The 70,908-nt window shown below is 47.2% G+C and overlaps 1 protein-coding gene across 2 annotated transcripts; it reads left to right on the forward strand.

The window, feature by feature from the left end:
• Positions 1 to 670: 670 nt before the first annotated feature.
• TFAP2A (transcription factor AP-2 alpha) lies at positions 671 to 16,554 on the forward strand. 2 transcript variants are annotated; one of them, XM_054164091.1, is made up of 7 exons: positions 671 to 822; positions 5,706 to 6,140; positions 9,220 to 9,271; positions 10,617 to 10,848; positions 11,891 to 12,009; positions 14,331 to 14,472; positions 15,897 to 16,554. In XM_054164091.1, exons 1-7 carry the CDS (start codon positions 772 to 774, stop codon positions 16,183 to 16,185), a joined length of 1,320 nt encoding a protein of 439 aa, XP_054020066.1. In that variant the 5' UTR covers positions 671 to 771; the 3' UTR covers positions 16,186 to 16,554. The 2 variants fall into 2 exon arrangements, with proteins under 2 accessions (XP_054020066.1, XP_054020067.1); XM_054164092.1 differs by lacking the exon at positions 671 to 822 and adding an exon at positions 3,954 to 4,420.
• The last annotated feature ends 54,354 nt before the right edge of the window (positions 16,555 to 70,908 follow it).

Here is a 70,908-nt window from a genome sequence, read left to right on the forward strand (position 1 = left end):
TAGGAGATTATGTTTGGGGTTTGTTATTTTTTTTGGAAGAGCAGTAGTCAGCAGAGCAGAGAGGAACGAAATAGTTTGAGAAAGAAAGAAGCTTTTAAAATCTGCACTCAATAAAAGAAAAGAAAAAAGAGGGGGGAAAAAAAAAAAAAGAGAAAGGAAAATCAAATCCAATTCAGAAGGAAGGCAATAGAAGCCTCCACAGACAACAGCCTCAGAGAGCAAAACCTGATTTTGTGTCTCTCCTCACTTTGGTTTCCTCAAAAACTACGGGGAAGAAAGAAAAAATTTAAAACAATAAAAAATAAATCCCAAACCAGGATTGGGTAGCCGCAGCTGAAGGGACAGTGACTTCTCTGGCCATTTTCCTCCCCGCCAGCAGGCAGGGCCCGGAATCCCCACCTCAGCTCAATGAGGTTTCAATGCATTGGAGAAAATTTTTGTGTGTTGTTTTTTCTTGGCTGTTTTGTTTGGTTGCTTGCTTTTTTTGTTTCGGTTTGGTTTTGTTTTTTGGTTGTTTTTATCTTTGCTCGTGGGTCCCTTCTACCTGTGTCCATCGCTGCAGGTTGTTGTGCTGGCGAGCAATTGGGTTGTTGTTGATATGCTAATGAGGCGATTAGGCTGTGGGTAAAGAGCTGGAAAAGGGAAAAGTTTCCACCATTAGAGGGAGATCTCCGAGCGCGGACGGGAGCGCTCCAGAGCCTCCGCCAGCCCCGGCAACGCCACCGTAGGGAAAGGCAGGGAGAACCAAACCTTCTCTCCTCTCGCCAATCCATGAAAATGCTTTGGAAACTGACGGATAATATCAAATATGAGGAATGTGAGGTAAGCGCTTCCCCCACAACCGGGGTAAAATCCCGGCCCCGCAAGCTGCGAGCAGGAGCTTGCAGCATCCCTCCGTCTCTCAATTTCGTTTAGGAAAGAAAAAACAAAAGCAAAAAAAAATCCCCCAAAACAAACCAAAAATCCCAACAAAACTTCTGCTCCTTCGCCAGGCTTCCTTGTGGTCCTGCAGCTGGAGAGGGTCTGGGGTCTTTTCCCCAGGAACTTCGGGGCTTGTGGAAAGCCGGCTGGGTCGAAAGTGCATGAGGAAAGGCAAAGAGGATCCAGCAGCAGAGTGGTCTATAGGTAGATCCTCCGTAGATAAGGCTCTGTAGGATGCTACACTCATCCATATAGATAGATGGATGGACGAATGAATGAATGAATGAAAGGGCAAAGAGACAAAGGGAAGCGAATTTTCTTTACACACCAGGTACCCGAGGCATCCCAATAAATTGGCTCAGGATGGACGCTTAATTTCAGCCTTTTTGATGTACCTGCGGGTTGATTAACACCGAGCTGCCCAAATTTGTCGGGGGTCAGCTGCTGACCTGAAATCTCAGGGGTTGGGAGCAATGTTCCCTCCTAATTTTGGGGGGCATTCTCCCACGGCTTTGAGCCATAATATTTTAACAGCTTGGGGAAAAAAAAAAAAAAAAAAAGAAAGAAAAGAAAAAAAAAAGAAAGAAAGAAATGAAAATCCACCTAATTTGGTCTTGGAGCCGTTCAAGCAGAGATTGTATGCTCCCATCTACGGAGCTGTGTGTGCATCCGTGGGCTTAGAGTGTCTTTTAAGCTGAAAAAAAGGAAAAAAAGAAGGAAAAAAAAAAAAAGAGGGGAAAAAAAAAAAAAAAAAGAAGAGCGATGCCCAGGACTGGGTGCCGAGTTTCAGAGCAACAAATACCGTTCTCACCCGTTTCGCACAAGTTGCCCGTGCCAAGTGCGTTTCACTCGCGCAAATAAAGGACTCTACTTCGCAAATGAACGCAGTGATTTGGTCGCGACCCACGCGGGAAGGTCCCCGCTAGCCTCGCCGGAGCTTTACCGACCTGCATGTCTGGGGCGAAGGTGGGGGTGGGGTGGAGGGGCACGCTCCCACCCGACCTTGCCGCTACTTTGGGGTGATGCTGTGTCTTAGGAAAGGGACCGAAGACTCGCCAGACTCGCCGCCGACTAAGTAATTTAGTGGTTTAGTCCCGAAATGAGGAATTTGTGATAAAGCTGGCTCCGGGTGAGGGAGCTGAGTTCTTGGATCCTATCGCTGCTGGATGCTCGATTTCTAGGAAGGAGGTGTCAGGGTTGGTTTGTTTATTTATTTATTTTTTAATTATTATTTTTTTTTATTCGGAAAAAATAATAATATCTGTAATTCCACGGCTGGATTTCGGGAGGAAAGTGTGTCTCTTCCCCCTCTCCCTCCCCTTCCAGGATCCATATTCAAGTGCGCACATGTGCGAGCGTGCAGATTTCACCGCAAATGGCTTTTGTTGCCCGGCTCTGATGGGACTTTGTACCGGAGGGCCTCCCAAAGACGGAGGGAGCCGCGGCCGCTCCATCGGAGCACACCGGCTTACTGTTGTGCGTTCGTGTGCGGTTGGCTCGGCGGGTTGTTTTTTGTCTCGGGGGTGACTTGTCGAAAGGACGGAAAAGAGGGTGGCTGTGCCCTGACGGGGATAGGATCTGCATTTTAAAGAAAGGGGGGGGGGGGGAGGGGGGAAAGGCAAGCCGAAAACGATCCCGGGAATAGAAGCCCGGGAAGCCGCTCTCGGTGGCCACAGGGCCGGGAGCGGGCGGAGGCTGCGGCCGGGCAGCGGCGGAGGAGAAACGGAGCGATGCCTGTTTGAGGGAGTTGTTTGGGACTTGCACAGCCAGTCCGACGGGTTACGCCGGAGCCCCGGCTTGTCTGGGCCGGGAGAAGCCTCTTTTCCAGGCTCCCTCTTCCCCCCCCACCTCCTCCGCGTCCCTCCCGCCCTCTTTCCCTCCCCGCCTCGCTGCCTTTTCCCCTCGTTTTGTTTTTTTTACCCCGCATCCTCCAAGACGGGGGCCACGGGGAGCTCAGTGGATGCTCCTTGGGTTCTCTAGCCACCCCTCCCCCCTACACCCCTCTACAACCCGGGCTCCTTGGTGCTGGAACCGGAGGAGGAGGAAGAAGAGGAGGAGGAGGGCTGACACCCAGAAGGGGAGACACCCAAAAAAAAAAAAAAATCCACACAACTTTCCCAGACGATTTCCGGGACGCGGGGTACGGAGGAGAGCCGGCTCGGCGGCGCGGGGAGCCCCTCGGCGGGGCGCCGTCGAGGCATGGACGGAGCGGCGGCGGGCGGCCCGGCGGAGCCCACCCCGCGGAAAGGCGGCAGCGGGGCCGAGGGTGGCAAGAGCCAAGCGGGGAGCCAGCAGCCGCTCTTCACCCTGGGCTTTGAGGCCGGCTACGAGCAGCAGCCGCAGCCCGAGGTGCGCCCGAGAAGGACCGCGGGGCTGGGGGCCAGGGGGGAGAGGCAAAGGGAGGGGAAGGGAAGTGAAGGGGAGAAAGGGAGGGCGGGAGGCTGGGGGGAGGGATCCCGCGCCCCCCTCCCTTCTCTCTTTCATGCCCGTCTCTCCCACCCCCCCCACCCCCCCTCCACCGCCCCCACCTCCATCCTCGTGGCTCCCACCCTCTCCCTCTCTCCGGATCTCTTTCTCTTTCACTTTTGCATGCCCTGCAACCTTTTAAAATGTTGCCCCTTTCCTGTGATTCGTCAGACGCAGCAGCATGTCCCCCCTCTCTCTCTCTCCCGCTCCTTCTCTCTCCCTTTTTGTCTCCCTCTCCCTCTCACCCATCTCTGATTAGATACACTGATTCTTCATTCAATGGACGTCATTTAGAACAGGCTCTGCCTTGAGTTGCCTTCTCGCTTCACGCTCGATTTCCAGCCATTCTTCCCTTATTAAGTGTTCGTGTAATATTAATAGTCATGAATATCTGCTATTAGGAGTCTCCAGGAAGGCAGCAGATCTGTTATTAGGAGCTCAAGTGAAGCAGCAGCTAAGTCAAAGGAGAAAAAAAAAAAAGAGAGACAGAGGGGGGGAAAAAAAAGGATTAAGAAACAAACACACACACGCTAAAAATCAAACACACCCCCCCCAAAAAAAAGGGCGAAAACCAACAAGAACAAAAAAGCGCAAAACCAACTAAACAAACAAAAAAGGCAACAACAACAACAACAAAAAAGCAAAACAAAAAGCAACGAAGTTTGCCTCATCCTCACACCACGCCAGGATAGAGAGCTCGCCTTGGCAACACTCGATGAAGGGCAGCAGAGACCGGTGCAAGTTCTGATGGATTATCGTGGCTCGCCCGCGGTGCAGGAGCAGCCCCGGCGCCCCGGTCCCTCCGCCCGCTCCTAGCGCCGGGCTCCGGCCGCGCTCCCTCCGCGCTCCCCTCCGCACCCGCGGGGCTCCGCCGGGGGCTGAGCTCTCCGCCGGTCCCCTTTCCTCTGCCTTTTTTTTTGGTGTGTTGTTTTTTTTTTCCTTCTTTTTTTTATTATTTTTCTTCCATTTTTTCCTGCCTTGACTTGTAACCCCCGACTCTTCGCAGATGTTAGTACACAGTTTTTCGGCTATGGTGAGTTGCTTCCCGTTTCTCTCGGAGGGGGTCTGTTGTGCGCTGGGTGTTGCTATTGTTGTCGGCGGTGGCGGTCGGGGTTTTGCACCCAGCTTTCCGGAGAGGGCTTTATTTTCCCTTCATTTCTATAAATTCAGCGGTTTACCTTATTTCTCTCTTCCCTTTTTTTTTTGTTTTGTTTTAACTATTCGTTCCTTCTATCCTCCCCCCCTTTCCTTTTTTCCTTTCTTTTTATTCTTTTTTCTTTTTTTTGGTTGTTGGTCTGCTTCTAGTGAACAGCAAAAGGCTTTGCTTGGCCCCCACCGCTTTCATTTCTACCACCTGCAAACAGGATATTTTTTCAGCTTTCTCTTTTCCCTTTTTTTTCGGGATCGTGGCTCTTTCCCTTAAATCCTCCTCCGTGGAGGCCACGTCTTTTTTTCCCCGGACATACCTGTGGGTTCTTCTGCCCGATTGCGGGAACGGGCACAGCCGTACTGAAAAGCCCGTCGGTGCGGCGCGGCTCTCCCTGCCAGTCCGGCGCATTCCTCCGCTTCCCCGGCGCCTTGGCCCTCGCCACCCCCTATCCCACCTCTCCCCACCTCCCGCTCCGAAATCGCCCGTTGTGGCGAATGGGGAGCTACGGGGCTGCTTTCCCTTAGGAGGGGGACCGTGGTCGTGCCTTTACCCCGAAATATTCGTAAAACTCGCGGGGGGGACAAGCTGTTTGTTTAGAGCCTATTTCGGCGTTTTCTGGTAACAAAATGGCAGTGGGCTTGGTTTTTCTAGGGTTTTCTTTGGATGCGTAATCCCAGCGCTAGTATTCGTCTCGGTTCTGTCCAGAACTAGTGAAGGGTGATTTTGGGTCGTGGTAGAGTTATTATTTTAATAATGCCCGTTTACCGATTATTCTTTTATTTGCGGGAAATACCTTGCTCGGAAATACCGAGGCGCGATCGGTGGGGAATCCACGCTGCTTCGCCGCAATGTTTTCTTAGTTATTATAAGCAGTCCTGTTACAATTATTGCTATTATCGCTGTTAACATTATCGCCATTATTATTATTCATTTAAAAAAGAAAGCCTGCTTCTTAATAGTGTGTGAAGGGAAAGCAGAGGAAGAGAAAACCCCAGATCCACTCTTCTCCGCCTCGGAGCGGACGAATTGCCTGTCTTTGCCCGATAGATGAAATTCTCCAGCCGATTTTGAGGACAAACAGTTTGATTTTTATCTTTGTTTTTCTTTTCTCCCCCCTCCCTTCTTCCCTCCCCCTTCAACCCCCCCACCCACCACACACACACCTCAGGAGCGCCACGACAGTACCAGCAACGGGACAGCCCGGCTACCCCAGCTGGGGACCGTGGGTCAGTCTCCCTACACTAGTGCCCCGCCGCTCTCGCACACCCCCAACGCCGACTTCCAGCCCCCCTATTTCCCCCCTCCTTACCAGCCCATCTACCCTCAGTCTCAGGACCCCTACTCCCACGTCAACGACCCGTACAGCCTCAACCCCCTTCATGCCCAGCCACAACCCCAGCATCCAGGATGGCCAGGACAGAGGCAAAGCCAGGAGACTGGGCTACTTCACACGCACCGGGGGTTGCCCCATCAACTTTCGGGGCTCGACCCACGGAGGGACTACAGGCGACACGACGACCTACTGCATGCCCCGCACGGACTGGGCTCCGGGCTGGCCGATCTACCCCTCCACTCCATCCCCCACGCCATCGAGGATGTGCCGGTAAGCCAACGGGGGACCCCGGGGCACGTTAGTCCCTCTTCCCCCATCCTCCTTCCCGCGGAAAAGGAGGAGGACCCCCCTCCCCCCTCCCCCTCCCTTTATCCCCCCCCCCCCCCCAAAAAAAAAAATAGAGGAGGGAAGACGAGCAACACTCCCCCTCAAGGGAAAGACGAAGCCCCCACCTAGAACAATAGGTTCTCGCAGCTTGTCCCTGTGCGATGCCGCCCTGATAACACGCCCGCTAAAATCTAAATAAATCAAATTACTGTCATCGTTTAACAATATCTTTCCTTCTCAATGACAATAAGCTGTTACGATCGGAAGAATGTATAATATCACCACAGGGCCGTGCTTTTGGGGATTTCTGGCTGCCTTGGGAAAAACACGAGTCTGAAATGCGAGATCTCATTAAATGTCCTCCCAGGCAAACGTAAAACGGGGGAAGGAAGAAGGGGAGAGGGACCGGGGGGGGGGGGGGGGGGGGGGGGGAAGGGAGTGGGGGTAGAGAAAAGTGGGTGAAAGTGGCCTGAGAAGGGAAAAAAAAAATCGTTTTCCCGTGATTACAGAATTGGGATAACGACATCTGAAGTTGCAGGCGGTTGCGGGCATATCCTCTTCTCTGAAGGAATTAATGGACAAATCAGGGATGAGGCATCTAAAAGACTGCTGCCTCCTTTTAGCGGCGGTGCAAAGGGATGACCTCATAAATCATTAGCTATAGGTTATCAAATTCCAGCCAGGGCTGCTACACCCTAGATTAAATTAAAGGTTGGGAGCCAATTGGAGGATGCGTTATTTGGGGGGGTGGGGGGTGGGGGGGACGGGACGACGGGACCTAATTCTGTTATCGATAAATACAGCTTAAAGAAACGATTTCTAATTAAGCATGACATGAGCGCAGGGGCTAGTTACAAAGCAAACTGGGGCTATTGTTCGGTTAGAAAAGTGGCTTTATGCAGTGTGATGGGTCACAATGAAGGTTCATCTTTCTGTGTTTTCTCCCAAAAAATGGAATTAGAACATGGTGATAAATTTATTAAGCCCCCCCTTCCCCCCCCCACCCCCCAGCCACCCAAGAGCTCTGGTAGAGGGATTGAAGCCACTCGACTTGCAGGAGAGGAGGAGGAGGGAGCTGTGGTATCTGGATGTGATTTTGTCTGAAATGCCATCCCAAATTACAGGATCAAATATTACAACAATATATTCGCTGACAGTTTAATGAGTACAGTTTCGTGTTGCAGAGGGAGAATGCTTGGGTGAAGGTACCTATTTTTTGGGGGGGTCGCTTTGCAATCTCTTGCAAATTACACTCAGGGAAAACGGTGAATTTATTGCAGCCCTCATCTGGCTAAATTTCCAGCAGAAAATGGGGGGTTATGATTAGCAGTTTTCACAGTGAGCGCACACGCTTCCCAAAGTGGAGGCTTTAGCTAAGCAATTGGGATCCATTAAAAAGCAGGTCGATCCTTTTAAACTTGATCTAAAAGAACATGGAGGCGACAGTGGGAATAAACTAATTTGTTGACCGCAAGCCCCTGATTGCTGCGGGAGGAACAGGACTCTGAAAGGTTCGTGCTCCGTGGCCGTGGGGTGATTCGGGTGGGAGATCTGCTGAGCCTCTGCAGATCTATGAATTAAAAGCGTTGCTACACTTGGTGAAAACCAAATGCCATCTGGTTTAAATCCTTAAACCAGCCCGATTTGTTTTCCCTCTGTAAAACTGAATCAGCAGTCTGCGAGAAGGAAAAAAAGCACAGAAATGAGAGGATGCATCCTTTCAGGAGCATTTTATCTAGTTATGCCCCCTCTCAAAAAAAAAAGAAAAAAAGAAGTTATTTACAAGAATTTAGGTCAAGAAAGGGCAGTTTTGTAATTTTCCTGTTGCTGCAGCACTTAACCTTTAATACGACCGACGGCTAAATATTTAAGAAAATCAAGTAGATGGTGAAAATTATTTAATCATAAATATCTCTGCGGGATTTTTAAGTGTAACAGTCCTCCCTGTATGGAATATGTGTAGAAATAACACAAATAAAAGTATTACGCCACACTACATTTACTTTATGGGTTTAGGGTGCATGCATAAAGGGATCATATTTCCCCATATAGTTAAAACACAAGAACTGCAGCAGTAGTAATTTCTGAACATTTCTCAATTTAATTATACTTAAATCCAGAAGCACTTTAGGCAAGTTACAAATGAGAGCGTGGAGTATAATAAAACCTGTAATAAAGCAACTTAGTACCATCCACCCGGAATCATTGAGATCAGGCACAATTAACAGGAGCATAAATCCAAGACAGAATGGAAAATGTTAGGAATCGGTATTATTGTTGGACAAAGACTAGAGGAGGAAGTAATAGTTTTTTAACTGGTAATGCCTGGGTTTGGGAACCATTGCGAAATCTTCTATCTCAACAGTGCTGGTGTTAATTTGTAAACACAGCTAGACATTATATTGCCTGTCAGTTGTTTTGTCCGTGTGTCCCCCCCCTCTTTTTTGGGGGGGGGGGGGGGGGGGGGGGTAGGGAATATGTGTGTGTGTGTGTGTGTTAGAAAACCAAATTTTCATTTGACTTTCTAATCACGTCGGGCCTCTGCCGCGCCAACCCCAGCTGTAGCTGCGGCCGCGGAACCTGCGAGGGGACAATAGTGGGGGAGCCCGGGGGTACATTGGGCCATCATACCCCCACCCCCGCCTCGGCATCACACTGGTCCCAGCCCTTTTGTGATGGTCCTCCCGCAGGCAGGGGAACGGCAGGGCCAGGGCTGCTTTCCGGGAAGGGAGGAGGGAACAAGCCCCGGGGGTTTTGGGGGTAATTTGTTATTTTTTCGATATTTTTTTTCCCGATTTCTTAGGGAGCATGGGAAGAACAAGGAGGGGTATGGCATTTCTCTTGATGGACTAAATCCCCCCAAATCCCATTTACCCTCTGCATCCACCACAGGATCAGTTGTTTCCCTCCCTGCAGTGCTCCTGGGGAGTAGGGGACACACACAACTTCTCCCACACTCCATCCCTCCCTGCCTTTTGTTGTGGTCGTACGTTTACATCCTTGCCTGTTCCTTTTGTTGCAGCACGTAGAAGACCCCGGTATTAACATCCCAGATCAAACTGTAATTAAGAAAGGTAAGCCCTTTCCTTGCGCATACCAAACATGTCGTCACAGGCTGGGGACTGCTCGCAGGGAGGACTTACCCGGCCTCCCCTCACCCCTCCAACTCCCCCCTCCACCCCCAGCCCCAGGCTCCTTCCTCTGGCACGTACTGTTGGCCAAAACGTTTGGGGGCAGAGAAAGAAACCAGGGCTCCGTGGGTTGAAATCGACCCTCTGAACTGGCCACGTTTTGCTATTTTAATTCTTGTTGTTAAGGAGAGGGAAAATGTCAGCAGATGAGGGAGAAAATCCAAGGTGGAATTTTAGTGGTTTAGCCCATGATTGGGTTTCAGGGTTTGCCCCATGCGTGTGGCTGAGTGGTGTTTAATTGTTGGCAATCAGAAAGAGACAGCTTCATTCCCCCATTCTTTGGGTTTTCTGATTTAAATCTCGGTGGTGCTGAGTTGGGTCCTTGGAGAAGAAGGGCCAGATTCTGGAAACTGGTGCCTGTGGGTCAGGGAGGTTTGGTTTTCGCTGGCTTGGAATTGCCTGGAAGCTGCTCCTCAAACTGTGCAAAAATATTTCCGGGCATGCTTGCACTCAGTTTTCTTTCTTTGGATGGACGAAAGATTGGGAATGGTGGTACAGGGTGGTTTGCAAAGGAGGTTCTCAGTGGAATGTGCTCAGTTTTTTACATTTGGATTGTGTTGGAGTAGATGTGGCAGGGCTGAACATTGTCACTCGCTCCTGCCTGCTCCAAGGGGGTGCCACGGCTCTGCAGCCGCCTGGAATTTGGGTACCCTGGAGCAAGGTGCTGAGCCGAGCCGGTCTCCTCCCTCATCCTTAATCGCTGTACAGTCAGTGAACTCAAACTTTCATTCCTCCCCCCTCACCCCGTCCGTAAAGCCTTTGTCACGTCAAATTAGATGTGCAAGGGATAAATCTTAAGAGATGCTCTTTCCAAGCCGACATGATAATTGGCTCTTTTATTAGTAATCTCAAGAGTTCGTTTAACTCTTGTTGTATCTATTAGCCTTCCCAGAGCTATTAATGTCACAAGTGATCTATCCAAAACGGGAGAGAGCCCCCTGCTCCCTCGGACCAGCGGTAGAGTGCAGGAGAAGGGGATGGCAAACGGCTCCTTTCCCGGTGGAACAGGACGTTATTTTGGGCAGCGGCGTGGCTGGGGGCTGCCGGGTTGTTCTTGTTTGAATCTCCTTGCTGCGGGATTAGTGTTGCCCGGCTCTCTCCTCCGGCCCGCAGGCGATGTGGGGCCGGCCGCAACGAAGCGGTTCGGGTACTCGGTGGCGGCAGCCTCTCCTTCCCCGGTTTCCCGCCCGTTCCTCACCCTTACCACCCTGCTCCTCCCTCCCTGCAGGCCCCGTGTCCCTCTCCAAGTCTAACAACAACGCCGTCTCCTCCATCCCCATCAACAAGGACACGCTCTTCGGCGGGGTAGTGAACCCCAACGAGGTCTTCTGCTCGGTGCCGGGCCGCCTCTCGCTGCTCAGCTCCACCTCCAAGTACAAGGTCACGGTGGCGGAAGTGCAGAGACGCCTCTCGCCTCCCGAGTGCCTCAACGCCTCCCTGCTGGGCGGAGTGCTACGGAGGTGAGGAGGCGGGGGGGAGCAGCAACGAACGCAGGAGGCGGGGTGGCGGTGAATAACGCCCGTTAACGCCGGGCCGGGCCGGGCGGGAGGGAGGAAGGGAGGAGGAGGGAGTGGGTTCGCACGGTGCCCGCCGCTAGGGGGCGGGGCAGCGCCGTGAGGCGGCGGGAATGGGGGGGGGCCTGTAACCACGGCAACGCGCGGCCTTGTGTCGCCGTCCCCGAGCCCCGTTTCGGGGGGCCTGGGCCATGTGTCGTCTCCACCCGAGGCCACGCTGTCATATCACGGCTATGACACCGCCCGTCCAAACACGTACACAAGCCCCAGGAGTGGGGAGGTTACTGGTGGATGCTCCACTGTGGGCATCCACCCTGCCGCCCCACCGCCCTGGGCCTGCAGCTTCACCTAGGCAATTATGCAGGGCCCGGGCAGGGAATAGCATCCGCGATTAATTAAGGCAGTTCCCAGCTCCATGGCCTGGCTTCGTCCGGCTCTGCTGAAAACCCGTGTAGGGATAGATAGGTGTGAGGGCAGCAAAGCTCCATGGTGGGCGGCAATGGAGGCTGCCTGCCTTACAGATCGGCCCACTTCTGTCATGCTGCCCATGGGCTGTGGGGTGAAGCTCCCCCTATGCTCTCTCCTGCCGTGGTCGTGGTGCTGTGGGAGCTCAGGTGGCTGCCTCGGGGGATCTAACTCTGGCCATGATGTGCCCAGAATTCCTCACCAGCTTGGGGGCTGATCCAGACCTTAGTGTGGGCCCTTGTGCCCAGACCTCCCCACCAGTCTGGGGGCTGATTTGCCACACACCTCACCCCCCCCCCCCCCCCCCCCCCCCCCCCCATTCCCTAGACATGGAGCCCACGTCCAAAGCCCTCTTCCTGTCTCTGAGGCTCAGCTCTCAGACACACTCACTCTTCAGCCCTGTAAAACCCCCGCTCCTCCAAAAATCCCTATGCTCCCGTCCACGGGCAGGCAGTGTGACTCATGGGAGGGAAGGATGACCCCCTGCCAGCCCCACTTCTCAATGCCTTTCTGTGTGGAGCAGGGCGAAGTCTAAAAACGGAGGGAGATCGCTGAGGGAGAAACTGGACAAAATAGGATTAAACCTGCCAGCTGGGAGGCGTAAAGCTGCTAACGTTACCTTGCTCACGTCGCTCGTGGAGGGTAAGTGACTGCAAAAGTCGTGAGGGCTTGGTTGCAAAATGTGCCTGTTGCCTTTGCCTAATGGGAGATGACTTGATGTTGAGTTGGGATTTTTTTTTCCCCTCAAATCAGTGCTGCTTGTTGGAAATTGGACAGGCGAGTTGTTTTCTGTGCCTCAGAAAGAAAATGTTCATTGTGTGCCTTTGCTTCTCGTTTTAGCCTGACATGGGCTTGCATGAGTCCTGCATACTCAACATTGCATTCTACCATTTATTTGTTTTTAAGTCTCCAAGCTAGATGTTTTCAGGGCTCCATCTTACTTCCTCATGCAAGTGAGGAATTCCTCCCAAGAGTACATGGGAGCAGCATGGGAAGGATCCCTGCAAACGGAGGCTGTGGGCTTAGCTCTGTGAGAGAGCCCTGACTATTGAGTTGGAAGTCATGGGGAGAAGAGCCTCTAATACTTGGCTGCTGTCCTTCTGCCACAGGTGGACAGCCAGGCAATTTTATATGTCAGAAACTGCAGTTACTTTAAGTCTGCTCCACCTCCCAGGCCACAGCCACAGTAAATCATTTAAGTTTTCTGACATCTGCATTTGAGAAATGCGTGACCATTACTTCCTGAATTAATTTGGGAATCTTTGACCTCAGCCATGAATTAATGGTGTCCTGAAAGCCTCAAGGTTTCACCACCACCACCTCCTGCTCCCTTTTGGTTCTCATTTTCAGAACACGTTTCCTTGGCTATATCGTTCTCTTCTACTTTGCTTTGGCCAGAAAATGCAACTTACTTTCAATGCCTTGGGAGATGCCCCGTGCTGTCAGAGGCAAGAGGTGGGAAGCTCAAGAGTTTGCTCAAGAGTCTTGTTTAGTTTTGAAGCAATGGTTGTGTCACACTGACCAGCACAAAGTAAAACCCTCACTTTGGGGGTTTGGCTGCATTTTAGAGTGGTTCAGTTTTCAAAGTGCAAGTAAGTGCAGCTCAAGCTGTGCAAGTTTCACTTAAGTTTGGTTGTGTAGGAGGGAGTTTGTTGGTTTGGTTTGTTGTCGCTTCTCATTTTGAAAGAAATGCTTCGTATTCAAAGAGGTGGGGAGAGAAATGCTTCAGTGGCAGTCTTCATGGTTTTAAACATCAGGATGAGTGGATGCACTGTATCTGTACCGCGCGAAAATGATGGTGTCTCTGAGTTTGGAAGGGCTTTGCAATCGCCTTGACGTGCCATGGTGAAACAAATCATGAGAGGAAAACTTGTAGGGAGTCTAGATTTGGTAGATGCATAACATTGTGATGTTAATGAATGTGGAGAAGGTTTTATGGTAATCTGTTTTTCTGTTTGGCTTTCACATACGATGGCTTTAAAAGAATGATTTTAGCTCTTTATTTTGGTTTTTTTGGGGTAAGAAAAACACAAAACCGTAGGCCCTATCTGCAGATAACTTGGTAGTGGGGGCTGATTTTTGGGGAGATGATGGTATAAACATTGCTGGTGCTCCTAGACCTGTAGCGATGAGGCAGTTTCTAGAGTACTGTTATTGTTTATGATCCGCTCCATTTTATGGAAACAAGCTCACTGGACTGAGGCTTTGAAGCTCTAATTGGCGCATGCGTTCTTCCGGAGCTAGAGCTAATGGCAGGAAGCCCTGCAGTAAAAACCAACTGGTTCAGGAAATTAAAACCAAAGATTTGAAAATCAACAAAACAGACAGACTTGCTGGAATCACCCTAAAATTCTCATGGCTAATCGTTGGGGGGGGGTGTGTGTGTGTGTGAAGGTGTAATTATGCACGATCAAGTTAAATTTTAAACACTTAGCTGTTTAATGTGTTTTATTTAGGAGAGCTCTAGGAGTAATTATGAGCAATATTAATCATTGATGCTGTGCAAAAGAATATAGAGACGTGGCTGAGGCAAGCAAACTCAGAAAATAAGCTGTGAATGAAATGAATTATAGGTAAATGGCTGGATGTAGGTATGGGTATGTAAATCTCGGCACGCATTCCGGGTGGATGGAGCCTGCCTGTCTCAAAGTGTCTGTTGGTCAATCTAAACCTGACGAAAATTCTTATGCGAGGCTTCACTGGTAACAATTGTCATGAAAATACACATTTGCATTGCCCTCACTGAAGCAAAGAGAACTCCTGCAAGATAAGGTGTGATTAGCATTTCTTACCTTTCTCAAAGGAGAAAAGAGAAAAGGCAAAAAAAAGGCCCAGCCTTGGAGAAGAAAAGCCCAAGCAGAATGGAGTGTTTTGGGTTTTTTTTTTGTCCTGATGGCTTTTGGCCTCTGTGTCCTGTGTACTGATGAGCTGTGTGTGTTTCCCTCCCATCCCCACCCGTGCAGGAGAAGCAGTACATCTCGCTAGAGATTTTGGGTACGTTTGTGAGACAGAGTTTCCTGCCAAAGCAGTAGCTGAATTTCTCAACCGACAACATTCCGATCCAAACGAGCAAGTCACAAGAAAAAACATGCTTCTAGCTACAAAGTAAGACATTTACCTTTCTGGCGTGTTGCTCAGAAGTGAGGGGAGGGCGACAAACCTGCTTTTGGGGATCTAATTTGGGAGCATTTGCTGCATAGCCATGGTTTTGTGAATTGTGAGGGGGCTGTATTTGCCCTGGTGCTACAGGAGAACTCTGCAACCCAGATTGGTTTCCATCGTTTGGTTGGTGCAGATTACCTTGAAAGCAAGTCGTGAAAATTGTGGGTGGGTAATTCTTCAGAGCCAAACATTTTTTGGGCCTTTTTGCTTCACCTAGCAGCTTGGGTAAAAGGCTCTCCATTGACAGTAGAGAAAACTGGTGCATTAAATCGATTTTGGTTCGTTAAGGTTGTCAATGGTTTCTCCTGCTTCTTACTCAGTGAATCCATGGATATTAAAAATATGTTTTAAATGACAATCTGTAGGCAGTTAAAATGCTGGCGGAGTTTGTCATTGGTGGGGCTGCCTCGACTTCCAGGTGGTGTGTGAGGAGAGAATGATTGTTTTGCTCTGTTTGCTGGAAATTAGAAGTGTTGTTTAGTAGCCCTTAATTACCAACCGAGGTGTCACCAAAGGGCACAGTGCCAGAGGGCGCAGGCAGAAGATAGGAGCTGTGTTATGGCTGGAAGACATTAACAGGGGGGTTTAGAACACAAAACTGTTTCAACACGCCTCTAAGCTCTCTTGCTATAAGGGTGTGTGATTTCTCCAACTGTTTGTGCAGTGAGTGGATGATATAACCTAACTTCTGCACTGTGCCCTCATATCCTCTTTTCCCACCTGCCTGGAAGGAAATTTCCAGACCCCAGTTAGCGTCAGCCTTCCCCTCTGTGGGAAGGTCCCTTTGGACTTGGAGGTATAGATGTACACATAGAAATGTTTCAGAATACCCTAATTTAAAGCCTCAATTCCCCCCTTGGCCCTCACTCTTCTTCACACACAGGCATGTTTTAGCCTTGCAAAGGAAGAGGCCCATGCCTCTCTCCAGTTCCAAGACATGGATAAATACCTCCCTTTGGATATCACCCCCCCATCTAGTCCTTTCCACCCTGCTGAGGAGCTTTAAACTGCATGTCTGCTCCAAAACCCAGCTGGGCACAGATGTGTTTTTTGGGGGGGCTGCAGGAGGTGTATCTGTGTGCCTGTTACTTGCCTGTGTGTGTTGGCCAGTGTGTAATGTGTCTGCATGCAGGGCAAAGGGGAAGAGGTTTTTGTGTGCCAGGGAAGTGTGAGAATTTGGGGGAAGGATGTGATAGGGAGGAGAGGTGAGCGAGTGCGTGTGCACTCGGGGGCAGTAGCCCCCTTGATCCAGGGGCTTGTGTCATCTAGCAGGGAGCATGCACAGGCTTTGCTGCCTCCAGTGATAGTTCATTTCTCTTTTTCCCCTGCCTCCCTCCCTCTGTCTCTCTGCTCCATTTGTGCCACAGACAGATCTGTAAAGAGTTCACCGACCTGCTGGCTCAGGACCGATCTCCCCTGGGTAACTCACGGCCCAACCCCATTTTGGAGCCGGGCATCCAGAGCTGCCTGACCCACTTCAACCTCATCTCGCACGGTTTCGGGAGCCCGGCGGTGTGTGCTGCCGTCACCGCCCTGCAGAACTATCTCACCGAGGCGCTCAAGGCCATGGACAAAATGTACCTCAGCAACAATCCCAACAGCCACACAGACAACAGCACCAAAAGCGGCGACAAAGAGGAGAAGCACCGAAAGTGAGGATTTCTACCCCCTTCCTCCTCTCCCTTCCCCCTCATAGCCCATCGATCCATTCATCTCCCTCCTCCCTCACCCCTGCACCCAGCACCCGCAGGCTACAGCAACAGAATGAGCGTCCTTCTGCCAATCGTGTTCACTGACTCTGCGGGACTGCTCTGCCCTCTCCCCGCACCCCATCCCAGCATCCACATTTCCATTTGCTCCCTCTTAACTTGCCCCACAACGTTCCTCCTCTCCCTGTTGCTGCCACCATCGTTTTTGCCCCAGTTTGGAGCCTAAAAAGAACAGAACAGGCGGACGGAGCCAGCAAAGGAGAAAAACAATGTTCTGTCTTGAGTTTGTGAACTTCTTTTTTTAGATAAAACAAAAGGAGGGGAAAACAAAACAAAACAAAACCAACAAAAAAAAACAAAACAAAAAAAGGACTTTTTTTTTTCTAAAAATATATTAAAAATACTAAAAAAAACCAAACTACTCCAACGAACCAAACACCACACCAAAAAGAAATAAATAACACTTAAAAAAACCAACACAATTCTATGAGCTTCACCGGACTGAATCACCACCTTCCCTTACACAGACTTCAGTTAAGATTGTAGCCATATTAAAAGACCAGAAACACACCCACGGGGAAAAAAGGAAACGGAGGCAAAAAGGAACGGTCCGACAGCGACAGCCGCCGCCGCCACCAAAACGAAAGGCAAAAAAACCCACAACCCCACAAAAAAGCAAGGACTGATGACGTTTGATCAGTATTGTGAATAAACTTGAACGCAAAACACAAGCAGTTCCATGTCATATCTTCGGTTGTAGAACTCTCTCTTTTTTGGTTTTCCCCCCCCCACTCCCTGTCCGAGGTAAAGCGACCCGACTTGAACTTTCTATGGCAACACGATTCACGGTTATTATATAAGGGAATCAGTGTTCATGTATGTATATATTTATTTATGTGTAATTTAATGGGAATTGTAAATATGGTGAGTCTGTTTTAAGCCTTTTTTTGTTTTTTCCCCCTTAATTTTGTTTCTTTTTGGTTTGTTTTGTTTTTTTTTAATTTATCTGGTGATCTCGTTTACCTCTTGTTTAGTGGGTTTTAAATCTTCCCCTCTTAGTTCATCACGTGGTTCATGGTACTTATTTAGATATCAGAGGTTTTTTGGGTTGTTTGTTTTTTGGTTTTTTCTCTCTCTCTCTCTCTCTCTCTGGGATTCAGCATTTTTTAGCCCTGTTGTAGCATGTTAAAAGGCGACAATGAAGCAGCTGAACAAATGGGGAAAAAAAAAAGAAGAAAGAAAAAAAAAACACATGGATTTTTTTTTTTTTTTTAAATATATATAATTAGTATGACATTTAGTCTCTCATTGAAGAGAAAATAAAGTGATGTTGGACCCTGGCAAGGTTTTTAAACATGTTACCGGTTTTACAACCCTTATGTGTTGTGGCAAATGAAAGAAGAAGCGATTTTCTTCCACTGTCCTTCTCCCAAAAGCACCATCAGAGCAATAAATTAATATTGTCTTTTAAAAAGAAGATTTAGCTTTTCTCTCCCCACCCCCCCCCTTTTCTTTTTTTCTCTTTCTCCTATTTTTATTCCCCCTCCCTCCCAACCTCCCTCCCCTTTTTGTTTTGGTTTTATTTTCTTTTCCAAAGAACTTCAAACACTCGGGACCACCTGGTATCCTGTATTTCCACTGGCCATATTGGAAGCAGTTCTAGTTGTATTGTATTGAGTTGTGCCGGCAGTAGTTTCCATGCCTATCAATGTATCATAGTCCTTTGTTGCCCAGATAAATAAATATTTGATACGCTTTATGTCGATTTTTTTATTCAGTGGCTGTCTTTACCCAGGCGTATTTTTGTTCTTGGCAGTATTTTTTATTCAGTATGGTTACAGTAATTGAGTTTAACTCTCCCTTGACAATTGCTCCTTGCAATAAGCAGCTGAACCCATTGTTTCCCTCAAGTCTAATAAAAACTTACTTTCAACTTGGAGTTCAGAGCAGGGTATCATTTAGATATTCCACTGAGTCTGTATTCAGACAAATGACACAATAAAGCACAATGTATTCTTTTTGGATAAAAAATTGTCTGTACTACTAACAAAATGACACGCTATCTTTTCTTTAACCAGACCTAATTTTATTTAAAAAAGAACAAAGAAAAAAAAAAACAAACCCAACCCCCCCCCAAAAAACTGCAAAATAAAGTTTTATTTTATTTATGTTGACCTCTAGGTTTTTCTTTACGTTTGTATATGGAGCGTGCAGAACGATGAGCCTCCTAATATTTCGTCCATCTAGTTGGCTTAATGGAGAGCAGAGATTAAACCCCACCATTATCTTGAGAAGGATGCTTTCAAAAGAATAGTTCTCGAGCAGACAGCAAAGAAAATTTAGAGGTGTGTGAAAAAATATTGGTGAGTTGGAGCCAGGCGCTCTGCTGTAAAGAAATGTATTGGTGAATCCAGGCTGGCTGCTTTGCTGTGAAAAGAAATGATCTCTTGGTGAATCCAGGCTGGGTGCTTTGCTGTGAAAAGAAATGATCTCTTGGTGAATCCAGGCTGGCTGCTTTGCTGTGAAAAGAAATGATCTCTTGGTGAATCCAGGCTGGGTGCTTTGCTGTGGAAAAAAAAAGGATCTCTTGGTGAATGTAAGCTGGGTGCTTTGCTGTGAAAAGAAATGATCTATTGGTGAATCCAAGCTGGGTGCTTTGCTGGGACAAGAAATGATCTCTAGGTGAATCCAAGCTGGGTGCTTTGCTGGGACAAGAAATGATCTCTAGGTGAATCCAAGCTGGGTGCTTTGCTGTGAAAAGAAATGATCTCTAGGTGAATCCAAGCTGGGTGCTTTGCTGGGACAAGAAATGATCTCTAGGTGAATCCAAGCTGGGTGCTTTGCTGGGAAAAAAAAGGATCTGTTGGTGAATCCAAGGCGGGTGCTCCCTCCCCCCTCAGGAAAAAAAAAAATGCTCCATAGTCGATGCCAACAAAATCATCTCACGGTTGTGAACTTTAGTGAAATCTTGCGGGAGGCAGATTATTTCTGATTGATGGGTCGCGTTGTGGCGGGATGCGCGGGTTGACATTTGGAGGTGCTCGTGCGACCTCAGAGAGGACTGGAATGTGTATCTGGGGTTTCTTCTGGTGGAAAATGGTTGGTCAGTTGGGAAGTTTGCTCTAAAAACCCCAAAATGGAGCATTGGTCTGGGCTGTAAACCATGCAAGGATTCTGACTTTGAATCTGTTTTCTTTGGCCCAGGGGGAAAGGTGAAGGCAGGATCAGGCTGGATTACGTGATATCATAGGAAGAGAGGCAAATGCAGTTTCAAATGTAAAGGCATGTTAAGGAGATGGTCTCCTGTAAGTGCTGATGATATTTTGGTAGTGGTGGCTGGTATTTCCCTTTCCTTCCCTCCCTTCTCTATATCTCTCCTTTTATTTTTTTTTCCCTTTCCTCTTTTTTTTTTTTTGCTCAGGCAGCAATTGAGGAGGTTAAGAGGGAGGTGTTTACAACAAAGCTGCAAAGAGAATTAACATTTGCTCATATATTTTGACGTTTGGTAGGGCTGGTGAAGCAAAGCATTAGATAAAGCCCAAGATGTTTCATTTTGCTTTGTTAATCTACTTATAGAAGGCAGTAGAAAATCAATCTTGCCAAGCAGAAAGAGAGTTGGTGGAGTCTAAATTCTATTTTCCAGAGCCAGCCAGTTTATAAAAATGGTGAATAATTATTTTTGCTCCCCCCCCCCCCCGCTATAAATTGAAAGTGGCTCTTCCAAATGCAAAGCTGCAACTGTTTTAAAAGCAGTTATTTATTCTTTCCGAGAGAGACTGGTTAACTGCGAAGTAGATGTAACAAAATAATGAGGTGAATGAACCCTAACTGTACATATTCTTGACATAAATGAAATGCGCAGCGTTGTAGCAGGTGAAGTGAAGCATTGTCTATCAGGGCTGTTTTTCTTGGCTGCATCTCAGATTGCGTGTGGGATCCTAACCCCAGGCACAATAGCGTTCATAAACAGCGATACGTCGCTGCTCTTTCTGCAGCAGCACATAAATACTCATTTTTTTAAACGAAAACAATCTTATTAAACCACCATTCATTCATGGCTGGATTTACAGGAGGCTTGTTACTTTTGGAAGCCTTGTCGCCCAACGTGAGCCTTTTAGGCTGGGGGATGCGTGAAGCAGCCTTACGCTGGAGTGTTGTAAGGTCGTAACAAATAATGTTTTAAAGATACAATTAGCCACTTTTATGCTAGGAGAACGCATTGTAAGTATCTCGCTGCATGCGTTTGCCAGCCACCAGAAAGCAGAAGCGAAATGACCTTGCCCAGGTTCCTTTATGGCTGTTATTTCTAAGGAAGGATTTTGCAGGCGATCACGAAAATCAGCCTGGCTTCAGCTCAGCCCCTTCTTGCTGCGGCCAACGTGCAGCTCCTAAACCGTGCTAATTACCTGAGCGTTCTCTGGATGCGTTCAAAACACTGAAACCAAGGCACAGCAGTGAAATTCTAGGTCATGGTTTTATAGACTCAACCGCAGCAACAGCAACAAAAATCTGCTGTTGTTTTGTTTTGCCCCCCTCTCGACTAGCTGAAAGGAGGGTGAGCTGAGCGCGAGAGCGTGGGTTGCCACGCTGGGCTGATTCCTACACGTGAAGCACAATGCAGCTCGGTGCTCTTTTCAGCATGAGCAAGGACAGCCTTCCTTTTTGTGCTGCAATTTACCCCACCCTCCAAAAAAAAAAAAAAAAAAAGGAAAAAAAAAATTAAAAAATCGAATATTAATATAATTTGAGATTTAACTGGTGGAACAGCCATCAGGACAGCAATGCCCTGCAGCTGAAATAATATTTAAAATAGAAGGGATCTGACATTTGAGAAGTCAGTGGCTTGAAATACCCAGTTGTACTTAGCTAATTCAGTCCTTAACCTCTGGTTTCAAATAAATCAATTACAGTCGATTCCACTTCAGTTCAGAAGTGCACGAGGTTTTTAGTTAATTGAATACATTTTATTCACTTGCTAGGAGTATTCATTTGTCCAGACCCTTACATTTAAAGGCGGTTTCTTTATTGTCCATGATAAATTTGACTGTGTAATCAGATCAGCTCCTTGTTTGTTTACTTGTCTTCTGCCTGGCATTTAAATTCCGGAATGTGCACTTCCCCTTCCCTCCTCAGTACGTGCGTGTCTCGGCCCGGACCAGATTCCCAGAATGTCAGCCCTTGTGTTCACAGAGTGGAGCTAAAATAACAAGCACCCTTCCAACAAGCAGCCATGGGGAGCTCATCCCATCTAGTGAGGGCAGAGTGATGTAAACCCGCTCGATAATCAAACACGGAAGGTTGAAAGCGTACAAAACAAATGGTGCCTCTGATTCTGTCCCATTCACCTTTTCTGACAGGAGTGGCTGTGTCTCTCCTGGGAGTGGTTAACTTTTAGAGTGGAATTTGGAGCTGGCTTGGTGTTGGCAGGAGAGGATTTCTGTGGAGTGCTGGGCAGTGAAGTTGTGTCACTGCTCCACTTTGTGTGGATATTGCTATCTGCTGTACTTTGTGCGAGTTGTTTGCAGGATCCTGCTGGCATTGCTTTGCTGTTTGGGGAAGGAAAGGGGTTAATTAGCATTGTTATCAATCACTAATGCTTGTCTAATGTGTCCAAAGAATAATCAAGTTAGGGGACTGCATGAAGCTAACATCTGCTTCATTTCAGCTAAAGATCTTTCCCTATATCGTTCAGTTATTGGAAGTCCACGCCGGTTCCAGGCGCTGCCAGGGCCATAAAACAGGGTTAGATCGTTAGAAATCTAGAATGGAGAGGAAAGTGCAATATAAATAACAAATGGCTTCATTATTTGAGTTACAGGTGCACAAGCAGCCATGAAAATGAGCAGGGATTACTAGAAGGTGGTCCTTCTTTTTATCTCTCATATGGAGGAAAGAACAAGTCAGGCAAGCCTAGTTCTTAAATCATTTATTCTGCATCAGTTGCAGTCTCTAAAATTGCAATATTTGGTTTAATAGCCCCAAACTCCCCCAAAGAAGTCTTTTAAAGCACACAGTACAAGTTAAAGTCCTTCATGACTTGTTCAGAGCCTCACTGATGTCAGGGTAGCAAAGTAGCCTCGTTTCTCTTCTCCTGGTTGAGATTTCTAAGCCTTTCGTGGGTGGCTGAAGCAGCTGATACTTCAGGCAAGATAAACAGTAATCTAGTTTATGATGGAGGCCAAAATTTGTATCCTTGAACTATTACTCTTCTGTTCTGGTGCTGTAGATACAAAGGTGAAAGATTTGCAGTCTCTTATTCCCCGTTATAACCACTGTAGTCATGCCTCTCTGATGCGGAGTTCAACTTTGGTATCCTGAAGTTGCCAAAATTTCCTTCCTAACCAAAGGAGCAGTTAGAGCACCTTCACTGAGTGAAGGCTGGGCCAAAATCAGATTAATTCTGGTGAAAAAGTGACCTATTTGTTCCTAGTGGTGCTTTTAGGCCCTGATTTTGCAAGGCAGGTGCCAGCACCCAAAGCCTGTGGTTTCTCTGTGGATATGTGAGATCTTCTTGAAAATGAGCCCCTGATGATACTCCAAACTCCATGACTGTTGTCCCGTGGAGCTCATATACTTTCAAACCAAGGTAAGGAGGGCAAGCTTGAAAAGCACAGCGTAGTTGAGGAAGAAATCACCTTGTGTTCAGAGCAGGAAGGTAGAGGATTCCTGGATGTGAAATGCAGGCAATGAGTGTGCATTGGAAACACAGACACACATCCTAGCTTCTATAGCTCTGCAGCATCTGCGTGACGACCTTCACTGTCCAGTGATGCTCTCAAGCCCCATTGCTGTTGTTGATTGTGGTATAGTTAATTTCCTTTGTAATACTCTATTGAAAGCAGATGCAGGGACTCTGAATAGGGAGTTGTTGTCTAGCAGGGGTGTGGGCTGTGCAGTTACACTCACAGGCTGAGGGATGTGTGTTTCTTCTACGCCATGTGTTGGGTTATGTTCCTTCATCCTGCACAACTTCCTGCTTTAGTGCAGCCTTGGGCACAACCAGTCCCCTTCCCTCTGTATATGATCCACCCTGATCTCCAAAGCTGAGGATAAAGAAGTGGAGGTGTGAAATATTTGGGACACATTTCTGGTTGTAGAACAAAGCATTTTTTGGAGCTCCCAGGAGAAAAGGAGAGCTGCTTTCCCTTCTCCCTCCCTTTTAAGCCTCCAGCATGTCCTCCTTGCCCTCTGTTTTGTTGCTGGAGGCTGCTCCTTGAGTTTGCCCTGTCTCTTGTCTGATGCTGTGGTCATTCCTCTCCTGTGATGGAAGTTACTGTCCCTGCTGGTGGTGTGGCTTGGATTATAGCTGGGGAGACATCTCATGTTGCAGCAGATGCTGGTATCCCCTGGGAAGGACAGTGGGGCAGCTCCAGGGCAGAAGGCAGGATCTGTGCTTGGCCCAAGTGCTCCTTTCCTCATTAGGCCTAATGAGCTACCCTGTAACAGTGCTAAAAAGGTGCTCCTGCCATCCCTGCCCAGCCTGTGGCTCTTAGGAGGGGTGTAGATGACCCAGGCCAGAGGTTGATGAGCATCCCATTGCCACAAAACCTGAGTGCAGTCTGCTTCTAGGGTACTGGTGTTTAGGGTGGTGGCTACTGGGGCTTCCTACCATCCACATTACCCTGGTGAGAGCTCGCAGCTATCCTGCTGGAAAGGATGATTTTTTTCAGGGAGCTGGGGGAAAGGGAAAGCAAGCAGGAGGTGGATGTGGCCTGGAAGATAATCAGGTGGGAAAAGGGCAGTTGAGTGCTTGGCCTTGTGTCTCTAGGACAGCCTTGGTAGGATCACCCTGTTCCTTGCTGCAGCTGCTTTCTGTAAAGTTTCCTGGGAAAAGGTGGGGGGAAAACTGGAACCTCCAGCAGAACTAGCTGCTGCTACCACCTTCCCTTGGAGGCCAAGTGGTTGGTTTGTTGTGTTGTCATACCCAGGGAGGTTTTTCCACCTAGGGCACTTCTTTCTCCCTGCCTCTTGGTTTGTTGAGCTTTTGTGTGCGTGTGGTTATACATAGAGGTGCATGTGGCTGTTGGCAGAGGTGCACCTGCATCTCTGTGGACGTCTGTGTGCATATGCCTGTCTATCTCTTTATCTCTCTGAGCGTGTGTATTTATCTCTCCATCCCTGAGACTTTTTGAGAGGCTGAAAGAAGAGGGGGTGGGGTGGGCTGTCTCCTGGATAGTTGATATTCCAGGTTCAGCCTCTTTCTCCGCTCTCATTCTCTAAACCCAGCCAGGGGGAGTGTCGCCCCAGGCCGAACATATGCTTCTTTCCATTGCACTAATCCACCTTCAGCGTGGAGGAATAATTGCTCGAGTGTCCACGGCTCCTCGGCGCTTTGTCCCTCGCTGGCTCCCATCAGCTTGGCACACGCCATTTCAATCAAATCCTTTCAGAGCCCTGTCTCCTTTTATCACATCCCTGCTCCGGCGAGAGAAGGGAGGGGAGAGACCGGGCTCCCTGCAGCCCCGGTGGGGTAGTGCCGGGCCGGTTCCCCGCTTCTCCCCTCACCCCCCGCCCTGCTACAAACAAAAGGATCACTGAGCAGCAGCAGTTTGCTCTGTTTGCAGAGGCGTTTGAGTATGTTGTTGGGAGGAAAAAAACGACCCTAAAACCCCAAAAGCAAAGCCATCCCGCCCGTGGTTGAGCTTTTACCCCCTGATGCGGTGAAGAGGGCTCCTGGATCTCCCCCAGACCCCTCGGCCCGGGGCAGGGATTGGGAGGGTGCGTGCGAAACCACCTCTCCTTAGTTGTCCTGCGGGTGACAGGGAATTGGCGGCTAGAAAACTTTCCATGTTAGGGGGAAGTGAGGGAGGTGGGGGTTGCAGGAGTCTGCCCCCATCTCGGCTTTTCCTCCCTCGCCCGGTGAAGATGGGAGAGGGGCAGAGATGCTCCTGCCCTCCTCAAGCCCGATCGGAACCCTCGGAGGGGCAGGGTGGGGCGGGAGCTGCCCCGCGGCACAGAAAAGGGGGTAAAAATTCCTCCTTGGAGCTCCGAGCTGAAGGAAGGCAGAGGGAGAGGAAGGATGGTTAATGGAGGGAGATTTAAAATTAAGAAAGAAAAAGGAAAAGGGAAAAACAAGCAAACAAACAAAAAAAGGCGGGGGTTGGGGAGGAGAGAAAAAGAAATATGTGCACGATCTTTACATCCTTTCGGGAGTGTTTAGCTCTTTCCCTCACCTTAGTTTTGCTCAGCTCCCTGGGATGGCCCCAGGAGCCAACCCTCTGGCAGGCCGATGCTCCGCTAAGGCGGAGAGGGTCTGCGAATGGGGGGTGTCCCGCATCCCCCATCACCTCTTTGGGGTTGCCACAGGTGAGGACCGAGAGGGGTGTCGGGGCATCGCTGGGATGCCCGCACTTCACACTCCTCCCTCTCTGTATCCTCCCCGCCCCAGGGCTCCGGGGGAGGGACCCGGGCGAAGCTGCGAAGGGCTGTGCCGGGACACACCGGTGTCGAGAACACCAGGGAAGCAGCTACCGGGGAGCGGCTACGGGGAAGGGAAGGAGGGGAAAAAAGGAAGGCAGCTGCCCGGCGTTTTCTCGTCGCTATGTTTGCCCCGTGAGTCCCTGAATAATTCCTAACTAACGCTTTGGGGTGTCCTGCTGCTGAGAAAAATCGACTTAACGACAAAAAAAATCCCCAACCAACCAACAAACAAAAACCCCCAAAAGCCCAACCGCAAAAAACCCAGTAACAACAACAACCAAAAAAAAAAATCCCTTTTCCACTAGGTTTGGATTTAACCGCAACACCCACAGAAACTGCCTTATGAAAACCAGACTTTTCTATGAAAAGACTCTTCTGGCAGCAATTAGTCTGGCTTTCTTTAACAAAATTCTTTGTAATGTCATTCAGCGGGGCAAAAAAAAACCCCAACACTAAAATCCCAGGATAATTTTGATTATCTAGTTTATATATGTATATATAAAAGGCAAAATAATAATAAGAATTAAATTCGCATATTCGGACTTGCCATTAAACTTCTTTATTTATTTATTTATTTTTTTAAATGTCCCATTCATAAGGGGGGGGGGGGGAAAAACCCCAAACCTCGCTGAAATTTTGAGAGGGTAAGAAATAGTCTCGTTCCGTTCCTGGGTGATGCTCGGAAAAGGAATTAAAGGGTATTCCCCACTTAGCGCAGAGGCTCTGCTCCAGCCCCACCTCCCCCGCCAAGGGAACCGCGGGGAGGGAGGATGGTAGGAGACAGGCAGGAGGGGGTCAGAAGTGCCTGACTAGGGTTGTTCGGGTCGGGCAGCGCTGGGCTGAAAATCTCGCTGGGCGCTCAGTGCAAAGCGCTCCTCTCCCCCCGCCCCCACTCTCCCCCCCCCCCCGGAGAGATGACGGGTGTCTCCGACTGGGTCCCTGTGCCCATCCCGGCTTACTCCCTTCTTACAGCCTCTTGCCCTTCGGAAGAGGATGAGGAAGGAGTGGGGGAGGAGGGGAATATCTCGCCCCAGGAGGCGGGGAAGTGTGTGTGAGTATCTGCCTACCTGGAAGCCTGTCGCGGATGCTCGGGCAAAGTCAGTTCTTTCACCTCATCCTCAGGTTTTTGCTGCTTCTCCCCCACTGTCCCCCCCCTTCCCCCCAACTCCTCTCCCTCCCTCCCTCCTTCCTTCCGTGCTCTGCTGAAAGGTTGCACGTTCCAGCCCAGAGATTCAAACGTTAAATTGCTAAACCAGAGTAGGAAAGGGGAGGGGGTGGATAAGAAAGGAAAAAAAAAAAAGAAAAGACGTGTTTATATTTCAGATCTTTTAAAAGGTCGGCTTTAATTAGGTTAAATACACGTATTATTGGCCCAGAAACACATACCACAATGAGCTCGTTACCAGCCTAATTGCGACGAGAAAAAAGGGGAAAAAAAGGGGAAAAAAGGAAAAAAAAAAAAGAGGAAGGCGCGAAAGAATGGAGGAAAAAAAAAAAAAAGCCGGTGTGTGTGTGAGAGAAGAGCCGAAGTCTTTAGGCATGACCCACCTCCTCCGATGTGTGCATAGGTGCCGTGCATACCCCCACCCCCAACCCTCCCCCCCCCGACAATGCTTCCATCCTTTCGGGGAGCTTTTTGCCATGCTTGGCCGGAATTAGGGCGGGGGAGACTGGGGCTGGTTTTGAGGCTGAGCGAGGTGTGGGGTGTCCGTGTGTGAATCTGCTTCGGACTTGCCCGTGGAACCCTCCAAAATAGCTTCTCTCCCCAGCTGGTCCTGCTCTCGCAAGCCCTTGGCAACACAACTTGGGGAGGGGGAAAAGGAGCGAGGGGGATGCGGACACGCACACGACCGTTTGCCCTGAATGACAAATTTTCATGGCTTAGAAAGAAAAAGGTAACCCTCGTGTCTAGCTCAATTAATAAACATGGTGATTTCACACCCAAAAGGAGGACATTATTCCACGGGAGCTCTCTCGGCTCCATCACAAAGGGGCACAGCGCAGCTGTGGCGAGCCCGGGGTTATTATTGCAGCCTGATGATAGGATCCCCCCACCACGTTTGCCATCCCGGCTCCTTCCTTGGGGCGACCAATAGCCCCCGGCAGGGCTTGTGCCGCCTCATGATAAAGGACTTACCCGATGTGTGAGGAAATGGAGCAGCTTTCAGATGAGAGGTAATCAGCTTGCCCCCCTACTCCCCTACCTCATATCCTATCTTTCCATTTAACTTTTTTTCTCCCCTCCCAAACAACAAGTTATTTATTTATTTATTTGAACACAAACCTGACGCTGCCTCTCACCTTTTCTGCCAGCCGTCCCTTCCCGTGGGGACCAGAGGCTGAAAGATAAATCTCCCCATCTCCTCATCCCACCCCTCACTGCTGCCGGTGGCAGGAAAGAGCCCCATCCTCACACGGAAGGGACAGTCGTGGAGCGGAGAGATTCCTGGTGTCAGGAATTGGGTCCAGGAGCTGTGAGAGGCAACAACATATTAACTGCGATCCCATAATCTCTTAATCACATTACATTTTAAGTGAGCGTGTGTAATTTCACCCATCAATGATTTATTTAAGCAAAGGAGCACAGTTGCTCGCTTCACACACAAGCACTGGCCAGGGGGAACCTTCCCCCACCCCCCCAGAGATAAAATCTACAGTTACAGGGATTCTTCGTTTTTCCATCTTGAGGAACCCCCGCTCCCGAGGACAGGAGTTACCGCAGTTTATCTTGCCAACCTAGAAGAGGCGAGGGCCAGATTTCCCCGCCCTTCCCAATTCCCTTTTCCAAAGCAGTCCGGCAGCAAGATCTGGTGATGGTGCAGCCTTCAGCTGCCCCGGTGCTTCCCGCGAATCTTTTGCTCCTGGGAAGCCAAAGGGAGGTGTGCTGCTGTGTGTGGGATTTGTCCTCTTGCAGCGACTCAAGCAGGTGTGATTTATGGGGAGAGCTAATCCTACACGTTTCACTCTTCCCGGATCCCACATATAAGAAGAGGGAAAGGCATGTAACGTCTCCTGAACACCATTCCGGGCATTTTACTCCTCATACTCTCACCGGGATACTTCCAGCGTGGTGAGGGATGGAGGTTACCCTGCATTTGGTCGCATCAACCACTTCCTCCGTTGCACCCTGCCCCGCTCCACCAAGCTGACTTTTTAAAGTTGCCCTAAGAAGAGCAACGCACATTTCGGCAGGAGGTTCATCATCCTCCATCTTCCCTTCTCCTCAGTTCAGGAACCGAACTTGCCACCGAGGGGCCAGAACCAGGGATGGGGACCAGCATCTCTGCCCATCCCCGGCGACTCCTGTCGTGTGCAGCCCGACCCCGTCACCAAACTGGCAACATCTCGACAGCTTTATTGCTGTTATAGTTAATATTGTTGGGTTTTCTTGCTATTAACCCCCCTTGCAGGTTGCTCTGTGCAGATATGTTTGTTTGTTTGTTTGTTTTGAGGGAGAACCACCCGAGGAATGCATGAGGCTGCCCAGGAGTCTTCAAATCGGGCTGGGCATTACCACAAGATTTTGTTTTGCCAGTATTTTTATTATTGATGAAAAGATGCCTGAGAGAGAAAAATCTTTGGCTCAAGAACGAGGCTTTCCCCCCTTTTCATTTGCTTTCTTTTCTGGAGCTGCCTTACTCAGGCGTTTGGCAGATTCAACTTTGCAAAGCAAAACAAAAGCCGGGGTTGGGGGGAGGGAGGACTGGGGGAAAACACCCCAAAGTAATTACATTTTTGGAAACCAAACAATAATTACACGATCCAATCGGTGTAACAGTGAGGGAAGCACAGCAGCGGGAGTTAGAGCCGATATTCATGCCACGGAGATGGGCTCCGCCGCTGACTCAGCGGTTTTGCCTCCTCCAAATTATCCTTCCATCGGATTTCTGTAGCGTGGTTCAGCTGCGGACTGTTGGCTTTGGAATTAAAAGATATCTCGCTGATAAGGGGACATATTAGCGCCTAAATACGTCCCGCCGCCCCTCCCCGGAAGAAAACTCCACACGGAAAGCAGCAGGTTTCCCCAGGTAAAGCTTATACTGATGGATCAGAAATATTTCATGGTCCCCGAGTCTGCTGTAAAACAGAGGAGCAGCCCCCGCTCCTCCCGGGTTACCGGTGCCCTTAAGGGGGAGGCCAGAGAGGGAGCGGGAGCGGTTCCCTCCCATCCAAACTGCCGCAGCACCTGTCACCTGGAGAACTTGTGGCTGCACATGCCCCGCGGCTGTGACTTCACGTTGTTCCATCACTCAGCGCTGTTGACATAAACACTCCCTTCCCCCCAGCCCGATCTTCTACCACCCCCCGCCCCCTCCTCTTTTGCTCGACTTTCGCACGAATATTTGGGATGCTCTCGGTGGTGGCAGAAAAGTTGTGTGTGTGTGTATTTGGTTTTCTTGTTTTGTTTATTTTTTTTCCCCCTTCTGATTAACAATTTTCCTCCTATATTTTTTCCCCCCAATAGACCCAATTTTATTCAAGAGCCCTCAGGGTTAGTCTTAATGATAGGAATGGTGAAGGTGGGAAGGGCTCCAGGATAGAAAAATCCTCTCTCTTTGGGAGAAAATATAAGACACCCTGCAGAAATAACTGTGCAGAGTCTGGTGTAGATGGAAAGAAATCATGGAGCTGTCGGGGTGATGCGAAGCAGAGATGAAATCTCCCATTTGTTCAACCAACCCTTCATTCTGCTTCCTATGAATGGCCAGGAAAAAAAAAAGAGATGAGAGAAGACAACAAAAAAGACTTTGATTGCCCCAAAATACTGCTTCCCATCCCTAAAACATCCATATCCCAGAGAACAGTCTAGAGCTGTGTGGCTGCTCAGCCCCACTTCTGCTCTCGGGACTTCTGAATTCCCAGGGAACCACCAGTGATGACAAAAGGAGCAGATCCAAGGCTCCTCGTTGCCTGCTCTTTTGAAAACGACTCCCCTCTATTTTTGGACAGGCAACTTCAGCCAGAAGTGGCAGCTTAAGCTTGAAACCCTTTCTGCTCTTCCTCCTGCTGCTGGTTGAGAGCAAGGGCAACAAAAGAGGTTAAAAAAAATGCCTCCTCTAAGTGGCTCCATGTTTCAGGCAGCATCAAAGGCAAAGCAAGAGCTAATCCGAAAATGACCACTTTAATGTACACAAACCCACTGCTGCAGCAGCAGAACCGAGGAGGGGAGGAAGATTCTGAATGCTCCACCACAACAAAACCCTGCACTTAATGTCATAATAACAGATATTAAACAAAGGGGGAATGGAAGGATCTCACGCTGGCTTTTCTGCATTCTTGAGTCTAATTAAAGATATACAGAAAGGAGACATAGTTTGGGTCAAAATGGCATGAGAGCTGCCTTGTGCCAATGGAGGGGCTGCAATTATCAGCTTAGAGGCCAGATCCCCGAGGACTTATTCTTTCTTCAGCCTCAGGGGAGCCAAAAGCCGGTGCAGGGGTGAGGGTGGGACTGACGCGTGCCTAATCAGCGTTGGAAGGGCTGGGAGAAGGGAGCTGAGAAGCCCTTGTCCTCTCCTTTCCCCATCTCCCAGACAGAAAAGGGAATATGACTGAGTGCTGCAAGCCGATGGGGGTGGGTGGGGGGCTTGAACTTCTTTTTGGAGACCACATGGACAACCCTTCCTTTCAAATGGAGCTGGGGTGTTTACTTAGTGTCAGGTCATGACACCAATGCTTTCCCTTTGTAGCTGGTGGTGGGAGGGGAAGCCTGTGGTGAGCAGCAAGTGCCCTGCATGACAATATCTCCCTGGGGAGAAAATACCTCACACAGGAGGGACTTTCTTAAAACTGAAGGACAGAATCTGGAGCCAAATTCAAATGCAAGATAAGACACATGCAGGAGATTAACCACTTGCATAAGTGACCTAGGGCAACACCAAGTAGGATCCTCACTGTATTTTGGCAGAGAAGTGGATATCCTCTCAGAAGATGTGACTGAACCCAAGTAACTGGGCTCAGCATGGAGGTAACATGGGAAAAAACACAACAGCCTGCAGTGAGAGATGTCAGATGCAGCCATGACTCATGAATGACTTCAAGACTTTGTGATCTGGCCCCTGGATGTGACCACATCCATAGTGGTGTTTTGCTGGGTTTGGCATTTGGCTGAGTATCACTGATTTTTAACAGTAGGCAAACTGTCTCTTCCTTGGCTCACATGGAAGACAACCTCTTTTAATGCTTGTTGGTTTTATTTGCAGAGGAACTAGACCTGGCCAGGTGCCAAGAAGATGGGCCTTCTGTGAAGAGTCACCAGTGTTGCTGCACTCCACAGACTCTTTTCCTTCTTTGCAGGAGACTTTCTCAGTGCCTGCAGGCATCTTGGGCTGCACCCAAGGTATTCCCATCCACCAGTCTGGCAGGCAATGGGAAGGGGTTCTTTCAGCCAAGTAGTTGAGGAGACCTATGGATGGTACTCCCACCCCAGAGAATGGATTTAATTGGGGTGGGAAGTAAAACCAGAGTGAAGGGAGCACTGCTTCTCTCATCCCATGGCACTCACAGAGAGCAAAGCACACTGACCTCTATGTCCCAATGTCCCATTTATCCCTCTGCAATGGGTCTGATGAATGAACTTAGAATGCTTCAAGGTATTAAAAAGATGCTTCAATGTATGAAGGCATAGTAGAGAGCACTCCCTATACTTGTAACCAGCAGGACATGAGTGACCTGATAGATTCATTTCTCCTCCTCTCCTAGGTGCTGTTTGTGCCTTGTCCTCAGGCTTCAGCTGCCCTGGCCTTAGAGGCTGTCTCCCAGGGAGAAGAAGGGTCTTTCCAGCTTGCCTGGTGAGACTTTCCTAACCTGAGGACCTTTGCAAGAGGCCCAGAAAAATCTTCCTCCATAATTGCAGAGTGTTCAGCTCAGGTCTGTATGTGCAGTACAATTATTGTTTACCAACACGGTGACTCCTACTAACCCCGCAGCAGAACTGCCTCACTGGAGCTAAAGGTTAAGTACTAATTACCGCCCGTAAATCCGAGAGGTCTTCTACAGGCAGCATCACCGCAGCTGGTTTTGCACTGAGGTTTTGAGGCAAAGCTGTCAAGCAGAGGTTCCAGCTGACATCACTCCTCAGCCTGTAAAATTGTACAGGGGGGAGAAGAATATCTGGTATCTGAGGGCTCGAGCCGGGGCTCTCCACTCTCCATTTTCTTTATGGCTTTGGAGTGACACCTCTGCAGCGGCGTTTGAAACATTTATGTGCTGTTTGCAGCCAACACCTGCAGAGTGATTCCACTGGCTGCACTGGCAGGACTGGACAGGGATGGATGCCAGAGCTCATTTTCCCTCTTGCAGGTGTAGCTTTGCACTATTAATCCCACAGTGGTCTTTGGCTAGTGCGCCCGGGGGAGGTGAACCCTGGTATTTGGCATTGCAGGGGTGCTCCCCAGACATTCACAGCATCACAGTACATTAGAGCTTGGAAAGGACCTCAAGACATCATCAAGTCCAAGCCCCCTGCCAAAACAGGATCACTTAGGGTAGTCTGCACAGAAATGTATCTGGGTAGGTTTTCCAGAGAAGGAGACTCCACAACCTCTCAGCCTGTCCCTATAGCAGAGGAGCTCCAGCCCTCTGGTCATCCCCATGGCCCTTCTCTGGTTTCATTCCAGCACAGCTCAGCAAGGGGAACTGCAAAGGGGGTCCCATGGGTGATGCCCAACCCCTCCTGGCTGTGCCCAAAGCTCCTTTGCAGGGCACAAATCCCCACTGCCCGGCTCCCAGCCTGGCTGCTGTGGCCCATACCCTGGAATGGATGATGCTCTCCATACCTCCAGGGTGTGGAGGTTCCTGCACCAGGCTGATTAGAAATAGTGTGGCCAGCAGGACCAGAGAAGTGCTTATATACCTGTCCTTCACACTGGTGAGCCTACTCACTGACTGCTGGGCTCAGTTCTGGGGTCCTCCTTACAAGAACATCAAACTGCTGGAGTATGGCCAAAGAAGGGCAACAAAGCTGGTCAGGAGTCTAGAGCACAAGTCTTATGAGGAGTAGCTGAGAGAACTGGGGCTGTGTAGCCTGGAGAAAAGGAGGTTAAAGGAAGACTCTCTTGATCTCTACAACTATGTGAAAGGAGGTAGTAGTGAGGTGTGAGTCTGTCTCTTCTAAGTGATAAGACAAGAGGAAATAGCCTCAAGTTGTGCCAGTGGAGGTTTGGGTTGCATATGAGGAAAATTTTCTTCCCTGAAAGGGTTGTCAAGACCTGAAACAGGCTTCCCAGTGAGGTGGGCATCCACAGAGGTATTTAAAAGCCATGTAGATACGCTGCTGAGGCACATGGTTTAGTGGTGATCTGACAGTGCTGGGTTAATAGCTGGACTTAAAGATCTTAAAGGTCTTTTCCAACCAAAATTATTCTATGACTCTATGACTGCAATTATGCTCTCAGGTCTTTCAAGAGTGGAAGCCCTGCTTCTGACAGAGGCAGCCCCAACACACATTTCTTTGTGTTAGGGTGCCCAAGAGATTTAGAGACTGAGTGGGAAACTATGAGGGTGCCTACAGTGCCCTGCCTATTTTCTAAAGACAGACTTTAATTGAAGCTCAGAGCCTTGAGCACTGATTTTGAAGAAGCTGAGGTGTGTTTCCTTAGCCCCATTTGCATGAAGTAGTGTGGGTGAAATTCTTCTCAAGAAGAGAACACTAAACATAGAAACAGACAGATGGATTTGAAAATAATTTAGGAAATAAATTCAGGAACAAATTCTTTACCATGAGGGTAGTGGAACACTGGAACAGGTTGGCCAGGGAGGCAGCTGAGGGCTCATCCCTGGAGATATTCAAGGTGAGGCTTGACAGGTCTCTGGGCAACCTGATATAGTTGAGGATGCCCCTGCTTACTGCAGAGGGGTTTGGACTAGATGACCTTTGGAGGTCCCTTCTGACCCAAACCATTCTGTGATTCTGTAAAAGTGATTCATTGCAGCAGTATCTTTGTACACTATCAATTCATTGAGAGAGTGACTTCAGCAGCTTAAGTAAAGCCAATTGGACTCTGGAGATAACAGGTGGAATTTGAGTCTAATAATAATTTTATCATCATCATCATCATCACCTTAAAGGAAATGGTAAATAAGAGCAGGAAGAAGACTCACCATCTTTTCCAGGCAAATAAAATAATCTTCTAGTTAATTTTGCTAGTATCTGATTAATGTTGTGGGGTTTTTTTGCCATGCCAGTTGCAGTTCTGTTGGCAGTGTAAGTCTGAAGCATTTCACCAGTATTTTTGATAAAAAATTGCCCTCATGGGCCTGGGTTGGTACATTATTCACTGACAAATGTACATTTTCTTAAGCAACATCATCCACAATGATTAGTTAAACCAGAAAAATAAATGCTGGCATATTTAGGCCCCAAATTTGTCCACATTTAACCTTTTTTGGTGTGTGTGAACTTTCAATGGCTTGCTCTGCAAGGGCACATTTTTAGTGGGGCTGCTCGTTTACATCTTGGCCAGGTTGATGGCTTGTTGGATGTGCTGGGATGGAGGTGGGAAGGCTTCATGTCCCTTCTGTAATCTATAGTTCTTCATATTTTTTCTAGGATAGATTCAGTTCCAGGGATTCAGTTCACTAGTCTGTGCCTAGTTCTTCTGCACTGAGAGCAGTGGGAAACTAGGTGTCTCTCTGCACCCTCAGGTGCTTCAGTGCTTTAAAACTCTGATCCCTGTGTGCCTGTGTCCTTAAGATCATGTTAAATGACTTAGAAAGAGGTGGAAATCTTACCAAAAAATATTCTCTAAGTATGTTAGAAAATAGAGACAAAAAGGGTACTTTAAGTCTGTGCTATTCAAGCTTGTATTTGTCAGGGGAGCATCTAATAATGCCAGATGGAGAGCTGTATCCTGCAGATGATGATAGATGGGACAGTTTGCACAGTTTGGTTTGAGGTGACTCCTTTCTTCAGGAAAGCAACTCCCAGGCTTTAGTATCTGGGGATCTGGACAAAGAAGCTGAGCTGCTGAGGCACTGTGTCATCCCTTGTGCCATTACCAACAGATCATTCCCTTCTGGGTTTACTGATAACTTTTACGAGAAGGAAGAATTCTCAAGGGAAGGAAGCAAAGCCCACAACCCTTCTGATAAACAACTTCAAGGTTGGAACCCAAAGTGATGGGGAAGTCACATTTTCAGCTGTGCCTGTGTCCTGGCTTCACCCTGTTGAGCAGAAAGCAGTACTGTCACTTCAGATTCCCTCCTTGCTGTCACCCTGGCAGCGTCCAGGGCTGGGATGGTTGCATGCATCTACTGCTGACTTTCTTCTGTGTCTGTGTCACATTTCTCTTGACTGCTCCTCAAAGAGGTTGTTTGTCCCTAAACTCAATGGCCTCCCCTAGACTCAGCCTCTGGTATTCAACATGAATCTTGCTGGCAGAACACATCCTGGTGGCCTTTTCTGTAAGGTCCCCTGAGTGATGGACAGACCTGTGGCTCCTCAACTGTTGCCCTTCGTCCTGTCCCTGAGCGCCTCCTGTGAACTTCCACAAAAGGACTCTGAACGTAGCTGAGCAGCGTGATATGTCTTGGCATCCCTGCCTAGGCCCCTTCAAAATGTGCTTCCCCTTGTTCATAGCAATCAGGCCATTTCTGATGATGGTTCAGCAGTGCCTCCCAGGCAAGTGAGGGCATGATCAGTCCTTCTTCTCCAAATTTTCTTCTGAGTGAGTCAGAAAAGTCAGCTAGGCGAGGAGAGACTCTGCAAGTCAGGGGAGAGCGGTGGCTTGCAGTGTTTATGTGTCCCTCACAGTCCTGTTTGGAGAGAGAAAACTGCTTCTGGAGCTTTTGTGCTGCTGGGGTGCAGGAGGGTATAGCCAACACCCCAGCACCTGGGGCTGTAACTTGTGGAACATCTGGTGGTGAAGTTCCTCAACTGCTCCTCGTTTCTTTCCAGTGTGTCTCTCAGGAAATTAGCTGAATGTCCCCATTGATGTCAGAGGGGACTTGCTACCACAGGTCTTTGCTACTTCTTGGTTTTACCTAGAACTGATCGTAGAGTTGCTGATACAGACATCTGCCCTCTTTTAAGTGTGTACATCTATACCTCTCTGTGTTGGTCTAGGGTTGTATTTTGGTATTCTTGGCCCTAGGAGTTGTGATATCTTGGGGCTAGCAGATAGGCAGGTCCTGAATTTGGTAATTTTCATGAGCCTGTCTGCTGTCATTGTATCTAGCTGTAACTTCTGCACCAGAGTTGAATCCTGGAGATACTGCAAAGTGTTAGTAACAGTATGATGGAATTCAGAAGTGACTCCCTTTTTTAGCCAATTATCATGGGGAGGCCACCAAAGCAGCAAGGAGTTTTTAATTCCTAAAAAGTAGTTTCTCTTCCCATTGATCCTTGGTGTTTCAGCCAAGCCATTTGTTTTCCAGTAGGAATCCTATTAAGGTTGGGCTTTATTTTCTCTAGCACATGACAAGATCATAGAATCATAGAACTGTTTGGGTGGGAAAGGACCTTTAAAAGTCATATGATCCAACCTCCATCTTTTCTGTTATAAAGACAGGGAAAAAAGGATGATTGTCCAGAGAAATTGTGGACATCTCATCCTTGAAAGTGTTTAAGACCAAGCTGGATGAGCAGTGACCCCTCCCTAGCAAAGAAGGGCAATTGGGAAAAGGAGAGGAGACCCATGGGTTGAAAACACATTTAGTGAAAGAACAGAACTAATATTATAATGCCAATATAAAGACTAGGAAGCAACATTTAGCCCAGCAGATGTACACTGGTCAGCTCCTCTTGATTCTCTTCCTCTCTCTCAGGACTCACTCACCATCCTGCTCGTGAGGACTGCCTTCCTGTGCAGAAGTCTGGGTCCGGGAGCCAAACCCAGCCGCAACTACGACCCCTTCAGCACAGGCGAATCTGGTGGGGCTCAAGGAGGAAAAAAAACCCCACCAGAAATAACTCCACAGAATCAACATTAAAAATATATGTACACAAGGGGCTGCTGTCTGCTGCCCTCGTTTGGCTCTCCTGTCTGTGCTAACAGCAGCCGTGTTTGTACATCCCACGGCAGGAGCAAACCTCTTAGTGAATAATGTAGTGTTAAATTCTGGGTGAGACATCAAAGTGCCAGTAAAATCAGTGCTATGTGATTACCTCTGGCAGCTCCAGCTTGTGACCAACTGATTTTTATTATTACAAAATCTGTTGCTCCCCTTCCATGAACAGACACTCTGTGTTGTGCTCTTTCGAGTCAGAACATGCTTTGGTGAATGTCTTCCTCCTCTGCTTTTCTCTCTCTCTCTCTCTCTCTTTTTTGCCCCTGCTTTTCTTTCCATATTCTTCCCTGTTGTATGAGGAGGACAGGAACATTGAGAACTCAAGGTTTCAGGGAAATTAAGGCACTTGTATTTTAATTCTTGTTAGAGACCCTAATAGTGTTCTTTGAGGGTGGGGTGGATGCTTGATGTAAACCAAAAGAAGGTGTGTGCCCAGGTGTGCTTCTGTGTATGGAACCTACAAGTATCATGTGCTTGTTGATCTGAGGTTGCAGCAATACCTAAGCACACAGAGAGCATAAACTGTGAGGAAAGGCCATGGGAACAGGAAAAGGCCCTTTTAATTCCAGTTTCCTGCTTTGCCATCCTCCTCCCCCCTCCCCTCCTTCTCCAGTGACAAACCTAGGTGTCTGTGGAACTCATTTACATGTTTTGCTTCCAGTGCCTTCTCCCCTAATTTATTCCATATGTTTATTGCCCTTTGTGTGCAGTGCTCCTGCCCCTGCTCCCTCTTTGCTTACAACTTCCTAATGTTTTTCAGTTCCACTGCTAGGTTTTTGGTCACTTTTTTGAACCTCCTTGCCCACGTGTGAGCTCTGTGAAATTTATGCTTGAAGGGAAGTTAGCAGCTGCCACCAGTGCCACTCAGAGCCATGGCAAAGCTGAGGTCTTAAAGCAGTGCCTTGTTCAGAGGTACTAGTCTGAGGCTGCAGACAGGATGGGACCTACTGGGAGATCCAATTAGTATGAGCCCTGCTTCAGCGAGCTGATGTTCCCCTTCCCCTCTGCTACTTGGAGAGCCATGGCTTTCTGGAATGGGCCCATAAGGAGTGGAAATGTCAAGACACCTCTCAGTACGTGGCTTGGTTTAACAAAATGCTGAGCTGTGCACAGCAGCTCTGGCTCGAGAGAAAAACTCTCAGAGTCAGAGTGAAATTTTGAGCCTGGGATTTGGTTTGGTGGGGCTTTTTTGTAAGTAATAACCGTGCTGTGTGCAAGAAAATAGTGATGGCTGTAACTTCTGCAAATCTTTTATGCCCTAATCCTCACTAATGAAGTTTTTAATTTGGAGACTGTGTCCACCAGCACCAGAACGAGAGGACACAGTCTCAAGCTGTGCCAGGGGAGGTTTAGGCTGGATGCTAGGAAGAAATTCTTCACAAGAAGAGTGATTGGCCATTAGAATGAGCTGCCCAGGGAGGTGGTGGAGTCACCATCACTGGAGGTGTTTAGGAGGAGACTTGATGGGGTGCTTGGTGCCATGGTTTAGTTGATTAGATGGTGTTGGATGATAGGTTGGACACGATGATCTTGAAGGTCTCTTCCAACCTGGTCTATTCTATTCTATTCTATTCTATTCTATTCTATTCTATTCTATTCTATTTTGTTTGTGGAGACGGGCTGGGCAGCATCTGTGCTGCTTCTTGAGGATCCCCCTCAAACCAGATACATTGATAGAGACCCTGCAAGCATTGTCCTAGCTGCAAGCCTTTCGAATGCTTGGGCATCTAGAGCCCCATGGGAGTGTTGCCTGAGCAGAATGGTTGGGTTTTCAATGAAGATGGCAGTTTTGTGTCCCTGCACAAAGTCTGGTCAATCACAGAATGGTAGGATTGGAAGGAACCTCTGGAGACCATCTAGTCCAACCTCCCTGCTAAATAAGGGTCACCAAGAGCAAGCTGCCTAAGACTGCAATGTCCAGGTGGGTTTTAAACTCTCCAGGGAAGGGGACTCCACAGCCTCTCTGGGCAGCCTGTTCCAGTGCTCTGTCACCCTCACAGGAAAGAAGTTTTTCCTTGTGTTTAGGTGGAACTTTCTGTGTTCCAGCTTGTGCCTGTTGCCACTTGTGCTGTTGCTGGGCATTATGGAAAAGTGTCTGCCCCCATTCTCTTTACCCTTGCCCCTTAGATATTGATAGGTATTGATAAGAGCTGCTCTCAGTCTTATCTTCTCCAGTCTAAACAGCCCCAGACTAAACTTGAGAGTTATTTGTTTGACTATGGGGTCAAGCCCATGAGTTCTGAAAGTGCACTCCTCACAATGCATCTGTAGTTATAGAGGCCAGTAACCAGTGCATTATGCATTCACTGGTGGCTGCACAACCCAGTTCACCTCTTGTTATCTTCTACTCCTGAAAGGTATCAGGTGCTAGATTTCCCAGACACAGATTCCTCTGGGTTTTATTAACAGGAGCCATTATTGGCACATCTGTACCCCAAGGAAGATGTTGATTTATGACATTGCACCTACATCACCTTCTTGATTCTCTAGTGAAACTGAGAGATTGAACAGCTTGGACCTACTTATTCAGTGTGTGAGAACAACCTTTTTGCTGGAGATGAGAGGAAACACTCAGGTAGGATCCTGAGAAATCCAGGGAAGTTTTACCTTTCCCTTCATTTGAGTTAGGATTCTAGTCCTTGCTCTCAACACAGTCAGACATTTTTAACTGACCAATGCTTTGTATTTTCTTACCCGAGATGGAGATATATCTTCCTTGGCCAACGCTGTGAGGCTTCTACTGAGAAGTGTCCATAGCACTGCAATGGATTTTGGGTCAGGGACTGCATCTTTGTAATAATCCCATTGCCTCTCACCTGAGTTTAAAGTCCTGTGAAGAGAAGGAAAGTGGGTTTTTTTCTAACCTTCCTTTCAATCTTTACCTTCTAGTATCATTATGGCAGCTCCTATCATGGGTGTCCTTATGCCTGAGGACATGGCCTTTGGGGGTCTTTTTGTTAAGAGGGGCTCAAGCAGTGCACTCATGTAAAAACAAATACCATGGGTCTGCAAGACATGGGGAGGAAGGGAGTAGTGGAAAGGGACAATGGGTGTATGTCAGGCATATCTTTTGGTGAAGCTGCTGAAGATGAGTCTAGCTCAAATTTGTGTAACACCACAAATTTTGGCTGGACTGAGCCCTGCTGTCACCACTCTTCACAGCCAGTGTTAGACATCTGCAAGTCATCCCTCAGCATCCATTTTTGAAAGCAGAGGCTATCACCTTGCCCTGAGCCCTGAAGAGCAAGGCTCTCCCTCGTGCCATCCTGCCCTTCTTCTGGGTTAGGGCAGGCTGCTGGGGCATGGGGTATTGCCTCATGGAACATAACCTGCTTCTGCCTCTGGCTCTGTGTCAAGGGTGAGGGCTGGGCTGGCCACTAAATGAGTGACAGATGCTCTCTATGAATGCCTCTCCATTCCCAAAGGGTAAGAGAAAGAGAGTAAGGGAAAGAGACTGATGGGTTGGAAAAGAGAACTAAAACAACTTTAATGAAAATAATAACAATAAAATTAAATAGGTACAAATAGATCCAAACCAATGTCGAACCCAACCCCCTGATGCCAATTACATCACTGTCACTGCTGGTGCTGAGGACAGGTGCTGAGGAAGCCTCAGACTGGTCTCAGTGGTAGATGGGAACTGGATTTAGGAACCGGATTCGGGAACACATGGATTGGGATCAAAGGAAGGACAGGCAGAATCCTCCTCCTTGGATGCTGGCTATTGAAGAAGAGGCTTGACCACTGCAATTCCTCAGCTTTGTACTGAATATGACATAGATGGAATGGAATCCCTTGTTGGCCATCTGTCCTGTCCACTCTTCCTCACAGATGCCACTTCTTACTGCACCCTAGCACAGAATCATAGAATCAATAAGGTTGGAAAAGACCTCAAAGATCATCAAGTCCAACCTGTCCCCCAAGACCTCATGGCTACTAAACCATGGCACCAAGTGCCACGTCCAGTCCCCTCTTGAACACCTCCAGGGATGGTGACTCCACCACCTCCCTGGGCAGCCCATTCCAATGGCCAACAACTCTCTCTGTGAAGAGCTGACCTTAGTCTGCATGGGAGCAAGTCTAAACAAGAGTCTTTATGCACCCCAGCCCTTGGCAGTAACTCTAACCATCAGCGTTATCACCCTCTCTGAAAATGTGCTGTTAGCTTCAGAAAGTGCTCTCACTGAGAAGAGCCTGAGCTGACAAGTCAAACCACTGAACAGAATCAGTTCTGTTCTAGCTCAAATCAGGGCACTCTGCTCCCCAAATTTTCCCTTAAGCCCTGCTGCCAGTGCTCTAGGGTCACCTAAGCATGATGAGGAGCAGCTAGACCAGCCCTCTCTTCCCTCCTCACCTCTAGGGGTAGGACAATGAAACTTAGTCTTACCTCTTTTTTTTTGTTTGTTTCCCTGCAGAGTTTTGCTGATCTTTGGAGGGGGAAAATCTGCTTTGCTGCTCAGGTACTTGTCTGCAAACCCACCTTGGTGATTTTTCCTTTGGTTTATTTAGTATGTCCAGTTGAAGCTAAGGTTTCCGTGCTTCAGTTGTTTTGGTTTGTTTGGTTGGTTGGTTTGTTTTCTACAAGTTACTGATTTTCACCATGTTCAGTCTGGCAGTTAAAAAAAGCACCACCACCACCAGCAAAAAAACAAGCAAAAAAAGGAGAAATCAACAGAAGGATTACATTACAATGGCACAACACCCTAATCCTCAGGCAAATGATTTGTCCAAGCTTAATATGAAGTACTTAGGATGTATTGTTTGATGTAAACACTAGTTCTAATAAAATGGTGCCTGAGGTACAGTTCTTCAACTGGTAATACCCTATTTGTGTTGGCCTGTACACATTGGATTCGAAACCATTATGATAAAATATATCCTCTTTAGCCCGACAAAAATGAATAAATAAAATCACAGCACAGGGCCTGCTCTCCAAGGAAGGACACTGAGAGTAGTGGGAGGTCTCCTGCAAGCGCTGTGAGGGTCGACTAGAATTCTGCCCTCTTGTGCATGGGGTGCATCTGGGGCAGGAATCAGAATACGGAATTAACCAGGCTGGAAAAGACCTTCGAGATCGTCACGTCCAACCGATCACCCAACACCATCTAATCAACTAAACCATGGCACCAAGTGCCTCATCCAGTCTCTTCTTAAACACTTCTGGAGATGGTGACTCCGCCACCTCCCTGGGCAGCCCATTCCAATGGCCAATCACTCTTTCTGTGAAGAATTCCTTCCTAATATCCAGCCTAAACTTCCCCTGGCACAGCTTGAGACTGTGTCCTCTTGTTCTGTGTCTGGTTGCCTGGGAGAAGAGACCAACCCCCACCTGGCTACAACCACCCTTCGGGTAGCTGTAGACAGCAATATGGTCTCCTCTGAGCCTCCTCTTCTCCAGGCTAAGCAATCCCAGCTCCCTCAGCCTCTCCTCATAGGGCTTGTGCTTGGGACCTCTGAGCAGCCTTGTTGCCCTTCTCTGGACATGTTTGAGCATCTCAACATCTTTCCTAAACTGAGGGGCCCAGAACTGGACACAGGACTCAAGGTGTGGCCTGACCAGTGCTGAGTACAGGGGCAGAATGACCTCCCTGCTCCTGCTGGCCACACTATTCCTGATACTGGCCAGGATGCCATTGGCCTTCTTGGCCACCTGGGTACACTGCTGGCTCATGTTCAGCCTACTGTCAACCAGTACTCCCAGGTCCCTTTCTGTCTGGCTGCTCTCCAGCCACTCTGACCCCAGCCTGTAGCTCTGCATGGGGTTGTTGTGGCCAAAGTGTAGAACCCAACGATCAGTCTCAGTCTGCTCTCCACCATCCTGGGCAAATTGGATACCCTGCCCCATGGCTTCATATTTTGGAGTCTGTTTGAAGTTCTTCTAGGCTTTTCCACAACTTGTTCCATCTGTTTGACATCATTTTTGTCCAGCAGGTTGAGGGAGGAGATTCTGACCCTCTGCTCTACTCTGATGTGACTACACCTGCACTACTGGGTCCAGCTCTGAACTCCTCAGCACAGGACAGACATGGACTTGTTGGAGTGAGTCCAGAGAAAGGACACAAAAATGACCAGAGGGTTGGAACACCTCATGCCTAGATGGCATGAGGATCTGCGTGCACTGGTGGCCATGCAGCCACCACCAGCACTTTTTGCTCCAGTGACCACATGCCCATGGCTGGACGTTCTGCTCTGCAGCCTGGTGCCAGGTTGCCAGGACCTGGGGAGACTTACAGCTTCTGTGTATCTGCTTAGTAATTTACTTTTTTTCTGTGGGACACAGCAGTCTCTGTGCATCCACTTAGTCATTTTTGTTGAGGGGCACAGCAATGCTCAGTGCCAAACCTTGTAGGGAATTACAGATGGAGGCTGATCAGATAAATACTGTGCCTTCCACTCCAAGAGCAGGGGCTGGAATTACATCCTGTGACTATAATGTAGTTAACCTCTGACTGTGCTTCATATATCTATTTTTTTTTTGTCCCTTTGAGCCAATTATTACTAAAACTAAACTCAGTATGACTGAGTTGTTTATCACTGCCCTGAGAGGAAATCATCCTTTGGCTATGCACTCCTCAGAAGCCAGGTACACTACTTACCTTATTATTTACACTGTCATTAAGAGAACATGATTATTAATACTTCTATTTTCCCTGTGTTAGTACAATGTTGGTGGTATTAATAACACTTAATTCAGGTCCTCAGTTCCTTAGGAGGAATCACAGCCCCTGGTTATTATTAAGCTAGCAGCTGGGTAATAAGTAGTTTGTCCCAGCAAAGTGACGGTCCTTACAGCAAGGTGGTGGCAACAGACCATGGGAGACTTGCCTGCTTCCTGCAGCTGACTGAAGAATATTCCCCTGGGCTCAGTGAGCTTTGGATCTGGCTCCCTGTGACTGGAAAGAATCAGGAGGAAACACAGGATGTACAGCTTTGCTATCACCAGGCTTTCACCTGTGATGGTAGCCAACGTGCCACGGCAAAGGTGGGTCCTAGTGAGGGGATGACAATGAGAAAGGGACACTTTGCCATAGTTAACTCATAGGATGGTGAGTGAGAAAGAGGGAAGCAAAGGGTGCTGCCAGGGCTAGCATCAGGGCAGCATGTGATGGGCTGATGGACCTGTTCCTGTCACACACAGTCCCTCTGCCTGTTTAGACACCGCTGTGGAAAATGAGAGCTTGGGAATAAGTTAGTCTTGATCCCTCAAAGTATGTCTCATGGATTATCCTTCTCCTTGACAGATTAGCCTTACCCTGGTCTTGAGGAGCTTTCTGTGGAGCACTTTTCTCCTGGCTAACTTTAAAAATGGCAGCAGATTACTGGCAGTGCTTTAAGTTCCAAGCAAGGAGATCAGGATGTCTTCAACTAGGCTGCACTGGGAGGCATGACTGGACACTCAGAAATCTTACATTGCAAATTATCCCAAGGTGACCTGAGAAAAAGAGCCCTCTCTCTCCAACTCCACAAGCACTTAAAAAAAAAAATAATATTCCTTATTCTGCAGAGAAAGAGGTCTGCTGCCAGCTCAATCTAGATAGCAGAAGTTCATGAAAACATTCATTTTTGTTAATTCACATATTTGCAACCTTTCTAAACGCAACGTTTTCCCCTCCAAATGACTCCACCTGACACCTCCTGCATATATTCTCCTTCACAGAAAGAGTAATTGGCCACTGGAATGTGCTGCCCAGGGAGGTGGTGGAGTCACCATCCCTGGAGGTGCTCAAAAAAGGATTGGATGTGGCACTTGAAGCCATGGTTTAGTTGTCATGAGGTGTTAGGGTATTAGGCAATAGGTTGGAGCTGATGATCTCTGAGGTCTTTTCCAACCTGGTTGATTCTATGATTATGTATCAGAAATATCCTTTCCTCTATGCCATCAGATACTGTCCTGTTTTTTCTGGGGAAGAAGTCTTGGCCAGCCACAGGCTGCAGGCCATCAGCAGTTTTGAGTCAGCCAGGGCAGCTGACCTGAGTTAGCTACAGGTGTATCCCAGACCAGAAACCTCATGCTCAGTATAAATGGGGAAGTTTTCTGCTGCTCCTGTTCCTGTTTTCTGTCTTGCCATCTCTGGAGGGACTCATGCAGTGTTCTGCTCCCGAGGACTGCTCTCCTCTGTCTTGTGGCTGCTGTGCATTTACTGGGCTGAGTATAACTTTGTCTACTTGATATTTGCTTTGGTATTAGTTTTGCTGTTTCACTAAATCTGTTGTCATGTCAGTGTCCTCTCCTTTTCCTGATCTTCCTTCTCTGCTGGGGAGGGGTCATCTGGTGATAGAACACCTGCTGTAGTTTAGCCCTGGGCATTGGCTGAATGTGGACAGATACAAATCCACATATTTCTCTGTCATGTAGTTAAAACCAATCCATTTTGCTCTCAGCAGCTATTTGCTTGCTTGCTCTTCTTTGTATGGAAACCAGCTCTGGCTTCACAGTCATTTTCACTCTGAAACACCCAGGCTGAGTGCAGCATTCTGCACAGGGTTCATTAATAAAAATGCTCCTCTCCTGCCACTGTGCTGCCTCCTTGCAAACCCAGCAGTGGGCAGAATGTGATCAAGGAAGATTGCATCTATCAATAGATGCTTCTCACCAGAAAGCTTCCACGTAATTAACAACATTCATAGCCCTAAGTTGGAGCGTGCTTTCAAGGTGGTGTAGGTTTGCTGCTTCCTGTTTTTGACATCATTCCAAATGATCTTACCTGGGCTGACTTTTGGTATTACAAACTTCATCAATGATTAAAAAAAGCATATTTTTTTTTTTTAATTGGAAATTCTTTATGTATTTTTTCAGTGTGTGGAGAGAGAAAATACACTGCCAAGCTTTTACTAGCCAAACTGCTCCGTTTCTTTGTTCATAGAATAGCTCTTGTGTGCCTAAACCTCTGGCAGCACAAGAACTAGAGGTCAAATCGCTGTCCTCTGGCTCAGGTTGGCCAGCTGTGACTTCCCCAGGTAGACATCTCGCAGCCGAAAAGATTCACACGTCTGAGTAAAGCTTTACTCTCTTCATGATGTGGGTGGAGGATGCATGAGTGATCTGGCCTAGTACAAATGTCCCCAGTCAGCCTTGATGCTGGTTGGAGAGATCCAGCTGGTGGCTCTGCCTCTCTGCCAGCATCCACTGGTTACGTTGAGCTCATTAAGAAAATATTGATAGCATAGAAGTTTACACAATATCTGATTCCTTTGAAGCCACATGGATCTCAGGCAGCTTGCTAGAGCAGGAGGGGGAAGGACGTGCATGTGTGTGTGAGAGAGAGAGAGAGAAATCAAATCCTCTGAATGGAGAAATCTTGCCAAAAAACCTCTGGGTGGGGCCTGGGCTGAGAATGCAAGCATCAGATAAAAATAACAAGTCACACGATAGAGGACAGAGCACAGGGCTCTTCTCTCTGTCTTTCTCTCGCTCTCTCTCCCCCTGGGGCCGCGCATGCCCGGGGAGCCCAGCAGAAGGCTGGAGTAAAGAGGGTCTGTGTTTGATGTATGAGCTTTGGCTTGCCATTGTGAGTCACCCCAGAACTAGCTGTAGGCAAAACAAAAGGGGGGGGTGGGGGTGGGGGGAGAGGGAATCCTTTTGTGATTAATTAGAAAAAACTGGACAATTATGAATTGACTGCACGCAGCCAGGGTACGGTAATATAAATAGTAATGAAGCTGGCTGGATGTGATGAACAGGCTGTGTTTATGTGAGAGCAGAGAAGAAAGGCTCTGACTTTGGTGGTGTCAGTTTAAATAACGTGATTTCTGCTCTCTGACTCTTTGTTCTGGTCTTTACCCAGGATTAGATCTGAAACTTTAAAACTCACTTTTCGTTGTCTTATCTAAATGCCTGGTTGTTCTTTTGATGTCTGCCCGAAACATATGCTTCTCTTCAGTGACCATCGAGAATTATTATGTTATGATGAATGAATGAGTTTCGCAGTGCTGTAAGTGGTGTGTGGTTATTGTTGCTCCTTTGTGTTTGTCAGTAGCCCTCGCACAGGGTCTGACAGGCTCCATCCGTGCGCAGGGATGGGGAGAATATTTGAATGCTCCAGGTTCTTGCTACTTTTTTTTTTTTTTGAGAGGGAAGGGGGACAAAGCCAAAGACCTATAGGCAGCTCTCGGCGGCACAATGGATAATTATCTTCAATGTTCTACATCACTCCTCGTTTAGCTGCCACCTAATTAAAAAAATATATTGGCGATGAGGTGACGTCAGTCACAGAATGTGGCTCCGATTTCGGGGGAGCGGCACGTCTCGTCTGAATGTGGGATTTTTAGTAAGACGAGGAACGTCGCTATGTGTAATTTCGGTTGTCCTGACAATCGCGACAGAGGATTAAATGGCAATCACCCCACCCTCCTGACCCTCGCAGGGCTCTGCTCCTCGCCTGGTGATGACCCAGGTCCCCGGCCGCGCCGGTGCCTGCGCCCATCATCTTCCCGCTTTGTTCTCCGCTAATACTGCCCTCGGGGGGGGGGGGGGGGGGGTCCGTCCCGGTCGCGACATGCTCCCGACACCGCCTCCCCGCCGAGCTGGGCTGCTGCCGCTCAGCACGTCCTGCCCGCCGGCTCTCGGATGCCGCCCCCCGCCCCGGCTGGTGGCGTGCGCAGGGAGCATCCCGCAAAAAATCCCGCAAAACGGCCAGGTGGGAGGAGGAGTCCTCACTGCTCTCTGAAGACGGCGTTGTGGGGAACTGTAACTCTAGTCTTGTGCCCCGTGCTGAGCACCCCAGTTCAGGAGAGACAAGGAACTACTGGAGAGAGAGTCCAGTGGAGGGTTATGAAGACCAGGAAGGGACCAGAGCATCTTTCTGATGAGGAAAGGCTGAGAGACCTGGGGCTCTTTAGCCTGGAGAAGGCTTACCAATGCTTATTAATATCTAAAGGGTGGGGATCAAGAGGTTGGGGCCAGATTCTTTACAGTGGTGCCCAGTGATAGGATAAGGGGCAATGGGCACAAACTGGAGCACGAGGCTCCACCTGAACAAGAGGAAGAATTTCTTTGTTGTTAGGGTGCTAGAGCACAGGACCAGTCTGCTTAGTGAAGTCACCCTCTCTGAAGAGATTTCAAAGCTGCCTGGATGTGTTCCTGTGTAACCTGCCCTGGGTGATCCTGCTTTAGCAGTGGTGTTAGACTAGATGATCTCCAGAGGTCCCTTGCGACCCCCACCACACTGTGATCCTGTGGGAAGGAGAAGAGCCTTCTGCTGGCTTTCTTACTTAAACATTCCAAGTGCTTACCCTCCCCCTAGACACCACTTTGAAACCATACCTCTTTTTTCTTTTTTTTTTGGACCATTTCATTTCACAGAGAGGATTTGAATCCCAATGTGTCACACTTGCAAAGATATCCATACTAAACCCATGCCTGGCAGTTTTGGTGCTACATCTCAATTAAGCATGCACAAGGGCCTGTAGATCTATTGCTAGAGAGAGCTCACTGCGGGGAGAAGCACTTCACTCTGACAAGTCAGGAAAGAGTGGTGATGATGTACGTGTGGTCTTTAATTAGCTCTGTAATCCTGCAACAAAACCCCACGATGCTGTAAGGTGAAGGCACACCTCTGCTGTAGTTTGCTGCACTTTTACTGCCTCTGAGACAAAGAGCAAAGGTATAAGGGGACAGGTGTGAGAGGCAAGGCAATAATAAACACTTCTTAAAGACCATTCTTGATCTTTCAGCAGATAATGTTGACAGAAAGTGAAGATAACCTGTGAAAAAGAGGAGTATGGCTCATGATGGTATTAAGTGTTCTCAGATAGTATTAGTTTGGGGGCAAGGGTGGCTTTTCTTACACTTCGGATCCTACCTCCATTAATGGAGCTCTGATTGAAGACTTGGAATTCAGCAGCCAACAACAGCACAAGAGCTGTGAGCCTTCTCCCAGGCAGCCAGTGGCAGAACAAGAGGACACAGTCTCAAGCTGCACCAGCTGCTTGAGGTGAGGAGAAAGTTCTTCACAGAAAGAGTAATTGGCCATTGGAATGTGCTGCCCAGGGAGGTGGTGGAGTCTGTGCCCCTGGAGGTGTTCAAAAAAGGATTGGATGTGGCACTTGAAGCCATGGTTTAGTTGTCATGAGGTGTTAGGCCTTAGGTAATAGGTTGGAGTTGATGATCTCTGAGGTCTTTTCCAACCTGGTTGAATCTGATTCTGATGCAGTGAGGTGCCCCACGTACACAAAGAGGGGATGCAGGTTGACACCAAGCTGCAGTGCTTGCTATACATTATCTTTGACATTAAATTTAATGAAACTGTGTGGTGGCCCAGGTGTAATGTTCTGGGCTCATAGGGTCTTAACCTTGCACATCTTCAAACATTTACTGACTTTCAGCCTAAACCTTTGGCTGAAGAGTCACCCCAGGATAATGCCAGGCACTACTCCTTTTTGAATCCCAACTGGAAGTGAAGGGGAACAAAGCTGGTAATACTAACCACAGGATCTTTTCTTGCATTTCTACTAGCTCATCTCACCTAAAAGAAAACCTGGGTCTTTATCCTGCAAATCCTCCATGCACAAAATTCTCCTTGCAGTCAATGATATCTGACTTAGCAATTGATTTTCTCATTATTGTTCCCATGTCAATTATTTCCCCAGTCTGACTCAGAGTGTATCTGCATTGCAACTAGGAGTCTGACCTGCTGCGTGTTAATCTAGTGAGCTGGAGTGTCCCTAACTGCTTAGGCATGGCAAGGGCATTGCTCTCCCAACCACCTGCCCAGTGCCTAATGGCTTGCTTATTCCTTCTTCCCCCCCCACTGTATAGTGATCACAGCATGAGCAAACCCCAGGCAGGTTTTGAAAGTCTCCAGAGAAGGAGACTCCACAGTTCCAGTGCTTTGTCATCCTTGCAGGAAAGAAGTGTTTCCTCCTGTTCAGGTGGAACCTCCTGTGTTCCACTTTGTGCCTGTTGCCCATTGTCCTGTCACTGGGCACCACTAAAAAGGGTCTGGCCCCATCCTCTTGTCCCCTGCCATTTAGATATTGATAACCAGTGATAAGATCTCGCCTCACTCTTCTCCAGGCTAAAGAGCCCCAGGTCTCTCAGCCTTTCCTTATTGGAGAGATGTTCCAGTCCCCTCATGACTTTTGTATCTCCGAGTCGTAGAATCAATAAGGTTGGACAAGATCTCAAAGATCATCAAGTCCAACTTGTCACCCAAGACCTCATGACTACTAAACCATGGTGCCAAGTGCCACATCCAATCCCCTCTTGAACACCTCCAGGGATGGTGACTCCACCACCTCCCTGGGCAGCACATTCCAATGGCTAACAACTCTCTGTGAAGAACTTTCTCCTCACCTCGAGCCTAAACTTCCCCTGGCACAGCTTGAGACTGTGTCCTCTTGTTCTGGTGCTGGTAGCCTGGGAGAAGAGACCAACCCCCTCTTAGCCACAACCTCCCTTCAGGTAGTTGTAGACCCTGGACCATCACTCTGCCCCCTGAGCTGATGCCTTTGACCAGCCTTTGGAGGATGCTGCCTTTCATATCTTTGAAAGAGAGGAGCTCTGCTAAGCTTGTGCCCTGAGCTCCTGTGCTGGGCCAAGGACAGAACTATGTCCTTGCCCTAAGGCATAGGTCTGTTCACTCTGGGGACTGCTGTTAAACCAAACCTCTGAGAAAAGGGGAAAAAAAAATTGAAAGCAAACATGCCAAAATAACATCAACCTTTTCTTGCTGCCCCTAAAACATGCTCCTATGAAGGCACATATTGTGCTTGTAAGGATGAGGTGGGGCAGAAAACCAGAAACACCTTAATGCCAAGAGGCTTTTCAGCTTTACAGGGCTTGAGTTAGAAACTGTGTCTTGAGCACCTCTGGGTTTTTCCCATCATGTGCTCCATTCCTCATCTCCAGCATCTGTTCAGCAGCACCTGCCACCTGCATTGCCTTCTCATTTCCAACCCCCCGTGGCAGGGGGGGTTGGAACTGGATGATCTTTGAGGTCCCTTCCAACCCTGACAATTCTGTGCTTCTGTGCTTTTTGTTGTCAGTAGTGGGGTTAGTATGTTTTGCTTCTGCCAGCACAGGAGCTGTACCAACTGCTTATGGATGTACTCGAGGTACAGCTGGTAGCTCCATGCTGTCCTGCAGGCTTTTCTGTAACACAGAATTCTCATATTTGGCTTTGACACAGCCACAACAGTCTTAAGTGTGTCAGGTTCCCAAATACTTAGTTGTTGAAACATCTCCTATTTAGATAGTAGCTATTTGGCAACTTTGGATGTTACTCTTGTCCTGGCATTACCTTCTCCTGTAACTATAGCTCAGGATTAATTGTATTTGCTCAAGAAGTTGGCAGGATTGTGGTTTGCCTTCTACCTACTCGCCCCAAAGTGGTGAGCCTAATAAAATGTTGTGAGGTGTGTTATGATATTTTAACGATGACAAACATCAACGTTTTTAATCCACCAAGGCTTTCTTTTATCGAGTTCTTTATCATTTCGCCATCTGCCAGGCTGCTTGACTCCAGGTAGCATAGGCTTGGCTGGTATTCTTGACTGATAAAGAGAATGGGTCAGATGAACCACTTGTAATCCAAGCTAATTGTTTCTAACTTAGCTGGAAATGCATGTGAAGCAAACGAGGCTTTAGGATTTGTTAATCCATTGTTGCTTTGTCATGCAACACCTTATCAAAACAGCCCAAACCCAGACAGAAGAAGACAGCAAATAAGAGGCAGCTTACTCGGTAACCTTTCTGGTTTAACTCACAGAAGTATGCATCAGCTATGTACCAAAAACTTTCAGGAATATCTTGTTGTTTCAGTGATTTTGTTGTGTGTTGCTCCCGCTATTTATTACAGCGTCACTCACCTGGTTATCTTATCTCTGGTGGGCGTGCTGCTATCTACAAAGGAACATCTCCAGCTCTGTTTTTGTGCCTCAGCTGAACGCTGAGGCATGTGACTTAAGATTTCTGTCTGTTTTAGAATGACATGCTCTTCAAGACCTTTATCTTCTGCTAGCCAAGGGAAGATTTTTATCTGGAGGTGCCTAGACCCTGTCTGTTAGCTGCTCATCTGCAGCTATGCTTTCAAAATCCAGTCAGGCTGGGTCAAGTTCCGAGTTTGCCTCCGCAGAGATGCAAGTTGACTTTGGTTTAAAGAGGACAAGAAGAAACGCAGGGCTAACAGGGCTAACATTTGCTTCACATTAGTCTTTTGAAATTCCTTCTTCCCCTCTTATATTGAACATGAGCTCATTTTTCAATTTTCTAGACAGATTTGTGCATTTTGGGCAGAGAATGATTAATGGTGGCTTTAATACAATTTCCAGTGTTTTAGGGACTTGCTAATTTTTACCATGGTCTATTTCTGCCCATGTTCATGAATTTCAGAGTTCCATCAGCAGGTTCTATTTATTTATTTTTCCTTCCTTCATTTCTCTTCCGAGTTTTCCACTGGAGCACAGTCCTATTGTGTTTCAGGCTGTGCTTGTTGACAAACAGCCCTTCAAAACCAGGTGAGGTGGTGTCGTGTTCTTTGTTACCCTCCAGATACTTCATTAGGGAAATCTCCGTAACTCTTTTTCGTTATTCCCAGAAGCTTTTCACTTGCCGGGCATCCCAATGGCACTCTGAATTATCCCAAAGACCTCTGAATAGAGCACTTAACTGAAGCCAGTTCGAGGGTGAATTTGCTTAAGTATGTTAACTTGCCTGTGAATGCCTAGGAGACCACCTTGTTTTGGGATCTTTCCATAATATTATCTTCGGGTTGCTCTCATCCTGCCAAATTAATTTTCCACTCAATACTTCCCTTATAACTTCAATGGCCTAATCTGGGTTTTCTTCTTTGTTTTCAGTTCCATCCTCGTGCTCCTTCCTTTTTCTCCAGTTTTGTCCTCGCTTCAAAGGACCAACTAAAATTGTGTCAGCCCATCTGAAACTTCCAAGACCTGAAGCATTTTGGTTCTGTACTTGGGCTGAAAATCCTTTATGTTGGCTGTACAGTTGATTTTTCTTTATAGGCTAGAACAGCAGCAATCTAGTCTGTAGGTATTACCCCAATGCAAATAACCCTATCAGTTTTGCCCATCTCCAAAGGAAGTCACTTGCTCCCATATCATACTTACCATTAAGGAAAGAAGCAATGGTATGTTTTTTATCCTGTAGCAATTCAGATTGACTGAAAGCATTTGCTGGCCTCTATTAGTGGAAGTTTTCCTCTTTAGTGCTGCTTGAGCATGGGTTTCTATGCTGTTTTTCACCTGTTCTAGGTAGAAGGATGCAAATGGTTTAATTTTGTCCTCTTTTGACAGCAATTAGTTTCTTCTGAGCACAATACAGTAAGAAGGTGTCACTCTGGAGAGTGATCAGGAACTGGTTGTAGCTCAAATCTCCAGGTATGTGTCAGAGTTGCAGATTGTTTTATTACATGACAGGGGTCAGGAACCCACAGTAACCAGGACTAATGTTCTGGGAAGGGGACAATTACCAATCTTTCTGGCTGATGTCAGCAATTAACTCATCCTAATTTCTTGCTATTGACTCCAGCTGAAAAGAAAGCATGTTTGCCATGAAAAACTTCAGTTTCCACTCACATTCAAAATATTAATGGCTAAGGTCTTCTGTTGAGCTTCAGCATTAGGGAAGATAAAATTAAGAGCAATGAGGAAAAATGTGCTGGAAATTAGGGATGCTGTGTGGCCTTGGTTTGATTTACCCTAGGGATAAGATTGAGCTTAAGATCTCATTGACTTCAACAGGATGTAAATGACAGGACCTAAACTATTTGTATATGTATATATGTGTCACCTATTTGAAAGAGGTATAGATGTGGTGCTGAGGGACATGGTTTAATGGTGACTTGATCTTAAAATGATGCTCCAACCAAAATGATTCTGAGATTCTATATAATCTGAAATCAACATGGGCAGATGTACAGAAGGAATCAAGAGCATCATGCTTCATTCTCCATCTCTGTTATCAAGTTTGGGACCATTTCCTTGTCCCTTGTTTGGGTGAGCTCCCTGTTACACCCTCAGACCAGTGTGCTAATAGAAATAACTCCATCAAACTGCTTTTCTGACTTTGGTGATAGTTTCTGTTGCACTCACAAGTAAGTGTTTTGCCAGCACCTTCACAATGCAAAGGACCATTGAATACAATCTCTGGAAGCTCACTGAGGAAGGCTCTTCTTGGTTGCACCCTGTGATAGGACAAGGGGCAATGGATGGAAACTGCAGCACAGGAGGTTCCACCTCAGCATGAGGAAGAACTTCTTCACTGTGAGGGTTACAGAGCACTGAAACAGGCTCCCCAGAGAGATTGTGAAGTCTTCTCTGGAGACTTTCAAGACCCATTGGGATGTGTTCCTGTGTGACCTGCACTAGATTCTACGGTCCTGCCCTGGCAGGGAAGTTGGACTTGATGATCTTTGGAGGTCCCTGCCAACCCCTAACATCTTGAGATAGTCACTCAGTGGAGGTGAAGCTGATGCAATTCTTGCATGTGCTCAGCACAGCCTAAAGATAAGAAGGAATCATATTTTGTTTTCTGCCTTCTGTGTGATTATGAAGAAACAAAAAGGGAAAAAAAAAAAAAAGCCCAAAGCAGTCATGTACAATGATTGAATTGTAAACAGGCTGCTCCTCCCCCAGTCCAGTGCCTTTCCTTCTTTCCTTCCTGCATCACCTTTGCTATAGCCTCCAGGAGTAAGGAGTGCCATGGTTGAAAGATTGTAAAGATTTCTCCCCTTCAGAAGATGAGTTTATGAATTAGGGCACTTAATCAGCTTCTTGAGGGCCCAGAATTTTTTTCTTTCTACTCTGCCCTAGGTGCCTTGTGTGACTCTGAGTCAGTTACTTGGACTTTTTTGGGTGAGGAGGATCTATCCATCTCCCTTTAATTGCAAAATTTGCATTCTTAAACTTCTCACTGAGCTGCTTGGAGACAATCTGAAAGCACCCAAGGATGCATTTAGTATGTGAACCTGCTGTGCAATAAAAAAACCCCTTTGCTTTTGCTGGTTAAGGCCCTTGCACACCAGGAAGTCAGCTTCTGGCTGCTTCTCCCCAGCTTCTCCAACTTGTCTGGAGAAACAAGTTGCATCCATGAAAGTCTCAGCAGCTCTATGTGCTCTTGTTAAGGATTATTAGTAGTGGCTATTTAGGGGCAGAGTAGAGGAGAAGAAATGAATCTAGAGTGAGCCTTTTTCTGCTCTGCTCTCCCCTAACTGTTGCTGTTCCTGTCCTTTAAGGCTCTGGGTGGGCACCTTGGAGCAGAGCCACAGGGTTGCATCCCTTGTTGTATAGTGGCTGCCGAATATTTCTGTTGTCTGGTCTGATTGTTTGCACAATTCAGCTGGCAGTGCCAGTGCTGTCTCTGAAGGGCTCTTCCTCTGCATCTGCCTTGCATTGATCAGTGGCAAGTCCTGAAACCCTTGCCTTGAGGATGGCTGATTTTGTCTGTGGGTCTCACCAGCAGTTCTCTGTGCCGCCTTCTACCTCTGCAAAGTGAGCTCACGGTGCTCCCCTCTTCTGGCATGAGTGTCAAACAAACAAAAGATTGCAAAATGCAAGCACTAGAGCAATGGAAAGTGTTTAGATCCCCCAAAGAGAGGGCCTGAGTGGTATGTGTACTCTGTCATGTCATGCTTTATTTTCCCCAGAAAAAAGGGAGGACTTCAACCCTTGTTTACAGCTCAGCAGTCAGATCTCTCACTTGTGTGGTGCTGTTAAATCCAAAAGCTACACCACAAGTGTGTCTGGCCCAGTATTTTCTAATGAACTTATTAATGATGCCTAACAGGCTGCCTGTGTTTGAGGTTGTTCACTTATTATTCAGAAAATTAAACTGATGGCTGTATCACCCATGTGAAAAGGATACAGAAAGATGCAACTAAAAGGATACAGAAAGTTACATCTAAAAAGATCCACAAAGAACACAAAACTCAATTTCAAAGGGTAATGGAGTGTCTGCTAATACTTGGTTGCTGGGAAAAGTTGGCTGATTTTTGATAACTGATTTTTTTATTGCTTATTTATCAGTTTAACTAAGCTCACGTGATTTGCCTTTGGAAGGATATGACTGAAATCCATCATGAAAAGTGTATGATGGGAGTTGGAAGGGACCTCTGGAGGTCTAGTCCAACCTTCCTGCTAAAGCAGGGTCACGCAGAGCAGGTTGCCTAGGATTACATCCATGTGGGTTTGGACTCTCTCCAAAGGAGACTCCACAACCTTTCTGGACAGCCTGTTCCTGTGTTCTGTTACCCTTGTAGGAAGGAAGTTTTCCCTCCTTTTCAGATGGAACCACCTGTGTGTGTTTGTGCCTGTTGCCCCTTGTCCTGTTGTTGGGTGCCACTGAAGCATCTGGTGGCATCCTCTTGACACTTGCCATTTAGGTATTAATAGGCATTGATAAGATTCCCTCTTGGTCTTCTCCAGTTTAAACAGCCCCAGGTCTCTTGGCCTTTCCTCATAAGAGTGGTCTACTGTTTTTAATGTTAGTACTCAGTTTGTATTATTCTGTAGAGGCATTGTAACTCCACAAGTCCTATCTTCCCCTCAGTGCAGGCAATGGTTATTTTGCCCTGGATCATGCTCCAGCCTAGTGAAGTCCTCAGCAATGGTTGTACCAGCTCCTTCTACTTCCAGTGCCCAACAGCCACTGACTTTTGGTGGGAATAGAAGTGGATTTCATTGCCCCTAAGGAATTGTGACCTCATTTCCAAAAAAGCTGAGAAAATTCAGACAAGAAGTAGCTGAAGGAGGGGATGATCATGTTTGCTGTTTGAGGGTAGATGCTGACACTTTACCCCCTCCCACTGAAAACTCTCGTAGACACAGTGGATTCCTAATGTGGTGGACAAGGAGCTGAAGAGGCCAATGTGTAGGGCTTTTACTGCCTCAATTTCCCAAGGAATTTCTAATGAGCCAGAGTTTAGTGTTTAAAAGTGAAATATGGTCGTGGCTCTCGAATGCAAGCTACATTTAACAACAATACATTGATTTCTTCCCCCTCCCCCCCCCTTTGCAATTTTATTCCAGTGAACATTTCTGCTTTCTTAATTAGTAGCCTTTTAAAGAGAGATTTAACATTTTCATTATCAGAGGGTAAGTTATGAAACAGCTGTATGGAGAGGGAGAGACAGGGAGGGTGGGAAGCAAAAAAACAACAACACCCAGAGCATCAGTGAAAGATTTTCTGTGTTTCACAGGGGGAAATGTGCCTGCACACACACACATACAGACAAGCTGGCCCTGACAGTAGGATTAAGACAAAACAACAGTGGCAAAGGTGGTGACAAAACTCTGCAATTTCCAATGGCACAGTCACCCTGTAACGGGAAGAACTGTTTACCCCATGTTCCTTATTAAACTGAAGTATTTTATTTAATGAGCATGACTCATGCAAGGTGTTCCCATAAATCATCAGCTGGTTTACAAACTCAATAACTAGGCTTCCTGCTATAACTAGGCTGTGCACACCTTAAATTATTAACACGCCAGGGCCTTAAGGCAGATCTTTGATGATGATGATATAAACACTGTGAGGACAAGGTGCTCTCTCAGCAAAAGATTATTGACTCTAATTACCATTTACCACAGGAAAAAGAAAAGAAAAGACAATAAAATATGAGGGAGAATTTAAATCTCAGGTTTAATTTTATGAGGAGTTTTAAACCCCCAAACTTTTTGCTGCCTTTTTTTTTCCCCCCCTCCTTCCCCTTTCCTTTTTGCTGCCACCGCTGCTGTGGCGTGATACTCCAGAGCTGGCTGATGTTGAAAGCATGACAGTTGCTCAGAAGAAAAGAAGAAAATACCCCCCCCCCCACCTCCCCCAAAAAACACGAGAGAATGTTCTGTTGATGCTGTGTAACGCTCTTTGAAATGGATGGAAAAAGGCCAGAGGGAAGAGAAAATGATAATGCACTGGAAAGAATCCCAGCCTTAATTGTTTTCATGTATGTAATGTAATGAAAAGGTTAAAGCACTAATGTACCTGACTACAGTCATTTGGTTTGTAAACCAGAACTGCAGGTCAGCCTTTAAAAAAAAATGAAGTAGTATAGCCTTATTATAGGCTTCAATTTTAGCCAACCCTCATTATGCAGAACGCTGGAAGTCATGGTGCAGGGGGTTGAAATGCAGCTGACAGCAGAGCTTTATTTTTTTTTGTTATTCCTGCCCAGGTGAAAGAGCAGAGGGAGTCCCTTGTCCGCTGCACACGGTGAGTGCAAACCCCTCTTAGAGAGTGGCTCAAGCAGAAGCCGGAGCGAGTGCAGTCGCAGCCTCGCAGATGAAAATAAACCGTGCCTTTCACTGCAGGAGGAAATGGCCCTCGTTTTAAAGGCGTGTTTACAATGTTGTTGCTTTCTCCAGCTCATTTTTGAACCTGTGTTTTTATTAATGTAAACAGCAACTTCTTACATTTTTAATGATCCTTCCACGCCGTCGGATCCCAAAGGTACTTGGCAGATGGTACAACGAGGGCTCACTTTAGGCCTGCTGCTGAAATGAAACATGTGAGGCTGGAATAAGGCTAGCATCCTGCCTTCTTGTCATAACAGGACCATGACTGCAACTGCACCGGGAAGAATCAGAGTATCACTAAGCTTGGAAGAGACCTCGAGGATCATAGAGTCCAACCTGTCTCCACAGACCTCATGACTAGACCATGGCACCAAGTGCCACGTCCAATCTCCTCTTGAACACCTCCAGGGATGGTGACTCCACCACCTCTCTGGGCAGCCCAGAGAGGTGGTGGAGTCACCATCCCTGGAGGTGTTCAAGAGGAGATTGGATGTAATGTTCTCCTTCCCAGCTCCAGGACATCAAACCCCTCCCATTTCTTAGTTTTTATTGTCAGTTACTTGTGGGTGTAAACAACAGTGTCCAAAAAGCCACTCCATACCTGACAGTATTTTACAGCTACTAATGGACTTGGTGTGCACTGATTCTATGATTTATACCTGGTGATGCAACTGAGGCCAAACTGTGCGAAAATGGGGGAATTTCTTTTTTCCTCCTCAAAAAAGGTTGTGGTTCTATTATTCCTTTAAGAACTTGGACCTCCATCAGCACCAGTGGGTCACAGCTGAAGGAAATTCTTCACAGAAAGAGTGACTGGCCATTGGAATGGGCTGCCCAGGGAGGTGGTGGAGTCACCATCACTGGAAGTGTTTAAAAAGAGACTGGATGAAGCACTTAGTGCCATGGTTTAGTTGATTAGGTGGTGTTGAGTGATAGGTTGGACTTGATGATCTCGAAGGTCTTTTCCAACCTGGTTAATTCTGTATTCCAAGTGTGGAGAGATTCCAAGTGCTAGTGGTGCTTCTGTCTCTCTGGCAAGAGATGTTGCTGTGGGAAATATGTGTTCTGTTAAGAACATTTTCCCTCAGCATTGCATGAAACAGATAACTGTGTGACACATAATACCCAGCAAGAACGGATCCTTAGGTTTATCCATGCCATTTCCTCTGGATGTTAGTGTCCTAACATCCTGAGGGCATCTCAAGGCTCTTGGAAGAGAAGACGATTATCAGGAGTAGTCAGCATGGATTCATCAAGGGGAAATCCTGCTTGACTAACCTGATAGCATTCTATGATGCCATAATTGAATGGGTAGATGCAGAGAGACCAGTGGATGTGCTCTACCTTGACCTTAGCAAGGCCTTTGACACCATCTCCCATGACATCCTAGTGAGCAAGCTCAGGCAGTGTGGGATGGAAGAGCAGATGTGAGCAGAGCAGAAGTGAGGTGGATTAGCAACTGGTTACAAGACAGTCCAAAGAGTGGTGGCCAATGGTGCCAAGTCCACCCGGAGAGCTGTAACTAGTGGAGTGCCCCAGGGATCAGTGCTGGGTTTGGTGCTGTTCAACATCTTCATCAGTGACATTGATGAGGGAGGAGAGTGTCTGCTCAGCAAGTTTGCTGATGACACCTAATTGAGAGGCTTGGGTGATACAGCTGAAGGTTGTGAGACCAATGAGACTTGGACAGATTGGAGAACTGGGCAGAGAGGAACCAAATGAGGTTTAACAAGGATAAGGGCATATATTTGTGGCATTTCATATGTCTGGACTTGAGTTTTGCTTGTAAATATAGCTTCATTTACTTTCAACTGAGCTGGTCTGGCAAGTTTATTTGGGGGTAATTTCAACCCACCACAATGTGTGAGAGAGATGAGGAGAAAAGAGGAAGATGGCTCAGATTGTTCACACCTGCTCAAATAAAAATTAAAAATAATCAACATTTCTTTGTCCTCACAACTCTATTAACAAGGGATATAGTTAATTTTAATTATACAAGTCAGGGAATTCTGAGTTGCCATAGAAACCCCAACTCCCTTCCTCTTTCTGCATGTACTTCTACCTTATCTTTACTTGTTCATAGAATATAAATGCAGTCAGATAGCACAAAAGCTCTCCAGTGGGAGAAATGCTCTTCCATTGCATTGTCTCATGCTGACACTGTCAGCTGAATATGCAACTCTGGTCTTCTGTGTTAGAAGATTCCTATCTAGGGAGCTCCTGCAGGGTGAAACTGCAGCAGTGGAGCTGTGAATCCAGCCCTGCCCTGGTGTTTGTGGTGGTGATGTGTGATTTACCTCACATCATGTTTCTTTGCCCACTGACGGCATCTTGAGAAAGGCACAAAGTGATGAAAACGACTTCTGTCCTGTGCTGGAATGGGAGCTATGTCAATCAGAGATGAGAAATAACCAGCTAATTATCACCTGGGCTATACAGAAAGCAGAGCTGGTGGCTGATGGAGATGATGGAGTTGTAAGTGCAGAAGCACCTGGTGAAAGGACAGAGAGAGTGAAGGGTAGAAGGCTGTGTAAAGGCAGTTGAAGAGAAGCTGATCTTCAGGTCTGTTCTGGGCCTCTTGTGTTTAGCAGTTTATTTTCTCAAGGAAAGGCTAAAATAACTTTCTTGCAGCAGAGCCTTACCCAGGCCTTCAGAGACTCCAAGCTCATTTCTGAGCCCTGTTGCTGCACTATCCCCTTCCTGCTGCCAAAGTGACCTACCACTTTCTGTCTTGTTTTTCTTGTTCCCAGCTGATTCCATGGCTGCTCTGGTTGGGATGTGAAGAAGGCACTGTCTGTTTTCTCATGTTCTTTGTCAGCAGCATGTCTCCTTTCCACCTTCTGCTCTATTCAAGCTTCTCCATACAAACACACATATGCCATCTCTTCCCCAAACCTGAAACTACTACCAGTTACTGATGAGGAAAATGCCTTCAGAAGAGATGCCATGCATGATCTTAAACCAATGCACAAGATTATCTGTGCAGTTTCATTTTGCTTCTTCTCTCCCCATCCAATGCACACAACCACAGAATGGCAGGGACCTCTGGAGATCATCTAATCTGGGTTCACTATGAAGCAGGTTGCCCAGAATCACATCCAGGTGACTTTTGAGTGTCTCTGGAGGAGACTCCACAGCCTCTTTGTGTTCCAGTGCACTGTCACTCTCAAAGTAAACTTGTTTTTCCTTTTAAAAAGAAGGAAAAAAGTGTTTGGACCATAATCCTGCTTGGTTTGGAGAAAGCCATTTGCAGGCAGCCAGTAAAATTGAGACAAGATACCCGGAGACCCTCTACCTGAGATTTCTGATATCCAGGCTGCACCATGTGCAGTGAGTGTGACATGGTCTGTGTCACTCCCTAGTGATCTGAGGAGTTTGCTCTGGCTGAGTTGAGAGTTTGAGTTAGGAGGGAAGAGGTTCAGTTCAAATCATAGAACCATAGAATGGGTTGGGTTGGAAGGAACCTCCAAAGGTCATCTAGTTCAACCCCCCTGCAGTCAGCAGGGACATCCTCCCTTGCAGGTTGCCTTGTTTAGCCTGACCTTGAATATCTCTAAGCATGAGACCCCAACCACATCTCTGGGCAACCTGTTGCAGTGTTCCACCACTCTCATGGTGCAGAGCTTGCTCTAACACCCAATCTGAATCTCCTCTAACCATTGCTCCTCATCCTATCACTGCAGGCCTCTAGCTCTTGTAGCAAGAGAGACCAGCCTTCGTCACCCTTCATGTCCATAAGTTGTGTGGGATGGCTTGATCATATTAAAGGGATACCCACACCTATCATGCAGCTGTTTCTGTGGTATTCCAACTGTAGCTTTGACTTGTGCATCATGGAAGCCTCAGATGGCTTCCATGGTCTCAGCCATGCTAGAGAGAGAAAGCACCATAGTGACAGATGGTGCTACAAGCAGGAGAAAGGACACAACCATGAAAAGCATATTAATCAGGACAGTGATGGAGAGAAATCTCCCATCTCCATTTTTGCATGCATATGTATTCCACACTGCTTTTCTGCCACTAGTTTATAATCTATAGCCCAGGTTTCTTCTTGGGTTTTGTGTTTCTTCATGTGGAGGGAGGTTGGCTGCATTCATGTAGTTGACTGACTTCTAGAGCATGGCTGGTGCTTGAAGCTGTTGGAAGTTTTGCAACACTCAAAGACCTGATAGGTACAGACCATCCAGCAGAGCTCATGTGGTCACAGGACTGTTGATGACTCCCACTTTACCCAGAACTGTCTTGAGAGAGAGAGGACTGGTTCTGGAAACAAGCACAGCTGGTTTTAAACTTAAAAGGGGGAGATTCAGACTAGAAAGAAGGAAGAGGTTTTTTCCAGTGATGGTGGTGAAACACTGGCCCAGGCTGCCTAGACAGGTGGTACATGTGGCATCCTTGGAAACACTCTGGGTCAGGTTGGACAGGACGCTGAGCAACCTTATGTAGTTGAAGATGTTCCCCCTTACTGCAGTAGAGTTGGATTAGAAGACCTTTAGAGGTCCTTTCCAACCCCAAACATTGTATGATTCTATTCTACAGCTACCAAATGCATGTAGGCATTTGTGAAACTGAGAGTCACTGAGTCTTAGGATGGCTGACATTACTTCTCAGCCTACACTTGGAGGAAGTGTGTGCAGGTTTGCCTTCTAGCTCTTTGGTGAAACACACATAATAAACACTGCTGTGACTTCTAGTGCAAGAATGTTCTGGAAAGTACCAATTTCAACTGCTATTCTTGCTTTTCTCTCTCATCTATTTAAATAGTATCATAGTATCAGTCAGGGTTGGAAGGGACCACAAGGATCATCTAGTTCCACCCCCCCCTGCCATGGGCACACTAGATCAGGCTGGCCAGAACCTCATCCAGCCTGGTCTGGGGCCTCAACCACAATATAATGGTGTTTTGGTTTTTTTTTTAAGAAACAAGAAAAAAGGGAAGGGGAAGTATTGGGAGTTTTGGGCAACTTGTAAAGCCTGATTCTGTGTGGGTGAATGATACAGAAATTTTAATCTCTACTACTAGTTTGTTGCTGCTCTGGGAGGAAGCAACAATAACCAAAACCTGCCTGTAAGTACTTGTTGAAATAATGGCCCCATCAAACCAGATGTTGGCCAGATGAGCAGTCTTTGTGTATATATTCATGTTTCCCTTGCTAATATTTGATTTCTGTGCAAAAATTAAACCTCACTTAGTGCCTGCCTGCCAGCTGGCAAGCCTCCAGATTATTAGCACGTTTTAGCACTCCTATATTTTAAGCAAAAAGCTCAGAAGCCCTTGCTGGTCTTTTTTTATTTTACTGTATTTTCATTTGTTTTTCTTTTGAAGCTGCTTAGGTAAAATGACAGCAGCAACAAATTCAAGAGCCCAGGCTCACTTGGGTTGGCTTACATGGAAGCTCTTGCTGAAGGGAAAGTGCATGTGTGGTAGCTTTAGGCTATGCCTTTAAAACTTTTCACAGATCTCGAGCAGAAAAGTAGTAAAATATAAATAAATCACTAGTGGGTGTAAAAAGGAAAAGAAAGATAACTCTAAACAATTCCATTGGAGAGATAAGGAACTTAAACCCTAGAGGTGTTCAAAAAGGGATTGGACGTGGCACTTGGTGCCATGGTTTAGTAGTCCTGAGGTCTTGGGTGGCAGGTTGGACTTGATGATCTTCGTGGTCTTTTCAAATCTTATTGAGTCTATGATTCTAAACTGGTTGTACCACAACAATTTCACTCTTCTCTTGCCTTTTTGCTCTGGAGAGATGCTAACTTGCTTCTGCTTCACCTTGGCTGCATTGTTTTGGTTAAATCTAACAGCAACTTTCTCTCCTCCTTTCCCCCTCCTTTTTGTACAGGGGGTCTGGGTAGGCAGAAAGGGAGAACCTGACGGGTGGTTGTAGCCAGGAGGGGGTTGGTCACTTCTCCCAGACAACCAGCACCAGAACAAGAGGACACAGTCTCAAGCTGTGCCAGGGGAGGTTTAGGCCAGATGTTAGGAAGAAGTTCTTCACAGTAAGAGTGATTGGCCATTGGAATGGGCTGCCCAGGGAGGTGGTGGAGTCACCATCACTGGAGGTGTTCAAGAGGGGATTGGACGTGGCACTTGGTGCCATGGTTTAGTAGTCATGAGGTGTTGGGTGACAAGTTGGACTTGATGATCCTTGAGGTCTTTTCCAGCCTTACTGATTCCTTGATTCCTCTGGTCTTTGACCAGGGGAGTCCTTGTGCTGTTTATGAATTGTAAATACCCGTAAATATTGTGAATGCAGTGTGTTCTGTACACATTCATTGCATGCCATTGAAGATGGTAGTTTTGCCTGTAAATACAGCTTTCATTAGCTTCCACCTGAGCTGCTCTGGCGAAGTTCGTGTTAGAGGGGAAAATTTCAACCCACCACAGTATGTCATACTCAGATGTATTGCACAGAGCTGTGGATGTGGGCTCATTCTCTGCACAGGAAATGCTTACTGAATTAGATGTTAAGGCAACGCTTGAAGACGGTTCACTTTCTACCAGTCTTGTCCATTAAGTGCCTTCTAGTGAAGTATGCCAAGTAGCAGACTAGGCATGATAACTTGACTATTAAACTCTTGCCAGAGAAACCTAAAATAGAATAGAATTAATTGGGTTGGAAGAGACCTTTGAGATTGAGTCCAACCTATCATCCAAAACTATCTAATCAACTAAACCATGGCACCAAGCACCCCATCCAGTCTCTTCCTGAACACTTCCAGTGATGGTGACTCCACCACCTCCCTGGGCAGCCCATTCCAATGGCCAATCACTCTTTCTATGAAGAACTTCTTCCTAACATCCAGCCTAAACCTCCCCTGGCACAGCTTGAGACTGTGTCCTCTTGTTCTGATCTGTTCTAATTCTCAGGCAGTATCACATTAAACACTTTTACAATGGAGACTTCTGTGGTGGGTTGAAATTAGCCCTGAAAATAATATTGCCAGACTAGCTCAGATGGAAGCAAATGAAGCTATAGTTACAAGCAAAACTGCAGTCTAGAAATACAGAATGCAATGAATATATACAAAATATACAATATTCATATATATACAATTTGTAAACAACACAAGAACCCCCCTGGACAAACAGCTTCCCCCACCCTATATAAGGTAAAAAAGAGAGAAGAGCAGAGAGTAGGCTCTTAGTACTTAGCCACAACAAGAACACAGCCAAGGTCAGCAACAGCTAAGCAAAAGCACCAGTTAGCATCTGCCAGACTGAAGAAACTGAAAGGAGAAAGAGGTAGTGTACACAACACACTATGTTAGGTATCAGACAAATGAGATTAATTAGACCTTACCATTATTCTCCCTTCTCCATCCAATGGCAATTTATTTACATTCTACCACTTTTCTGTTCAAGATCTGTGGAAAATTTTCCTAGGCACAGCCTAAAACCACCACAGCTTCACAAGCCAAAATACCACTGCATTTGTGACTCTGTATATCCCAGGGGTAAACATTGAATGAGTCATTAAGTTCCTGAAAAGCAATGTGGGTTTAAATGTGTTCTCAAAGTGAGCCTTTCCCTCTGTGATGACCCTCTCCCTGAATGACAGGTTCAGCAGCCTTCTCTGACAGTAAAGCTACCGCATCTGGGAGACTAACTCAACAAACATGATGCAGCATCTCTCCTAACTGTCCTCTATGGCTTTCTCCTGAGTGCGTCGCAGGATGTGTCACAAGACAACAGGGAAAATTCACTCACAGAGACATTATGTCCCTCCAAGTATTTTCTGGCTGGCATAAAAACATGCAGTGCTACAGGATGGGGTCAGAGTGGCTGGAGAGCGGCCAGGCAGAAAGGGACCTGGGGGTACTGGTTGACAGCAGCTGAACATGAGTCAGCAGTGTGCCCAGGTGGCCAAGAAAGTCAATGGCATCCTGGCCTGTATCAGGAACAGTGTGGCCAGCAGGAGCAGGGAGGTCATTGTGCCCCTGTACACTGCACTGGTCAGGCCACCCCTTGAGTACTGTGTCCAGTTCTGGGGCCCTAGGATTAGTAAAGATGTTGAGTTGTGGGAATGTGTCCAGAGAAGGGCAACAAAGCTGATGAGGGGTTTGGAGCACAAGCCCTGTGAGGAGAGGCTGAGCGAGCTGGGGTTGTTTAGCCTGGAGAAGAGGAAGCTCAGGGGAGACCTTATTGTTGTCTACAACTGCCTGAAGGGAGGTTGTAGCCAGGTAGGGATTGGTCTCTTCTCCCAGGCAACCAGCACCAGAACAAGAGGACACAGTCTCAAGCTGTGCCAGGGGAGGTTTAGGCTGGATGTTAGGAAGAAATTCTTCACAGAAAGAGTGATTTGCCATTGGAATGGGCTGCCCAGGGAGGTGGTGGAGTCACCATCTCTGGAAGTGTTCAGGAAGAGACTGGATGAGGCACTTAGTGCCGTGGTTTAGTTGATTAGATGGTATTGGGTGATGGGTTGGACTCAATGATCTCTGAGGTCTGTTCCGACTTTATTGATTCTATAATACTTGCTGGTGGAATGGCCCCATTAAACCAGGAGGTCTTTTATTTGACAACAGTGTAGTGAAGCTCAAACCACCACACTCCAGAAGGATTTTCTATGTAATGCAGCACAGCTTTATCTGGGAAGAGGTTGTTTTTGGTTGGCTTTGGAAGGCTATAAGGAAGATTTGCCTTTGCTCGTATTAGAGAAAGCTATGATTTGTCTTTGACTCTGAAAAGAATGTAAACACCTTGTAACTGAGGGAGAGAAACTGGGCAGAATTTGGTTGGATGTGTTAATATATTGGTTAGTTGTTTTGACCTATTGTATGCCTTAATTACATGCATGCCAGTAGAAAATAACCAGTTAAGATGTGACACTTGTGCCGTCTGAGAGACTATATAACTTTGCTGTATAACGTAATCAAGGTCTTTGTCTGCTTACATCTTGTCCTGGAAGCACTGCTCAGGGTGAATCCCCCACCTATAGAAAAATCTGTGTTATGACAGCTTTCATATAGCACGTGCTTTATTTTGAGCAGGCTCTGCATCATAATGCAGCAGCGTAATAGAACTCTTCTGGCTGACAAACGCTCTGGTGTAAATGATTTAATTTACTAGCTGAAGCATGAGTCTACATATTATTGTACTGATCAGTCATTGCATACTAAAATCACTCATCCTTAATGTAATGATTTGGTATCCCTACGGAGAATTTGAGTCATCAGAAAGTCATTAGATACAGTAAAAAATGAAAATTACTATTACACAGCAGTAAACACTATTAACTGTTAGTTAAAACAGCATTTAATTTAGCAGGGCAACAGTTTACAAATTTCTTCAGTTTACTTAGTTCTCCTGTAATTGTGATTACAAAGCTAATTCTTCCAGTACCACGAACGTGACAGTGATGCAGGGTGGGGGGGAAATGTGTGGAAGTTAAAGGGTGTTCATGCTAGGTGATTTTCACAGCGTCATAGGGTGTTAGGGGTTGGAAGGGACCTCCAAAGATCATCTAGTCCAACCCCTGACAGAGCCAGGACCATAGAATCTAGCGCAGGTGACACAGGAATGAATCCAGATGGGTCTTGAAAATCTCTAGAGAAGGAGACTCCACAACTTCTCTGGGGAGCCTGTTTTGGTGCTCCATGACCCTCACAGTGAAGAAGTTTCTCATCATGTTGAGATGGAACTTCCGGTGCTGTAGTTTACATCTGTTGCCCCTTGTCCTATCATAGAGTGCAACTGAGAAGAGGCTGTCCCCTCCCTCTTGACCCCCAGCCCTTAGATATTTATAAACCTTTATTAAATCCCCCCCCCCCCCAGTCTTCTCCAGACCAAACAGCCCCAGGTCTCTCGGCCTCTACTCATAAGGCAGTGCTCCAGTCCCTCAGCCATCCTGGTAGCTCTCTGTTGGTCTCTCTTGAGCAGATCCCTGTGCATAATTGCACATTTTACTGGTAAGGTAAGGTACTGCACACAAGGCCAATGACAAAGGTCTCTTTTCTCCTTTTTTTTTTTCCCCTCCATGCAAAACTTGTGGCAAAACTCTGAGTAGAAACAAGTCTGGGATTAGCTCCTCAACCAGAGGGCTTCGGTTCCTTTCATGCTGTTTTCTTTTAGTTAGGTGGTGTTGTATAAACATTGGAGGTCAGGTTTATTTCTTCCAATGGTATAATCCACTCAGGTTGCATAATGGACTGTCTTGTGCCATCCTGTAACTCACCTGGAATAACAACAGAGGTAGAATAGAATAAACCAGGTTAGAAGAGACCTTTGAGATCATCATGTCCAACCTATCATCCAACACTACCCAATCAACTAAACCATGCAACCAAGCATCCTGTCAAGCCTCGCCCTGAACACCCCCAGCGATGGCGACCCCACCACCTCCTCGGGCTGCCCATTCCAATGGGCAATCACTCTCTCTGTGTAAAACTTCCTCCTAACCTCCAGCCTAAACCTCCCCTGACGCAGCCTGAGACTGTGTCCTCTTGTTCTGGTACTGGTTGCCTGGCAGAAGAGACCAATCTCTGCCTCACTACAACCCCCCTTCAGGTAGTTGTAGAGAGCAATAAGGTCACCCCTGAGTCTCCTCCTCTCCAGGCTAAACAACCCCAGCTCTCTCAGCCTCTCCTCACAGGGCTTGTGCTCCAAGCCCCTCACCAACCTTGTTGCCCTTTTCTGGACATGCTCCAGCAAGTCAACATCCTTCCTAAACTGAGGAGCCCAGAACTGGACACAGTACTCAAGGTGTGGCCTAACCAGTGCAGTGTACAGGGGCAGAATGACCTCCCTGCTCCTGCTGGCCACACTGTTCCTGATGCAGGCCAGGATGCCATTGGCCCTCCTGGCAGCCTGGGCACACTGCAGGCTCATGTTCAGCCTACCATCAACCAGCACCCCCAGGTCCTTCCCTTTGTGTGTGCACGTATAGTCCTTGCGGGTTCCGTGTATCCATAAGCTGGGGAAGTATTGATTTGATATGCAGAAGATCAAATGTATGTGCCTAGGCTTTGCTGATAAGATAGAATTGTGGGAAACTCTCTCATTTTCATATGTTTGAGTGAAGAATTGGCTGGAGGGGCATACTATTTTTTTTGGTTAGTATCATATGAATGTCTGGTGATACTTTTCAGTTAACAATAATTACATTACATCTGCTGTGTACATAACAGGGAACTAATTCTTCTCAGGAATCTACAGCACATGGATATGGATTTTGAGTTTTGTGCTGTTACATTTGCTAACCACATAATTGCATATTTAGTCCTATTACGCTGGATCCTGAAGTGTTATGGTGCAGGGTATAATTACATCATTTACTCTTGAAGAAACCCTCAAGATATAATATAAATAATAGGATTGCAGATTCATAGAAATTAGAGATGGGAAAAGAGCCTATTAGGTCATCTGCAACCCAGTGAGAAAAATTCTAAACAGTTTGCTGGAGTGTATCTTATCACAGGCATTGATTGCCCTTTCTCTACCTCCTTGTGCTAGAATTCCCCCAGATCCCTACAAAAGAGCTGGTGCTGGAGGGTGACTGCCAACCAGTGTCTCTGCACTGTGTACGTGGTAAAACTGGAAGCAGCGTGCTGCTTTTTCCCAGCAGTGGAAAGTTTGCCCAAAAAATCAGTGCAAAGGCATCTTCTCTTCACCAGAGGCACCAAATCTAGTGGCCACATTGGTCACTGGCAGATGCAAAGTTTTATGCTGGCCACATCATTCAGCTCGTCTTTAATTTAGACCCTGGTCTAAATTAGCAATTATAAAGCAGCCACAAATAGCAACAGCAGCTCTTACCTGAAATACCTATCTCCTCTTCAGCCCTTTCCCTTTCTTTTCCCATAATAGATACTAGCCTTCTAAGAGGTACTGGAGAGATGGCTGTGAACAGATCCAGAAGGTGGTGAGACACTGGAACAGGTTGCCCAGGGCGGTGGAAGAAGCCTCATCCCTAGAGGTATTTAAGGCTGGATGTGGCCCTGAGTGACCTGATCTAGTGTGAGGTGTCCCTGCCCATAGCAGGGGAGT

This window comes from Dryobates pubescens, chromosome 9, assembly GCF_014839835.1.
Source record: "Dryobates pubescens isolate bDryPub1 chromosome 9, bDryPub1.pri, whole genome shotgun sequence".
NCBI lineage: Eukaryota > Metazoa > Chordata > Aves > Piciformes > Picidae > Dryobates > Dryobates pubescens.

Bases quoted from the DNA above. Each gene is read 5' to 3' on its own strand.
- TFAP2A (XM_054164091.1), top strand. From the start codon at position 772: ATGAAAATGCTTTGGAAACTGACGGATAATATCAAATATGAGGAATGT. The intron at 9,272-10,616 runs GTAAGCCCTTTC...CCCTCCCTGCAG, and splicing joins TCAAACTGTAATTAAGAAAG to GCCCCGTGTCCCTCTCCAAG. The intron at 14,473-15,896 runs GTAAGACATTTA...TTTGTGCCACAG, and splicing joins AACATGCTTCTAGCTACAAA to ACAGATCTGTAAAGAGTTCA.